The sequence below is a fragment of the Vicia villosa genome, linkage group LG5 (genome assembly GCF_029867415.1).
Source record: "Vicia villosa cultivar HV-30 ecotype Madison, WI linkage group LG5, Vvil1.0, whole genome shotgun sequence".
NCBI classification, from domain to species: domain Eukaryota; kingdom Viridiplantae; phylum Streptophyta; class Magnoliopsida; order Fabales; family Fabaceae; genus Vicia; species Vicia villosa.
Window position 1 is genome coordinate 89806415 of NC_081184.1, and position 72089 is coordinate 89878503.

Here is a 72089-nt window from a genome sequence, read left to right on the forward strand (position 1 = left end):
AAAGTGACACAATCAGGTTTATACAAGTTCACCTTAAACAAGGCTAATATTGTCCACCCGCCAAGATGATTTTGCCTTCAAAAAGGACTTAATCCACTAATCTTGAAAGATTACAAACAAACGTCTAAGAGTTTAAAAAAACACCTTAGCCTTCTTAAGTTTACAAACTATCACCTAGTCACTTGAGGAAGAAAAACAAATCTTAGAAGATTTACAATAAAAAATGTTTACAATAGTTCTTCTAGATAAGCAAATGAAACAAAGTTAAGAACAAATGTTTATACACAAAAATGAGCAACAACTCTTTATGTTTTGAATTTCTCTTGGATGAATGTTTACTACGTGAATATTTTTGCATAGTAACTCTTCTTTTCGTTCTTGTTCAATTTGTTCTCATCTATGATGAGTTATTTAATGAAATAATGATCCTTTATATAGGCCCAAAGAGTAGACCATTGGGAAGGACAAAATGTCACTATCCTTGACTGCTCACATAATGGTGCCATGAGATCGTGGGAGACAAGAGCACAACAATTCTTTAAATCGTACATACATTTTCACCATTTCTTCTAGTGCAAATTGCTAGATCTTGTATTCTAATGAAATACTTCTGATATGAAGTAATGAAGAGTCCAGAAGAGATCTATAACACCCTATTTTCCCCATCGATAGTTTAATAAAATCAGAGTAAATAAAAATTCCAATCATTGTCAAATAGGATGCTACATCATCAACTTATAAAATTTGCTCAACATTTAAACCATATATACATAACACATTTGGTCGGATGAACCGACATCGCAACCATCATAGTGTTCAATTTCACTTTATTAACACAACATAAATAAATCAACATATAGAAATCATCGTCTTCAACAAATTAAAATACCAGAAAAACAAAAAAACCAAATATAGTTCATAATACTATCAAAATCTTTCAAAGACAACTCATGACATGATAGCAAAACAAACGTTCATCCCCGGTGTTACATATCAGAGAAACACCCGACTCAATCTACGAAATACTATGCGTCACTCTATACCTCAAGAAAATCTAATCCTTGTCACATGCATGTTACCCACATAGAGGTAACATTCAAACAGAAGGGGTGAGATATCGTAACAATATAAACAAAAATATGATAACGAGCAGATAAAGTATGGCATACATAAGTATAATATTCATACTTCGTGTATCAACACCAACGCACATCACAACTTATACAATCACACCTCACAATCATACAATCATAGCTTATTCCATTGAGAACATCACGACAATGCAATGAGGCTAAATCTACTGACTCTATGCTTGTGGTACCATATCACATCGCTTTTTCCATAAAAGGCCACATCGCTTTGCCATAAAAGGCCATATCGCTATGAAATGCATGTGACACTATCATGTGACAACAACTTGTGCAATAACATAACACACATCAAGGAAATATGCCAACACAGGCCATGTTGTACACATTGCTTATTTTCACATCATTATAACATCATCGCATCAAGAATTCCCATCATTTTCATCATCTTATTCACAACTTCGCATTATAGAAAAAATACCGGAAAAATATGAGTTTTTAGAAAATGTTCCCAAAATGTCCCCAAATTAGTCCCATTGGATAGAAAATATTTTTATCTTTCCGTAGGTTCGAACTACACGTCAAACGAACACCCGAATCAAAAGTTATGAATTTTCAAATTTTCCAAAAATGGACAGTTTCAGTGATAACCGGTTACCCACTTATGGTAACCGGATACACTACTGTAACCAAAACACAGGCTACTGTTTTTGTCAGTGGTAACCGATTACACTAATTTTTCAAAAAGTCCCCATTCTGTTTAGCCACTCGGTAACCGGTTACCCGGTTATGGTAACTAGTTACTTTCTCACAAAAATCCCCCAGAATACAAAATATTCACGTGGTAACTGGTTTCCTGCAGGATACACCAAAACAGTTTTCTAATCTACACCAATTAGACATAAATATTGCCTCATCATCATATTCATCAATTCCACAACAAATTCATCATATTCAAGGGATTCACACATCATTCATCATCAAGATCATATCATCACATACACACAAATTCTATTTAACATAAAACATGAACACAAGATTATGAGTCCTATCTCTACCATAACTTATCATCATATAACCCTTTATAATGTTAGAACCTAACCCTTACCTTAGTGTTCTTGGTTCTCTAATAAATCTATTGCCCTAGCCTTCGTGTTCTCCCTTTTTCCTCGTTCTCCCTTTCTCTAGTTTCACGATCGATACAAAATGTTGTTAGAACAAGAATTGTTCTGATCAATAATCTTAGTTTTGATGATAACAATGTATATGAATTTTGCTCAAGATAATGTGGTACTCTAATCCTATGCAATTTCCTTTTCAGGAAATATATAAAGAGTATGCACAAATCAGCGCTAAGAAGCTTTGACTCAGAAGGTTCAGTATGCCACTTCAGCACATGGTCTGGCAAGACATCAGAAGATGGTCAAGCAGAATCAGAACATGGTCTATTAGAAGCATCAGAAGAACTTGAGTTCAGAAGCAGAAGCACTGAAGTCATGAAATCACGCTCAGAAGCATATCTAGATCAGAAGATCAGAAGATGCTCTGCACCAAGCTGTTTGTACTCTGATGATTTTCAACGTAGTATTTACAAAGAACAAATCAGAATCAAGTACTAGATGGCAGGCTACGCTGACTGACAAAAGGAACGTTAGAAGCTATTAAAGGCAATGTCAGTAGTCACAGCAAAAGCAAGGCTCGAGGTAGTTGACAAAACAGTGAAACATTAAATGCAATGCTGTACGGAATACGCAAAGCATTAAATGCTCCCAACGGTCATCTTCTCAAACGCCTATATAAATGAAGTTCTGATGAGAAGCAAGGTTACGAATTCTTAACAATTTCTGTGAATATTAACTTGCTGAAACACTGTTCAACTCAAAGCTCAGAAACTTCATCTTCAACCTCACTACATTACTGTTGTAATACTTTAGTGAGTCTAAGCTTAAATCTGTAAGAGAAATATCACAGTTTGTGATTATCGCTTTTAAGAAGCAATTGTAATACTCTTAGAATTGATTACATTAATTTGTAAGTAACTAGAGTGATCAAGTGTTGATCAGGATACTCTAGGAAGTCTTAGCTTGTGCCTAAGCAGTTGTAATTAGAGTGATCACGTGGTGGTCAGGATACTCTAAGAAAGTCTCAGCTTGTGTCTAAGCATTTGTTCCTAGAGTGATCAGGTTGTGATCAGAAGACTCTAGAAGACTTAGAAGTTGTCTAAGTGGAAAACCATTGTAATCTGTTGCGATTAGTGGATTAAATCCTCAGGTGAGGTAAATCACTCCGTGGGGGTGGACTGGAGTAGTTTAGTTAACAACGAACCAGGATAAAAATACTTGTGCAAATTATTTTTATCGTTCAAGTTTTGAAACTACACTTATTCAAACCCCCCCCCCCTTTCTAAGTGTTTTTCTATCCTTCAATTGGCATCAGAGCGCCGGTTCTAAGGTGCAAGCACTTAACCGTGTTTAGAAAAGATTCAGGAAGAGAAAAACGCTTCAGTAAAAGATGGCTGGTGAAGTTCAAACAAATCCAACTGCATCTACATCTGGCTCTGCTGAGCAATACAATGGTAACAATGGTTATACTAGACCACCAATATTCGATGGTGAAAACTTTGAATATTGGAAAGATAAATTGGAAAGTTACTTTCTTGGTCTGGATGCTGATCTATGGGATCTTCTGTTGGATGGTTACAAACATCCTGTTAAAACTACTGGTGTACGGCTCACAAGAAGCGAAATGATTGATGATCAAAAGAAAGAATTCAAAAATCATCACAAATGCAGGACTGTTTTGCTGAATGCTATCTCTCATGCTGAGTATGAGAAGATATCTAACAGGGAAACGGCTCATGACATATATGAGTCCTTGAAAATGACTCATGAAGGAAATGCTCAAGTCAAGGAGACCAAAGCTCTTGCACTAATCCAGAAGTACGAAGCCTTCAAGATGGAGGATGATGAAGACATTGAGAAGATGTTTTCAAGATTTCAAACTCTGACTGCTGGATTAAGAGTTCTGGACAAAGGCTACACCAAAGCTGATCATGTAAAGAAGATCATCAGAAGCTTGCCCAGAAGATGGGGCCCAATGGTAACTGCATTCAAGATTGCGAAGAATCTGAATGAAGTTTCTTTGGAAGAGCTGATCAGTGCCCTGAGGAGTAATGAGATTGAACTTGACGCAAATGAACCTCAGAAGAAAGGTAAGTCTGTTGCATTAAAATCTAATTTTAAAAAATGCACTAACGCTTTTCAGGCTGAAGAAGAAGATCCTGAAGAATCAGAATCTGAAGAAGAAGATGAACTGTCCATGATCTCCAGAAGGGTAAACCAACTCTGGAAGAGCAAGCAAAGGAAGTTCAGAGGCTTCAGAAGTTCAAAGAGATTTGAACAAGGAGAATCTTCTGGTGACAGAAGATCTGACAAGAAGAAGGCTGTCTGCTATGAGTGCAATGAGCCTGGACATTACAAGAACGAGTGTCCAAAACTTCAGAAGGAGAATCCCAAGAAGAAGTTTCATAAGAAGAAAGGTCTTATGGCAACATGGGATGATTCAGAATCAGAATCAGACTCTGAAGATGAGCAGGCAAATCTGGCACTAATGGCCACAATGGATGACGGATCAGAATCTACATCAGAATCAGATTCTGAAGAGGTATTTTCTGAACTATCTAGAGAAGAGTTAGTTTCCAGTTTAACAGAACTTCTGGAACTCAAGGCTCATCTTAGTATCAAATACAAAAAGCTGAAAAAAGCAGTTTGAATTTGAAACTAAGAAGCTGGAATTGGAAAAATTCTGAACTGAAAGAAAAAGTTTTAAATCCATCCAAAGATAGTGGATCTCCTTCTGAAACAGAAAAATCCATTCCTAGCATGAATCATATTCTGAAAGAATATGACTCGAGCTTCAGAAAGTTCTTATCTAGAAGTATTGGCAGAAGTCATCTTGCTTCTATGATATATGGTGTTTCTGGAAACAGAAGGTTTGGCTTTGGCTATGAGGGTGATACCTCACATAAATTTGAACCTATTGATGATCTGAAGATCACATACAAGCCATTGTATGATCAGTTCAAATATGGCCATGCTCATGATATTAGGCTCACTTCACATGCACAGAAGTTTAACACTGTTCACACCAAGAAGCATGTGACACATCCTAAGAAATATCATGCTGATAAACCTAAAGAATATCATGTTATTCCTCCTGTTAAATATTTTGCTAAACCCAAGTTAAATCAGAACTTGAGGAGAACTAACAAGAAAGGACCCAAGAAGATGTGGGTACCTAAGGAAAAGATTATTCCTATTGCAGATATCCTTGGCTGCAAAGAAGGAAAAGCACAACATGTCATGGTACCTGGACTCTGGGTGCTCGCGACACATGACGGGAAGAAGGTCTATGTTCCAAGACCTGGTGCTTAAATCTGCTGGAGAAGTGAAGTTTGGAGGAGATCAGAAGGCCAAAATTATTGGCTCAGGAACTATAAAGTCTGGTAACTCTCCTTCTATTTCTAATGTTCTTCTAGTAGATGGATTAGCTCATAAATTATTGTCCATAAGTCAATTAAGTGACAATGGTTATGACATAATCTTTAATCAAAAGTCTTGCAAGGTTGTAAGTCAGAAGGATGGCTCGATCCTATTTACAGGCAAGAGAAAGAACAACATTTATAAGACAGATCTTCAGGATCTTAAGAATCAGAAGGTGACCTGTCTTATGTCTGTTTCTGAAGAGCAATGGGTCTGGCACAGGAGATTAGGACATGCTAGTTTGAGAAAGATTTCTCATATTAACAAACTAAATCTTGTCAGAGGACTCCCTAATCTGAAATACAAATCAGATGCTCTTTGTGAAGCATGTCAGAAGGGCAAGTTCTCCAAACCTGCATTCAAGTCTAAGAATGTTGTCTCTTCCTCAAGGTCGTTAGAACTTTTGCACGTTGATCTGTTTGGCCCTGTCAAAACAGCATCTGTCAAAGGGAAGAAATATGGATTAGTCATCGTTGATGATTATAACCGCTGGACATGGGTAAAGTTCTTGAAACACAAGGATGAGTCTCATTCAGTGTTCTTTGAATTCTGCACTCAGATCCAAACTGAGAAGGAGTGTAAAATCATAAAGGTCAGAAGTGATCATGGTGGTGAATTTGAGAACAAATTCTTTGAGAAGTTCTTCAAAGAAAATGGTATTGCCCATGATTTCTCTTGTCCTAGAACTCCACAACAAAATGGAGTTGTAGAACGAAAGAATAGGACTCTACAAGAAATGGCCAGAACCATGATCAACGAAACCAATATGGCTAAGCACTTCTGGGCAGAAGCAATAAACACTGCATGTTATATTCAGAATAGAATCTCTATAAGACCTATTCTAAATAAGACTCCTTATGAATTGTGGAAGAACAGAAAGCCCAACATTTCATATTTTCATCCTTTTGGATGTGTTTGTTTTATTCTGAACACTAAAGATCATCTTGGTAAGTGTGATTCTAAGGCACAAAAATGTTTCCTTCTTGGATATTCTGAACGCTCTAAAGGCTACAGAGTATACAATACTGAAACATTGATTGTAGAAGAATCAATCAATATCAGGTTTGATGATAAGCTTGGTCTTGAAAAGCCAAAGCAGTTTGAGAATTTTGCAGATTTTGATATTGATATATCAGAAGAAGCAGAACCAGGAAGCAAAGCTGCAGAAGCTGATAGTCTCAGAAGCAATGGATCAGAAGATCAAGTTGTTGCATCTTTAGAGAATCTCAGGATTTCTGAAGAGCCAACAATCAGAAGATCACCTAGACTTGCTTCAGCTCATTCAGAAGATGTGATCCTTGGAAAGAAAGACGACCCATCAGAACAAGGGCATTCCTTAAGAACAATGCAGATTGTCAATTAGGTCTAGTTTCTTTGATCGAGCCAACTTCTGTTAATCAAGCTCTAGAAGATCCAGACTGGATAATTGCCATGCAAGAAGAACTAAATCAGTTTACAAGGAATGATGTATGGGACTTGGTTCCTAGACCAAAAGGATTTAACATCATTGGCACTAAGTGGGTGTTCAGAAACAAGCTAAGCGAGAAGGGAGAAGTGGTAAGAAACAAAGCCAGACTGGTTGCTCAAGGTTATAATCAGCAAGAAGGGATTGACTACACAGAAACCTTTGCACCAGTGGCCAGGTTAGAATCTATTCGTCTATTAATTTCTTTTGCCACTCAACACAACATCACTCTTTATCAGATGGATGTTAAGAGTGCCTTCTTAAATGGTTACATAGATGAAGAAGTTTATGTCCATCAACCTCCTGGTTTTGAAGACTCCATGTCTCCAAATCATGTTTTTAAATTAAAGAAATCATTATACGGATTGAAACAAGGTCCTAGAGCTTGGTATGAACGTTTGAGTTCTTTCCTTCTGGAAAATGGTTTCACTAGAGGAAAAGTGGACACTACTCTCTTCTGTAAAACATTTAAAAAGGATATTTTAATTTGTCAAATATATGTTGATGATATTATCTTTGGAACATCTAATGCTACACTTGGAAAGGAGTTTGCTGAGTCTATGCAGGCTGAATTTGAAATGAGCATGATGGGAGAACTCAAGTATTTCCTTGGGATTCAAATCAACCAAACTTCTGACGGAACCTATGTTCATCAAACGAAGTATGTGAAAGAACTTCTGAAGAAGTTTAATCTTTCTGAAAGCAAAGAAGCCAAAACTCCTATGCATCCAACATGTGTCCTAGGTAAGGATGAGGTAAGTAAGAAGGTAGATCAGAAGTTGTACAGAGGTATGATTGGATCTCTTCTATACCTAACTGCTTCTAGACCTGACATTCTCTTCAGTGTTTGTTTGTGTGCTAGATTCCAATCAGATCCGAGAGAATCTCATTTAACGGCAGTTAAGAGAATTCTGAGGTATCTGAAAGGTACTACTAATGTTGGTTTAGTTTACAGAAGATCCAAAGATTACAACTTAGTAGGATTTTGTGATGCTGACTATGCTGGAGATAGAATAGAAAGGAAGAGTACTTCTGGAAGTTGTCAATTTCTTGGAAGTCACCTGATCTCATGGTACAGCAAGAAGCAAGCTACTATTGCCCTCTCAACAACAGAAGCAGAATATGTTGTTGCTGCTGGATGTAGCACACAAATGCTCTGGATGAGAAGTCAGCTAGAAGATTATCAGATATATGAGAGTAACATTCCTATTTTCTGTGATAATACTTCTGCTATATGTTTATCTAAGAATCCTATCTTACATTCAAAAGCTAAACATATTGAGATTAAACATCATTTCATAAGGGACTATGTTCATAAGGGTGTTATATCTTTAAACTTTGTGGATACAGACCATCAATGGGCTGATATCTTTACAAAACCCCTGGCTGAAGATAGGTTTAAGTTCATTCTGAATAATATCAGTATGGATTTATGCCCAGAATGAGAAGATGAGAAAATCTTATGTATGGCTATCTTCTGAAATGAGATTGGATTAATGTTTTATAAGAAGTTCTGATCTTAAATCAATTAGAAGTAGTGACTCGTATATTACTAACGTTTCATTGTCTAAGTTGATTCAGAATATCTTTTAAAGTAAATACAGCTGTATCTAGCTTTCCAGATGGTAACACGTGTCTACCCTATTTGGACAAGCATGCGTGCAGTTGAGGAGGCGCCTTTCCTAGGTAATTGTTCTATCACTTCATTTGTCATAGTTTCTCTCTCCTCTTGTCACGTAACATTAAATGCCATTCATTATTTCTTCCATTTTCTTTTTCGTTTTTATATCCGTCAAACGTTTCCCTTCCCTAGAACGTTTCCTTCCCCACATTCCCTCTATTTATTTCTCCATTTCTTCGCATTCTTCAATCAATCTGTGCGCTCTCTCTTTCTTTCTCTCACTTTCCTATGAATATCTTTTGCGTAAACCCTAGTTCATTCTTCATCGATCTAGCGTTCATCATGAATCCTTCGCCTATTTACCTTCATCAAAACATTAAACCAGTTGAAGAAACTAAGTCTCAAAAGTGGCTAATCTATTTGAATAGAACGGATGGAAGGGTTAATCGGTTACAGGATGAGAAACATATCTCGGGATGGCATTCCAAGTTTTTCTCAAGTCAGATCTCTTCTTTGATGCTGTTATCAACATTTGTCCAAAGGAAGAAGACTTTCTTGAGATATTGGATGAAGTTAGGTTCCATAAGGACTTAACTTCTATGTTAAGGGAAAGCCCATCTGAGAATACGCTCTCTCCTGGTGAACTGTTCTCAGTTCCTCTTTTGTATTCATTTACTTCTTTCTCTGGGAGCTGCTCAGGCATGCAGAATTTCAAGATTTGATGACCAAGCAAGAGCAAGAACAACGCTGGGATTCATGATATGCTGGCTTAGATTATGACTAGGCTAGGGTTGTAGTTCTTAAGTCCTTGAAGTTTTCTTTGCTTGTTGCACTTGTGTATCAGCATACATCTTTTGTAATCCTGCTTGTTTAAATCAATGAAAAGCTTATTCTGCATAACTCTTGTACTTCTGCTTTTTATCAATGATTATTTGTTTTCTTTCATTTGTCCTGTGGTTATATCTGAATCTTTTACATTCTTTTTGATGTTATGACAAAAAGGGGGAGAAATAGTGATAAATGATTTGATTTATATTAGCAGTTGCCGGGAAGAAAGCCCCCACATTACTAACAGAAGCTGCAAGCTTCATATGTTTCTAAGTTGTTTTGCAGGATTGAAAGCTCAACATTAGAAGCAAAATCATGAGGAATCGCAAATTCTGTAAAAGGAATATGTTCTTGGATTCTTGAAGCAAGCTGAGTGCTATGAAACTTCGGAATCAGAAGCAAGAAGGAAGAATGTTCAGATATTCTGATGATAGAATTTGTTCTGATACATTCTATATGGCTTATATGGCTCTGATACATATTATGTGTTCTGAAACATATTTTATGTTCTGATTCATTCATGCTGACTTTTGTCGTTTAGTTTTGTTCTGTAACATTTCAGGATGTAGAGATGCTCTGATGATGCTCTGGTACATTCAACAATGTTTTGATACAATCTAGCATGAAGTGATGTAAGAAGAAATTCAAGCTCTGAAGCTGTCCGATGGAAGCAGAAATCAGAAGCTGTGAATGTTCTGAGGATCAAAGAAATTCAAGTTCTGAAGCTGTCCGATGGAAGCAGGAATCAGAAGCTGTGAATGTTCTGAGGATCTAAAGAAATTCAATGTTCTGAAGCTGTCCGATGGAAGCAGAAATCAGAAGCAGTGAATGTTCTGAAGTTCAAGCATATGTGAACGTCTCTACTGAAATACTCAGGGAAGTCTTTTATTTATAAAATTCTTCTAGTATTAATTTCAGGGGGAGATTATTCATCTCAGGGGGAGATTGTTAATCTCAGGGGGAGACACATTCACATTATGTTTATATGCTTATGCTATAACTGTGCAATTGTCTTTTGCCGTCTGTTATTCTGATTGCAAATTCATATCATTTATATATGTTTTTGTCATCATCAAAAAGGGGGAGATTTATAGAACAAGAATTGTTCTGATCAATAATCTTAGTTTTGATGATAACAATGTATATGAATTTTGCTCAAGATAATGTGGTACTCTAATCCTATGCAATTTCCTTTTCAGGAAATATATAAAGAGTATGCACAAATTAGCGCTAAGAAGCTTTGACTCAGAAGGTTCAGTATGCAACTTCAGCACATGGTCTGGCAAGACATCAGAAGATGGTCAAGCAGAATCAGAACATGGTCTATTAGAAGCATCAGAAGAACTTGAGTTCAGAAGCAGAAGCACTGAAGTCATGAAATCACGCTCAGAAGCATATCAAGATCAGAAGATCAGAAGATGCTCTGCACCAAGCTGTTTGTACTCTGATGATTTTCAACGTAGTATTTACAAAGAACAAATCAGAATCAAGTACTAGATGGCAGGCTACGCTGACTGACAAAAGGAACGTTAGAAGCTATTAAAGGCAATGTCAGTAGTCACAGCAAAAGCAAGGCTCGAGGTAGTTGACAAAACAGTGAAACATTAAATGCAATGCTGTACGGAATACGCAAAGCATTAAATGCTCCCAACGGTCATCTTCTCAAACGCCTATATAAATGAAGTTCTGATGAGAAGCAAGGTTACGAATTCTTAACAATTTCTGTGAATATTAACTTGCTGAAACGCTGTTCAACTCAAAGCTCAGAAACTTCATCTTCAACCTCACTACATTACTGTTGTAATACTTTAGTGAGTCTAAGCTTAAATCTGTAAGAGAAATATCACAGTTTGTGATTATCGCTTTTAAGAAGCAATTGTAATACTCTTAGAATTGATTACATTAATTTGTAAGTAACTAGAGTGATCAAGTGTTGATCAGGATACTCTAGGAAGTCTTAGCTTGTGTCTAAGCAGTTGTAATTAGAGTGATCACGTGGTGGTCAGGATACTCTAAGAAAGTCTTAGCTTGTGTCTAAGCATTTGTGATCAGGTTGTGATCAGAAGACTCTAGAAGACTTAGAAGTTGTCTAAGTGGAAAACCATTGTAATCTGTTGCGATTAGTGGATTAAATCCTCAGGTGAGGTAAATCACTCCATGGGGGTGGACTGGAGTAGTTTAGTTAACAACGAACCAGGATAAAAATACTTGTGCAAACTCAGTGCTTCTACTCCAATTAAGTTAGAAGTAAAAACTCAGTGCCTCAAGAAAACTCATGAAGGCATTCCTTTCTGATCCTTTGTGATTAAATTAAGAAGAGCTTACATCTGGAATTTTCCTCTGATCAATAGAACCAGATATGTGTATTATCATTCATAACCATAGAGCAGTTGTTGGAGTTGAATACTATGACTCTACCACAGTGAAATATGGTCAAGAATGTGTACTGCCCTAGTTGTTATCCAGAAAGGGTAGTGTTGTTTTGGAATCAAGGAAGTAAGATGAATCTGACTAATTCAGTGTCATGCTATATTTAATTCTGCTCCAGAAACCTAAATGAGGGAATCTCCTCTATAGGTATGGCATCCATCATCTCAAAATCAGAATAAATGTCTGAAGAAAATCTTATTGAGATGCTGGCTATTGTATTCCTTGATATGTCTGGATATTGTTGATAATTGGATTATTCTATTCCCACCCCGAGTGTTGTCAATTTGATATTAAAGATGTTAACCAAGAACCATGAAGGATGATGTCATATGTCACAACATCATCTCAAGATCTTCAGTTTCTTTGTAGTGTATTTGCCAAGAGAAGAAAGTATAAATGTGAAGAGGTAATCAGTCAGAATTACCTAGTGTGAGTAGCAAATTCTAACTGAAAAGCTGGTAAGTACTTTGACGGGAGACTTAGTACTTATTGGGTATAGAACCTGGATGCAAGACTGAGAAGAAGTTCTTCTAGCTATGTGTTCTCTATTATCTTCACACATTAAGGAAGTATGGCAAGAGTATCTGGTGAAGCATACTGACTCTGTTAAATATCTTGATGGGAGCTGTATATTTATAATGTATGTATGAAAAGACTCAGACGCGTATGCTGAAGATTGATTTATGGTTATACAATCATAGTTTCTTCTACTTCAAGTTGCAGAGTGTGGCAATATGAATCTTGTGTAGCAAGTAAACTAAGGCTTCTAAACTTGGAAACTGTGGGAAATTCCAAATGAAGGGAACTTCAAGGACGAACATCAAAGATGTCCTAAATTTGTATATCTCAGGGGGAGTAAAAGAGTATGAAGATCAGCAAAGACAATGTTATTCTGCTTCTATCCTAATGTAAAGTCCTTCAAAGACTAATCTTGAAGCCAGAAGAACAAAGTCACACAAGATGTCAGAACATAACTCAAGTCATGTTTATTCTCAAAGACCTGCAAAGAATATTCTTTGCATTATCATCTGAAAACATGGATTGATGGTGTGTATCACTTGTTCTGACCTAGTGCATGATCCAACCTATGCACAAGTCCACCTGATGCAATTCCTCTTCAAATAACATCTCTTGATCGAGACTTTAGTTAAAGTCCAGGTATGTTGTTTAAATTGCTCAGGTTTATAGAGTCTTTTCGTTTTGTTTGAGTATTGTTTGAGTCCCTCATGTTCTTCTTTCGAATATGAGAAATGTTTAGAGTCTAGGTCATGGTTGTCAAATTGTGACAATCATAGAGTTTAAGGGTAGTGTTCAGACATTGTTAAGTCTGAGGTCATTCTTTACAGTTGTTTGGTAAAGAATAAAGAGTCTTGTTTCGTGTCGTGAACACAAATTGTTTCTTGTGTTCCAAGTCCTCTATAGAGAAGTGTTATCTCTATGGATTGTCAGAGTTTGTTTGAATTTGGTGTTCAGACGAGGTTATGTCTTGGGTGATGTCAACATCACAAAGTGCGTTTATCCTGGAAGAAGGACTAGGAATATGCATTAGAAGTTTGAAAAGGCGACATTATTGTCTAAAGTGGAAGTTCAGGCATAATGTGGATTAGAATGGGCAGGTTCTGATCTGGATGTCAGTAATTTGTTCTGGCAATACATAATTACTTTCATGATGAAGACTTCACTTCGTGAATATGACTATGAAGACAAAAGTTATATGATCTGATCAACACAGCTAAGGATAAAGGAGGATCCTTCCGGTTCAAGGAGCATGTTAATCAATGTGTGAGATTGAGAAACACCATGTCAAGAAGGATTTCAAATTTTCTTAAGCAGACCATGATCTGATCCAAACATGGTAAGGTTATTCTCAACAAAGTTCAAGAAGTGGCAGTTCTTTATGTTGAGATTGTGGCAACCTCTCTGTGTATGCTTCTAGTGTCAAGAGGTCATTAGTTGATCATTTCTGGAAGAGATAAGTTAGGAGACAATGGTCTGTTGAAGAACGAGATGAACCTTGTGGAATATACTGGTAGTACAAATTTCAGACACAATGTTATGACATCTTACTTCTGGTGTGAGTATTTAATGTAAAGGAGCAACTTTGTTATAGTGAGTGTGTTCAGCAGGATAGTTGAACAGAGTGTGAGGCTCTTGAAGATATGAAGATGCGTCTTATATTTTCCATTCATCATTTCAAGCTTATTCCTTGAAGAAGCTCATACTATCTCAGATAGGGGGAGTGACTTCGTTTGTCAAGAAAAGTATCTTGGTTAAAAATACTTTAACATCATCAAGAAAATGTGACATTTTTGTCAGTTATTTGTGAATGGTTGAATCTAACCATGTGCAACTGGAATCCACAATTCTTTCTCTACACTAATGAGGTAGTTGTATGTCTAACAGTCTCAAGGTGTTCAGAACAACAGAAGTTTATGTCTATGACTAGTGAGTAAGTGGGGAATTTGTTACTTGGTCCGTATGATGCTTTGTCTTAATCTTTTGAAGAATCTTGAGCTATGTGCTTAAAGGAAAGAAAAGTGACAATGTCTGACAGGATGTCATGACATGTTTAAAGACATTAAATCTTCTAAGTCAAACAAGGATATATGTCTTAAAGTTTATCTACACATCAGTGGTTGGTGTAAAGTACAATCAATGACTATGCATGCACTGGTATTTTAAGATAACTCATCAGAAAAACAATCAAAAACTGCTTTGGAAAGAGTAATTGCTTTTGGAACTGTTTCCTAATTAACCGTTTGATCGTTGAACAAGACCAAAGACCATCGTTATTTCCTATAATCTCCAATGGCTATATAATGGCATCTCCATGGATTACAGAAATCAAACTCTCTCAAGATGTCGTTCGTGTGTGTTCTTATGAATCGTGTCTAGGTTTGGTATTGTGATGGGTTGCTTTACCAAAACCTCTTCAGAAAAAGAAAAACACGGGCTGGGGATGTTGATGGTCTCTACCATGGGTTTTTTTGCAATAACAACAAAGATGTTCCACCATATACAACCTTCAGTATAGGAACTATTTTCGTTGTGATTTGTGATCTGTGTTATGAACACAATTGTGATTTATGTTCTGAGTTACTAGGACTGGTGGACAGTTTTCACTCAAGTCCTCTCTCAGGGTCTAAGCTAGGATTTGGTTTCTGGTTCAAGACTGAGGAAGGGGTCTATTATGCCACCATTGGTCCTCCAAGACAAAGGCCTTCTCCCGTCGTCTTCCTCGTGTACAGCAGTGTTGCAAGAAGATGTACATCGGAAATTTCTCTGTCATATTATGTCTAAAAAGGGGGAGAGAATATCATCTTCTGATTTTGCTACTGTAAAAAGAAACAAAGGATTTTGTAGCATACTGAAGATGTTATAATGTGGTTCAAGTCCTGAAGAACATAAGGTATTAAATAAAGCCCAATTCTGAGAATGTAAAATTATGTACTTCCTAGTTGTCTTGAAAGTTGAAGCATTTATGTTTTGCTGCATTTTCAATGAATGTTTAGTTTTAGCCAAAATATGCCAAAGGGGGAGATTGTTAGTGCTTTTATTGGCTGATTGGCTTCTATGTTTGGCTAAAACATAATAGCAGTAAAACATAATACAATGTGTAATCTTGCAAATACAAAAAGAACAAAATAGGTACAAGCAAGATGTTATATGGAATTTCATGACATCAACACATGACATCGCGCCTGTAGAAATGGAAGGAAGATTCAGTTTGTTACTCAAGAGATACAGGATATTCATGGAATATTTTGTAATCCTATGTGGCGCAAATTTAAAGTTCAAAAGAATATTGAAGAATCAGATCAGAAGATTTAAGATTCAGGAAGAATCAGATCAGAAGATTGAAGATTCAGCAGTTTCTAATTTAGGAGATAAATTAGGAAACTCATGATTAAAAAGACCTTGATTGTAGCAGAAGATTTCTGCAGATTTGTAGCAGCAAGGAGTGCTTCGATTTGTAAGCCCAAGTCCAATTGGGAATAGGTTATAAATAGAAACCTTTGTAACCTAGTTTCATATAAAAAACCTTGTTTAGAAAAGATGTAGTCATTAGGGTTTCTATAGGTAGACCACCCAGGTTGTGGGATGGCTGCCATGTCCTTCTCGAAACCTGTAGGTAAGAGAAGTGATTTTTCTCACTCGAAACTTGTAGGTAAGAGTTGAGTATTGTGTTCTTGATTGAAGCTGTGAAGCAAGATCAAGTTATTGTTCATTGTTAATTGTCTAAATAGCTGCTGTAGGGTTGTAATAGTTAGGTATCACTAGGGAGTGAGCAGAGGTTCTCTTGTCTTGGATGGATGTCTTGCATTGGGTAGTGACTAGGTAAACTAGAGGTTTTTTATCTGTAAACCAGAGTTTGTTTAGATAAAATAGTACTACTGATAGTGAAATCTTCTTCCTGGCTTGGTAGCCCCCAGAGTAGGTAGTTAGACCGAGCTGGGTTAACAATTAAATGTGTTATTTATCTTCTGCATTGTGTTATTTGTTCAGTCGTGGATGTTATGACATCATGTATAACATCAGGTTCAGAAGTGTTAGTTGTTCCTTTACAAGACCATATAAAATTTACAATCTGGTTATGTTGACTGAACTTATGTGATCCCAAATCTCATTGACTTCTTCTTAGGGGTAATTAAAAGTTGGGGGATCTTTCTGTTCTTCCTCTGCTACATTAATAATAGATCAGATGTCTTGACATCGTGAATGACATCCTGAGTCTGTCATACCAGAACTTCAAACTGGAACATTGCAGGTGAGGATCAAAATGTTTTGATCATATCTTATTGTTTGTATGAATGCACAAAATATTTCCGGATCATTTGTTTTGAGAATTAGTGCATGTATGGTGACTTGCCATGGCTAGGGTTTGTTCTTCGTGATTTTGGGCAACTGTGGTTTATGAACAGGTTTCCTTTGGATTGGCCAAGTGGATCGAGCTTTATCCCTTGACCTCAAGGGGATGGGTTCATGTCCCGTCCCATGCAAATTAGGGTTATTCTTAATTTTTTGCCATAATCTAATTTTCCAAATCATTTAAATATTTAGGTTTAGGTTAAACAATTGAGGTTAACAATAAGTCATATTTTCGATAATTTAACCTAATAATTAACTTAACTAGCCGTAAAACTTTTTTTCCAAACCCTAATTCTTTTTTTTTATTTTTTTTGCCTATTATTCATTTTTGGGAAATTGTATATGTTAATCAAAGCCTTGTAATAGTTTGGATTTTACTTTCCTGCATTTTTTTACCAATTATTGTATCTGCTCCTAGGCCGTAATAGTTAATTAGGATTTTACTTTTCCCCATTTTATTATTTGTACCCCCGCTCCCGAAGCCTTGTAATAGTCTAGGACCTTTATTTCGTTTTGCCTATTATTGTATATAATTGTTAGTAATTAGGGTGTGCATGGAAAGACTAACAAACTAGACATAGCTAACCTAATTTCAAAAGATAAATAAACTAAAAACAACACTCTTCTCACAAATACACCTCTAGGGTAATCTCTCTTGTTGCCTTACGACTATAATAGCCATGTCCCTCGAATGTAGGGATATCTTAGAAAATGACGCTCACAAATAAATCATCATCGTCCCTTCGATATAAAAAGATCATAGTCCCTCAATGACCCTTCGAGTTTCCTTTAGAAAAATGATCTTGTCCCTCTATGACTCTACAAAATGATGATAGTCCATTCGAGAACGCTAAGATATCCTTACAAATGTTGCCTTCGATGACTATTCGATGACCCTACGCTTGTCCCTTCATATCAAGTAGATAGGATTTCCGACCGACTAATGGCATGGATAATACTATCTCCAAAGGAAACATAAGAGAATAGGAAAGACCAATACATAGTGGGTAGATGCTCCTAATTGCTTGCTCACACTCAAAAATTCTTTTCACACCTCACGCTTTCAAAACAATACTTTCAAACGCTTTATCAACACTCTTGAGGATTGATACAAGAGTTATCATAAAGAAAACTGCCTTACTATTGACACTCTAAACAAATATTTTCAGAAAAAAAATTTGTATACATTCTTGAGGATTGATACAAGAATTATTACAAAATCTCCCTTACTATTGGCACTCCAAAAAAATTTCAAAAGCACACACACACAAATCAAACAAAGTGAGCTAAGCATTTAAGAGCTCATGGATAACCATGGATACAAAGGGTGCTAACACCTTCCCTTTGTATAACCTACCCCCCGAAATCAAAATCTATCAAGGTCTTTCCTATTCTTTTCAGCCTTTCCTTATTGGATAAAAGAAAAGTCAGTGGCGACTCTTGCTAACCGCAACATGTTTTACGAAAAACAAAAAAAAAAAGGCAGTTCTCCCACCGTATTATAGTTACATATAAAATATATGTATTGTTATCATCAAAACTAGAGATTATATGCATAATCAAATCTTGTTCTAACTATCCCCCCTTTTTGATGATGACAAAACCATGTATTTTGATGGAACAATTTTACAAGGTTATATCATAAAAAGTATCAGATTCAGATAGAAAAACTCTCCCTGAGATAAACAAGCTCCCCCTGAGTCTAAGACTTATAACAATTTTAGATATTAAGGGATATCAAAGCGTTGTTAACTTGTCAAAGCCTGATTTCAGCATAAAGTTTGCTTACCGAAGCTTGATTTATTAGATCCTTCTGAACAATAGAAGTTCTTTATCTGAGCTTGATCAATTCGATATCTTCAGCGTGTTCCAGAAACTCATTCTAAAATTATTTTATATAATATATTAGAATGTCATGTAACTAATGAGATTTAAAGAATTAGATATGTTTTTAAATTATCACTATTCACCCCCCCCCCCCCACTTTTTTATAATAAAAAAGATATAAGAAATTCAATTGATTTTAAAAATTAGCCCGCTTTTCTAATACCAACAAGAGATGAATAACAAACAAGTTTGAAAAGAAAGAAACGTTCATTGATAATTGAGAAGAGTATAGACAAGACACAAAAAAGACAAAAGGAAAACATAAAGACTACAATCATCGAAATAACTTATGCTCCAAAGACTTCACATCTAACTTCTTCAAGAGCGTTTTCTGGTCCAACCAACTGAACGAAACTGGTTAGATCTACCCTACATAAAATTTCAGACAGATTTCTTCTAAAAGGTATGAAGGACTTATGTCTACTTCTAGAGACAACAAAAGACTCCTTCAAGTAATTGAACATGGTTTGGGGCAAGTTGACCTTAACATCAGAGAGCATAAAGTAGATGAAGAGTTTGTCATCATGGAACAGAAGGTTCATACTTTATCCTCGAGGTCGAAAGTTGGTTAGAAGAAGGTGAAACCAAACTTTGGCAAAGGGAAGAAGCTTTGCTGGATTTATGGGCTCATATTTGGACGAAGACACGTCGTGGATAGAGATGAGCTTCTCCATGAAAGTATACTTGTTACTAAATTGGTCCACAGTGATACCACCACTTCTGAAATAACCTATAGCTTTTAGCAATGGAGGTAGGAATGACGACAATAGGAAATCCAAAGACATTTGAATAGATTGATTGACCATGATCGCTCATAGAAACATACTTCCAAAAGGCTTTGACCAAAAGGTATGAATGTTACTCTTGTATATTTGGAAATCTTCAAGTTAGCTTTTCATCTAGAGCATTTGAGTGCTGCAAAGTGATGATGATACATATTTTGCTTCAATAGTTGATTATGCAATAATTGATTGCCTTTTTTTACTAGGAGATGAAATTATCACCCAGAAACTGATAATTTTCAGAATTGCTTTTACGTTCTATTCTATCTTCGGCATAGTCTACATTACAGAAACCTAACAGCTTGTATTCTTGTGTTTTCTTATACATCAAGCCAAGGTTAGATATATCCTTCAGATACCTTAGGATTCTCTTAACAGTTGTTAAGTGAGTTTCCCTTATATCTGATTGAAAACGAGCACATAGACATGCACTAAATAAAATATTTGGACGAGAAGCGGTCAGATAGAGGAGAGAGCTTATCATACCACGATAGAGCTTCTTACAAACCTTTGTACTTGCCTTATATTTCTCCATAATGCATGTAGGATGCATAGGAGTCTTTGGTGGTTTAGTATCTGACATATCAAATATCTTTAGAAGTTATTTTGTATATTTGCTTTGATTAATATATGTAGCTTATGGATTTTAATTTATTTGTACTCCCAGAAAGTATTTTAACTTTTGCATCAAGCACATTTCAAACTCAATCTGCATCAGCTTAGAAAACTCTTGACACACAGAAAGATTAGCAGAACCAAAAATAATGTCATCTACATAAATTTGGCATATCATTAGATTGTTTATGAAGTTTTTATAGAAGATAATAGTATCCACCTTGGCTCTTGAGAAACCAATTTCTAAAAGAAAAGCACTTAGTCTATCATACTAAGCTTGGGGAGCTTGTCCAGACCATACAACGATTTTTTAAATTTAAAAACATGTTGTGGAAACTTGGTACTTTGAAAATCTGGAGGCTTGTATACATATACTTCTTCAAAAATGAATCCATTCATAAATGTATCCATTTAGAAACGTGTTTTTGACATCCATTTGATATCAGATTATATGATTATTAACATCAAATGAAATTAGAAAGCGAATAGATTCTAACCCTACGGCCGACGCAAAGGCTTCATTGTAGTCACTTATTTCTTATTGACTGCAACCTTGTGCAACCAGTCGTGCTTTATTTATGACGACTTCACCTTTCTCATTTATTTTGTTTATGATTTCCCACTTGGTTCCAATAACATGAGTTCCTTTGGACTTAGGTACCAGATCCCAAACATCATTTTTAGAGAACTGATTTAGCTCTTCTTGCATTGCTATAATCCATTCATTGTCATGAAATGCTTCTTCATAAGAAGTTAGTTCTATCAGAGATATCAATCTCAGAAGTATTTCCTCAGTTGGTTTAAAGGTGGATCTTGTTATGACAAGTGTAGCTTTATCTCCCAAAATCAAATCTTTAGTTATGATTTGTCTTTTCCTTTTCTGGACTGGTGGACGTTCAATTGATCCTGTTGTATCATCCTTTTTATTGGAATCTTTGTCGTCAGAATCTTTAGCCTTTTCTCCAGAACCTGCAAGTGTTATTTCTAGATTGGCAGAGTTCTCAAATAGCTTTTACTTTTTTGAGTCAAGCTTATCATCAAATCTAACATGAATTGACTCCTCCACAATATGTGTTTCTCTATTGTATACTATATATCCCTTAGAGTATTCTGAGTATCCTAACATAATACACTTTTGTGCTTTAGAGTCAAACTTTTTAAGATTCACTTTAGTGTTCAGAATAAAACAGGTGCATCCAAAATGATGAAAATAAGAAATGATGGGTTTTCTTCCCTTACACAATTCATAAGGAGTATTTTCTAGATTAGGTCTTATGGAGATTCTATTCTAAATATAACATGTTGTATTCACAGCTTCTCCCTAGAAGTGCTTAGCCACATTAGTTTCGTTGATCATGGTTCTAGCCATTTCTTGTAATGTTCTATTCTTCCTTTCTACAACTCCATTTTGCTGTGGAGTTCTACTACGGGAGAAACCATGGGATGGTTATTGTATCGTTGTACTATTTCTTGCAATGTCCTATTCTTCCCCACCATCATCACTTTTGAGCGTACATACATTTTCACCATACTAGGATGGGTACTGTATTGTTGTACTATTTTTTCTAGTGCAAGTTTCTTGATTTTATCTTCTAATGAAATACTTCTGATCTGAAGTAGTGATGAGTCCATAAGAGATCACGTTAGATGAGTGTTCCAAAAGTGTCAGAGTCTTCAGAGTCAGAACCTTGTCTTCAAAGCTGGAAGCAAAAGCTTAACTGAGAAATAAAACTTGACTTCTCAACTAGAAGCAAACACTTACCTGAGCTGGAAATCTTGACTAATGAGCTAGAAGAAAAATCTTATCTATATGAGAAACACATGGAGATCCTTTTCTAGTGAACATTCAACATTCATCAGAACTATTGATATTTCTTTAGAAGCGGATGCAATAGTTCTTCTGAGACGTTCCAGTAATGACTCTAATGATCTTTCCAGAATCAAATAAAATATTATATATGCACACTTAAGACACTATTATAGTATAAAATTGTTACATATAAAATATATGTATTGTTGTCATCAAAACTAGAGATTATATGCATAATCAAATCTTGTTCTAACAAAAAAGAGAGAATTGTGATAATTGAGAAAATATTAGAAAAATGGTTAATGGGATCTAAAAACTTGATTTTGCAAAAGAAATAAACTTTTTATAGGTTTTGTGGTTGATTTTGGATCATTGAATTATGATCCAAGTGAAGCTTTTATCAACAGTTGGAAATTAATCTAGGCCTTAGTTGCGGATCATTAATTCTAGCCCTTGGATTAATTGTTATGAACAGTTAGGATTTTGATTGAAAATGAAAGTTGGAATTTGTGTTAGTTTGGTAGTTATTATGTTATTTTAGTAGTTAGGGAAGTTAGGGTAATTAGGTAAATGGATGGGTTTGTGTAGAAATAGGTAGTTAAGGGTAGTTAGGGACCATTATGTTTGGTTTTTGCAAAAGTACCAAGTTGAGATGTAATGTAAATGGTCATTTGTGATTAGGACTTGAAACTTGATTTTTGCATTGATTTTTACCCACTTCTATCTTGAATTTTTTGTGAATGAAACCATCATTTTAGGTGCTTTTGTGTGGTGTACACTTATGAATCATGAATTCTGATTTTAGTGTACATGAAATGGCTTGAATTGTGTTGAGAAACATGCTTGGAATTAAATAAATAGTGTCAAATTTTTCATGTACTGCAGAATTTTTCTCATGACTTTTAAATGATTTTAATCCATGATATTGATGATTAATTTGATGTATCTTCTTCCATGCAACAAAGTGATCATTGTGGTGGAAGAATGAGCTTGAGGGAACATCGGAAAGTAAAGATAAAGCCATAAAACTAAAGCTTCGTAGAAGATGAAATTGTTTGAACTTTGCACTTGTAACATAATCAAGAAATTATTGATTTTTGATGAAAAATGATGAATCTTTGATCAAATGCTTATAGGATAGGTCTAGGAAAATTCATGAGACAAAATCAAGTCAATGGTTAAAAGTTAACGAAAAGTCAACAGTTGAACAAAAAGTCAAATATTTGACCAAAAAGTCAACTTTACCAAATTGATGTATTTTTTTATTCTTTTTCCTTGTAATCCATCCTTTCAACGTATATCTCAAGTAATAAGCTTTGTACCATAAATTTTCATGAATGAATTAATGGAGTATTTTTTGAATTTCCAACTTTGACTCTTTTTCTTAAATTCAAGCAATCGAATCAAATAACAAACATTTCAACCCCTCTGACAACCATGAATCTAAAATAAAGAGATGGTCCGCATCACAAGTAATACGATAAATAAACTCGAATAATCACCAAATAATATCTGTCTCGAAAATCCACTTTAAACCGATCAAAACCAATATTACCTAACCTTTGACCTATTGATGAATTATGCGAAATGCGGTGAATGATATGTTAAATGCATGACCTAATTGAATGAATGATGCAGATGAATAAAAAAGTTATAACCCAGATAAATTTGAGTGATGGGTAGGGGAAATTTTGGGGTATGAAAACACCTAGTGAGCTCCATATCAAACTAGCTAAAAACAACAAAAATTATATCTCAAGCCTTAAGAGCTTAAATAATTCACATTTACTGAGTCATCAACAACTCATCCTTTATGATAACTTGTGAAGATACAACTTGACTTGAAGACAAGCAAGTATTTTAAGCGGTCAAAGATGCACAAGATAGTTTTTTCAAGCTCTTCCTCCTAATAAAGGCGAAGAGTTAGGGTTTTATGATAACCATTGATTTACTCCAATGATGAGACTCAACTTGAATATATCTCAAGCCTTATCTCTAAGAATACTCAAGCAAGTGCTTATATGATTAGTGTATTTGGCAAAGTCTTAAAACTTCAAAGTGTTAAAGAGAGAAAGTATGAAAGCCGCCTGATCTATGTCTGAGTGATCAGTGTTTTGTAAAAACACTAGAGCATTTTCATAAAGTATTATTGTTAAATAACACATTCACAAAAACCTCTATTTCCCAATCTATTTGGAGCCTAACTAGATGAATTGGAAATTGTCAGAATAATTAAGACACGTATTTTGAATTGTCCAATTGATTAGAGTATATTCTCAATCGATTGGATAAGAGAAAACTTGGTCTATAGTCGATTGTGACAGTGTTTTAATGAAGAGTAACAGATCTCTATCAAATATTTTCAAAATAGGCATTTATAATTGATTATTTAGGTCATCTAATCAATTGGAATAAGGACCCATTCGATTGGACCAATGAAGAAGCCCATGAATTGTTTATTTTTTTATCCCACCTTTGGCCTATAAATAGAGACATCTCCCTTCACTTTTTCACATCCATAATCGTGATTTATCTCACTCTCCTCACTCTGTCTCTCTCTCTCTCAAAATACTTTTTCTACTTTCTCTAACATTAATTTGTCATAGCGCCTTGAGAAAGTCCTTGTGTTTAAGTGAGGAAAGTTGTTCTGGAAGGGTAAATTTGTAAATTCACCAAAAGCTCTTTTCTCATGAGTGAATATTTCTTTCTTATGAAGTTTTTGTTTGGGTTTGAAGCTAAACCTGTTAAAAGCATTATTTGGGGGGTTTATTGTTAAGTTGCTGCTTGGCTCGTGACCTGAGCCAATTAAGGAAAAACTCTCTTTTTGGATTTTTGAAGATAACCACTGTAAAATATTCTCTTTAGCTCTTGAGCTCAGCCCGGTGTGAAAGCTCTACTTGGTTCAAGATCAGCTTAGTATAAAATCTCAATTTAGTTTGTGGTCAGCCCGTGTAAAGCCCCGATTCGATTTAGAGGATAGCTGATTCAAAACTCTGCATTGGTTTGAGATAAGTCTGTATAAAATCTTGATTTACCTTGGGATCTAACTGCTCAAAGCTCTGTTCCTGTTTAGAAGGAAGACTAGCTGCTTATGTCTATTATTCGCTGTTTGGTTGGAAGTTAACATGAAACTTCGTTTATCCTTGTATAAGGGGGTTCGTGAGCTTAACCTACTAAAAGATCATAAGTGTTATTGGATACTCTCAAGATCAATTCTTGGAAAAAGGATTATGTCACTTCTTTTAGACCGAACCTCTATAAATTCGGGTGTCATCTCTTTTCCTTTATCTATTTACTTTCCGCATGATTTCTTTACTTTTTTCTGCTGTGATATTCAAACGTTTTTAAACTTGAAAATTGAAAACAATTTTGTTTTCAACTATCTTTTTTTCAAATCCCCACGATTCATACTGCTTCTTGTGTGTGGAGTCATGTGATCGACATTAAGCAATATCTTGAGGTTAACAAATTATATAGAAACATAATATTCCATGGAAAATTATGGAGTAATTTGTTGGAATTAAACCCAAAACGTTGAGTAATTCTTTATCGCTACACAATGACAATGAAAAAAACAAGAAAATTTGGGAAGAAAGGTAGAATTGGGTTATAAAAATAAGATGAGGAAGAATAATACTTTCGGTAGAGTTTCTCTCTACCCACAAATTATGGAAAATCTTATTCACTTTGCAACCGTAAAATTCTGTGAATGTAAATACATTATAAAAATAGGGGTTACTCCCTCTATTTATAGTTTTAAGTTGCTTTCTCCCTAAGCCAAATCTCAAAACTACAAAAGTTCAATTTACATAATTATGCTAACACTACAAAATTAGGCCTAAGTCAAAATACCTGTTACGGCAGCTCCTTTGACATTTTGACACACACTAGATTAGACTATTTCGACACAACCTTCCTTATGTCGAAGCAGGAAATACAATCTCAATATAATTTAATCTGTAACCAATCCCAAGAAGAATAAGATTTGGTTGATGGTCATACCTCCTTTAATATCTCCTTTAATATATGTTTATTCTGTAATCAATATCTTAGCATTACACGTCGATAACTCTTCAAAATAACTTGAAATTTTTTTCCCACTAATTTGTTGTTGATTTCATGCAACTACTCCCTCCGTTTTTTATTATAAGTCGTTTTGGAAAAAAAATTGTATTTAAATATATGTCGTTTTACAATTCCAATGAATAATTAATACTATTTTTCCTATTATATCCTTAAATATTTATTATTCTCTCTCCTTTTAATTATATAAATTTATCTTCCACATGTAATTAATGAAGGATAATTTTGTAAAAACCTTCATAATTTCTCATTTTCATACAACAATTATTATTTTTCTTAGTCTGTGTGAAAAGTCTAAAACGACTTATAATAAAAAACGGAGATAGTACTATCTTATAATTGTTAAGTCTTCTCTGAAATAACTAAATTTGTCGTAGGTATTTTTACTCAATAAACTTGTGACATCTAATAATAGTTTTCTTGCATTTCAAGAATAATGAAGCCATGACCAAACAAAAGTAACCTTGATGTTTTTATTTCCCATTTCACATGATTATTAATGCATAAAACACAATCAAACAATGTCCATCTCAGACTTACACATAAAAACACTTATTGAACAATAAAACAACAACAAAAAATTAACATAAGATAAACCTTTCTTCAAGGCCTTACTGGCTAGGTAGAAAAACCTTTCTTCAAGTTTTGAATGGTGGGAACATCAGTCTTAAAAGCCAAAGCCAAGACATTATCACTAATAGAGGTATTAAACAACGTATTAGGAAGTGAAATAGTGCCAGCATTAGCACTACCAAAGGCTGATATAGCAAGAGCAGGAGCCTTATCATCAGCATTAAGTTGAAAATGAACAAGACCCTTTGGAAACACAAACAAATCCCCGGTCGAAAGAGTTTGCGTAAAGAGTTTATTGGTTGTGTCGACGAATCCAACTTGAAGTGAGCCTTGAACAAGAAAGAGTAGTTCAGCTGAACGAGGGTGGATGTGTGGTGGATTGATGCTTTTAGGTTGGAATTGAAGAGAAGCATAGGACACACTTTGTCCATTCAATGATGGAAATTCTACCATGGTTGCTTTTAGTACTTTGAAAGGTGATGGGCTTGGGTTTTGTGGTCCGACGAGGACGCGGAAGCCTGTGTAGGTGAAGAAGTTTGCGTCGATTGGACCGGTTATTGGGCTTATGAAGTCGGTTAGTATGTCCGGGTCGCCGGCCCTTGTTATGGTCACAAGGGTAAATGTGTAAATGATGAGTGAAAGAACAACTTTTAAGGTGGAGGGAGACATGTTTTTATTTTGTTGAATTATAATGTTGAAAAAGTTTAAGGATGTGGTTGGATTTGAGGAATGTTATGTGTGTGTATTTATAGGAATGTTGTGTGAAGGGAAAATGGAGTTTTGCAGGCCTTTAGGATCGACGAGAACACCAATGGACTTTTACAAGAAATGTTGCATGAGTTTGCAGCTGTTTAATTGTGGCATTTAACAATGAAATTACACCAATGGAAATTAGCCATGGGAAAATATTTTGTTTTTTAGTTATTGGCTTTATTAATAATTATAGAAATAATGCTTTATTTTATACTAGTATATGTTTTGTTATCAAGGATTGTAATACAGGTTTCAATCAAAAAAAGATAGTCATTTGGGACCTTACGCCCAAAGTGAGAAAGGAATTTATATTATGTTCCAAATATTACTGGGTGATCATGGATATATTAGGTGTCATCATTCAATTTTTTATATACACAAAATTCATTATGTAGACAAAAATTAACATGACTTATCAGTATCACCAAATTATTTCCAACCAGCATATTCTATGTGGGTTTTAGTTTTCGATGTTCATAATTTTGACTGTTAGCCAAAATGATAAAGACGAATTTGCTGATTTTGGCTATCTATGTCCTGAAATTTGCATGTTAGCTGAAATTATATGAAGGATGTGTTTTGTAAACGTCTTGTCTTATCTAGCTGGGTCAAACAACTTGCACCAACTTGCTTGATTAGTTTATAGGAAAAAAAATAAGCAATTTTGACAATTGAACAATTGTAAGCAAGATTAAGAGCTCTAATAAGTGAAAATATCGATTAGTATTTTAGTTAAATAAAAATTTAACATACAATTTCTCGAAAAAAGATGTATAAAGGCGTAAATTACATAGTAATAGTTATAATACTAATAACTACAGCTACAACAATGGCTGCAACCAAATAATAATACAACAAATGGCTGATATACCATACTTCAGTAACAACCAAATTTGGATTCAGTATACTGCACAAGTGTTCAACTAACATCCATTTATGAAAACCAAGAAAAAATGAGAAGAAAATTTTCCATATACAGTTACAATTTCAAAAAATATAGAAATCTCAGCTAAAAATAAATAAGTAATATTTTTCTGTGATTTGAATTACACTTTTGGTCACTTGAGGCAAGGAATGGAAATAATGGCTTCTATGCCATAAACTGGTAGCCACATGTAATTTTTAAGGAGCTCTATCGAAAGGAGCTGTATCATTATAACAAACATCCCATACAGATTCCATATAATCCTTGGCAGTTGAACCAGAGCAATACGGATTTGAAGACAACGATGTCAAAACTCTTCTTTTGATGCATTCCTTCAAAGTAAATTAAATTAAATCAATATTGAACTAGTTAGTCTAACCTTTGTAATATTTAAAACAGTGTAGGACAATGATGAAATAATTGCTCGCAGTGAAACAATGAAATCTGGAAACAATTGCTCGCGATGAAACAATGATTTTTTTGGTGAAGACATCAAAATAATATATTGTTAAAAACAAAGTTAAAGACATCAAAATAATACAATGTTGGGATTCAATTTTAACAAACTGTGTGTATGCCATATGATTTTTTGCATCCAAGAAAATACAATGAAAAGGACGAATTCACTCGGTTCATCAATTTTTCATTTTACCCACCATAAGTTTGTCATCAATCATCATCCAGCACAACCTATTGTTGAATGGAAAAACTGAGGCAAACAAGACTCGTGTAGAAACGAAGCAGAATGCGAAGCGGTCGCCTGATATGTTTAAAACGGGATTTAATCACAACCGTTAACTTTTATTGAAGAGTCATTATATTATTCTCTCATCTCTCACTATAAGACACTACTCTCACTTTATATGGCCTCCTATATAAAAATAAATATGAGAATCATCTATAAAAGATCTAATTTTCCTTTCTAATAATCTAAGATGATTTTTTAGCCATAACAGGGCTTGAGCAATGGATATGAATCCAGATTCTGCAGAAGATCTTGCCACCACTTTTTTTTGCCAAGTAACCAAAAATAGTTCCTAGAAAGATGCAATATCTAGAAGTTAATCATTTGTCTATTAAGACTTTGTTTGAGAGTTAAAAGGATTTTGTTTGAGAGTTAAAAGGCAAAGGGAGGTAAGGGCATTGTAGATAGGGGAGGGAAAGGAAAGGGACTTTTTGTTTGGGAGAAATATTTTCTATCATCCCTTCCACTTCCATTTTCTACGTACTTTTTCCCCCATAACCCTTTCTTCTTTTCCTTCTTAACTTCCAAATAAAACCTAAAGAATTCTCACAGTCTGCATCAGTTTAAGCTTCTACGCTCAATTTACCATTCTTAAATAGTGTTTCAATTCACACACTAGAAGTGCAGCATTTTGTATGCAGTCCAAAGATGAAGTTCTCTAGTATCATGAATAAGTTGCTAATTACAAGTACAGAGGATGGGATATTTGGTCTAGTGTGGGCAAGAAAAAAGAGCCGTCCAATCAGTCCTTGGCGCATCCTATGCCTACTCCAGATTCTACTTTTGCTTCTCCCAAATTTATGATTGGAGGGTGGTTTGCAAGGTCCTAATTTGTTGTTGTATATTGCTCTGCTGCTGTTTTGATTTGCAATTCATTATTTGGCACCCCCTCCGTCGCATCGAAAGTACTGCTCCACCACAGCGAGATATAACTTCGCCACCTCATCTTTCACTTCTAGTTCCAAACCGAACAGTTTCATTGTAGCTAGGGGTGGGAATAGGCTAGGCTAGGCTTTATAAGGCCTGGGTCTGGCCTACGATAAACCTACAAGGCCTGAGCCTGGCCTATGGCCTACTATAGGCTCGTTTTTTCAGTCTGGCCTGGCCTTTTTAAAAGCCTGGCCTGGCCTGAAAGCCTATTTAAAAGCCTTTTTCTTATTAATGTTTTTAATTAATTCATATTACTTAAGAAGCCTTATATATATATATATATATATATATATATATATATATATATATATATATATATATATATATATATATATATATATATATATATATATATATATATATATATGAACAGTTAGACCGACCTATTTAGCATTTTTTTCTAATATATATGCATATATAGACCAATCTATTTAACATTTTTTCTATATATATATATGAAAAAATGTTAAATAGATTGGTCTATTTAGACTAATTTTTTTCTAATTTTATATGCATATATAGACCAATCTATTTAGACTAATTTTAATATATATGAAAATATATGCCGGTCTACAAGGCTTTATAGGCTTTTTTAGTAGCCTAAGCCTAGCCTATTTTATTAAATAGGCTTTTAAAAAAGTCCAAGCCTGGCCTTTTTATCAAATAGGTCTGGCCTGGCCTGGCCTTAAGTAGGCTAAGCTATAGGCCCCTGTAGTCCGGCCTGGCCTATTCCCACCCCTAATTGTAGCCTTGTTTCACTGACGTTTTTCTTCGTTTTCTGTTCTGTGTATTCTCTTTCATATTAAGGGGAACTCTTATTCCTCTAATCCTATAAGTTCTACTTTCATTTCCGTCAATTTCTATGGTTATCAATGACAAAGGAGAAAAAAAGTTGCCTAGTGCTTCATGTTCAAATTCTGATAGCATATCTCAAATAAAATACTTAGAAACATTCAATAAGTTACTCAAATGACAAATCTAGTAATTTCTCTAAAGCTGTTGCACATTATATCCAAAAATGTTCAACAAAAATAAATGTTTAGAATAAATGAAAGGAAGAAAGAAATGGCATACTTGTTCATGCCCTCGTATATTCATAAATCCCCGTAGAAGTTCCCGTTTGAAATGACAATCACCACTTAGATGACCAGCCCTTATCTGTTTCACATATTCATCAAGAAAAATTCATCAAATGAAACTAATACATCAAACTATTTCAAAGTTAATATAAATAAAAGAGGCATTGTTAAAAAGGAACCTCACTACAAGCATGATGAGCACATTCAGTCCAATCCAAGTTTGCTGCTCGACAGTCATCAAATGCATGAATTAGCTCGTGAGTTATAGCCTGGTTAACATTGTCTTGCACTTCCATTCGATTTGCACATACAACAATCTGTTTCCAAACAATGTAGAAAAATAACCTTAATAGTATAATCATAGGAAGCATTGGATACAACATTATTCAACCACTAAATGGGAAAACAACAGCAACCGACATTATTTCCTTCACAAGTGTGAGTGAAATCAGCTATTTATGCCAACAACACTTGCTTCATCTCAACTCAAATTTGTCAATGGTAATAAGTACTGTCATAAGGAACGGCGCGCCCTCCTTTCTAAGGTGTGATTGTCTATTTTTCAACTGTCTAACTTTAGAGACTTTCTATTTATTTCTCTCTTACCACTATCACTCATCCAAACAATCTTAATTTAATCACTATTCTCTCTCATAAATAGACTAAACTAAAGTCACAAAATCATGGTGTTAGACAATCAATTTCCTTCCTCTTTTATCACAAAAATCATGTTTAGATAAATAACTTAATCTAACACTCATAACATACGCACTTATCATAATAGTGCTTATGTATCAGTTATTCTAATAACAAAAGACAAGACAAAGTCAAATTGATTCCGTGTATGTTTGATTTTACATTTGGAACACTCAGAATCGATTCTGAATGTGTGTTATTGATTTTGACATATGCTTTCTAGAATTGATTCTACTTGAAGTTAAAATTTGTAGCTTTTGAGTTTAAATTTGATTTTTGCACTTATCTAAACATAAATTACTTTATCTTCAACTCAATTTTAGCTATAATCAATTTTACAAAATCAATTCATTTAAAAATCAATTCTTTTCACCACAGAACCAAACACACGCTATAGTTTTTGAATCTAAATTTGATTTTTACACTGAATTTATCCAAACATAAATCACCTTATTTTCAACTCACTTTTAATCAGAACCAACTTTACAGAAGCAATTCACTCAAAATTAACACAGTTCATATAAACTATTTAAGTAAGCTATAGCAAACAATATCGAAAAAAATATTGAAAACCGTCTATGAACATTTCATAAATTCTCTCAAACAGATTCACAGCTGTTTAAGCCAATCGCTAAGATTATTAAATAAGTCAATCCAAATAAGCTCATACAAATTTGTGCAATCAATTGTATAGTTGCAGCATATAATTATCAACATATAGGAATTATTTGTGCATAAAGAGATGAAAAAAAGTGTGTACCGACCCCTTCACCGGAAATGTAACCGCCGGCATAACGCTTATCACAGTTAATAGCTTTGAAGAAATTGTCTTGAACGGGACAACCAGCTTTCTCCAAGTGTTCTCTCAAGAATTTCACCATTGGAGCTAATAATAACAAGATGAATAAGCTATTAGAATTAGCGAGAAAACAAAAACCTAAAACTAGAAGATGTAATAGAGAGGAGGAAGAATTGAAATACATTTGAGACTCGTCTGAATCATGCGTTCACAATCCTTTAGAGTTTTGCCGGCATCGGCGGAGGAGAATGCGTCAATCTCTTCCATCCGGCGCCGGAACGTGGTTCAGGGTTCCGGTTGAGAAATTGAGTTGAGCAGCAAAAGAGTTTGAATTTAAGTTTTCTTTTATGAACTAAATAATATTGTTAGATTATACAGTATTTGCAAGATTAGTTTTTTTTTTAACAAATTCTATTAAAAGTAGACATTTGATAATTTAATATTAGAACAAATAGTGACTCTCTTAATATATATAGTGTGCCCTCTTTGCTTTTTGATGATGATGAATCGGCTACTCACCTTTTCTTTTTCTTTTTTTTAAGAGTTTTCTCAACCAACCTCGTATTGACAAAACTGTTTTCGTATTTTCTTAGATACATCTCCGAATCATTTTTTAAAAAAATGATTTTTTCCATAGATGCATCTACTAACCAAATAATTGAGAAAATCTTAATGTTTTGTAAAGATTTCATGAACTTAATTAATTTGGGGTTTCACAATAGAGTGTTTCGTAGAAGCATATACAGAACTTGGGATTTTCTCAATTAATTGGGAAAATCCTAAGTTTCACTATGTTTTATAAGCTTCCGTATATGCATCTACGGAAAACACCAAATTTTTTCAAAATATGGAGTACTTCCGGATGTGCATCTAAGAAAGTTGGGGACAAAAATGGAATTCCGTGTGGTGTTTAAGAGATCCATGGGGTTGGTTGAGAAATCCTCGTTTATTATGGTTTGCGGTGACTTGAAGCATTTGGATTTCTAAGAATATAATTTTATTTCTTTTGTTACATCTTTTTCGTGGGATTGATTTGATATTAGTTGTAGTAGTAATATTGATATTTCTTTTGTGGATTGGTGTGCAAATTATATTGCTCGTAGGTATAGTGTAACACCCTAAACCCCAACTCTTAATTTAAAAGAGAAAATTTCGCATTTTAGAATGCTACTCAAATTATATGCATACTTTTTTCAATTAAAATTAACAACTCGCAGCAAAATTCAAATAATTAACATAACTTCAATAATCTCTTCAACTGAAATACTTAATGATAATAACATGATCCAAAATCATTAACTCAAAACAAATAAAACGTCTTGTTTCCGATGTTACAGATTAGAGCATAAACCAAACTAAATTGTGATAAATGAAAAAATAACAAAGAAAGCTCCAAAAGCCATCTTCCAACTCTCAGTGGCACGTACTCCTCCTGAGTATTTGTACAATAATGTATCGAGTAACACAGACAAACAAGACAGGGTTGATGAAGAATACAACGATAGAATTTATACACAAATCAACAACATGCATTCAGTTACACGACAACACCATAATCAATCATTCAAGTCAAACTTCTTTATATAAGCAATGTGACTCACAACTCGGCACTATGTGTAACACCCCCAATTCTATACTAAACAAGTAAGGCATATATTTGCATAAATCAGAGTAAAGAAGCATGCATCTCACGAGGGTGTTACACATATTTCAAAATAAAACAACATTTTATCTTTAAACATGCAATGGTCATTTCCAAATAACACGGAATTTAAAACAACATGCAACCACAGCGGAATAATCATCTCATCAAATAAATGGTAAAATTGGATGATTCCCATACATCATCCACCATGTCTCAACATCATGGCTCAAGGCCACTCATCAACAAAATAACATATTCAAAGGAATACAATATGAGTAAACAAATATCTCATAACATCGAGTCATAAAATATAAACCCAAATCCCATGTGTTACATATTACCAGAGCACAAATGACTACTTAGTCACGAAACACTACAAGAGATCTAAATCTCTAAGCTAAGCCTCCTTCGAAGCACCACTATCCTCGAAAACTTGCGTGTTACCAACAAAGGATAACATTCAAACAGAAGGGTGAGAATTCAAGTTATTATAGATAAACATAATATGGGAAATGTAAAACACAACAAGAATATATTTCAAGAATTCATCACTCTTCCTATAAACATGCATCATATGCAATTAATCAAGATTCACATATTCATGTCATACAACCTAGCTCATTCAATTCCACATAATCAAACATGATTTCTAAACAATGTACATAATCATATTTTACCAACATATAAATTCTAAGTACATATCCTTTTCGACAACATTCACGAAGTAACAATTGTATTCAAACATAATCATATTCTAAATATACAAGTTATCATCACATAATCACATATACATGTTTTTCCAAATATATAGACATGTACAAGATTCACCGATGTATCGTAAGTATGAACATATATCCCCAAATGCACATATTCATCTCTATCTCATTTCGCAAAAAATCATAAAATATATTTACATCATTGGAATCGTGTCATTAATATCACAAGTATACATGTAATCACCTCTCTTACCCCATGTATCATCATCAATCAAACATGATTCACATATCCACACATATATACATATATCATTAGTACATATAAATTCACATCAAATATATTTCAATCACATATATTACATTCATAACACAACAACCATTCATATCAAATGAATCACAAATCCACATATATGCATATCCACCAACATCATTCCACACAATTCATATCACATAAATCACACCAACAACAATATTTCACACCGACACGTGCGACTCAAGTGTGACTCAATGTGATATGCATGTGGATCTCATCCATTATCATTTCTGGTCATGCCGATTGTATTTCCTCTATAGACTAGATAACCACCTCAAAATCCTCATTATGCGTTAAGCTTTCAAATCTCATTCGGCGTTAGATTTGGGACAAGCAAATAATCTTTGCGAGATTACCCGACATTGCCATTTTCAAAGACTCATGCTTGTGTAAGTGTGCAATAAAACAAGACTCATGCATTTAAGACGATCTCTATATCTTAAACTACATAATCACATCTTTCCGACATTGCACAATATACACAACATGACTTCAATGCCAAACAATGCATCACTCCACACACATCAATCAATCACATGTATTCAATTATAGCATCATCATTATTCAATCCACATCTCGATACATATTTAAATGATCATTATCAACAAGACACATTCAAATAGTATATATATATTCATCCCAACATATCATGGATATCACATCCCTTAACACATCTATGAATATTAGTCACAAGTCATTAATTCATAATGCATACATAAGTAAATCACATGTTATCCATATATTAACATCAAAATTAAACCATTCAATATTAACCAACTCTATCCTATCATATAGATAATCTCATTAGCCTTCTAACGCTTCGAACGGCGCATAAAACGGAGTTACAAATCAAATGTTATGGTATTTACAAAATCTGCCAAAAATTGGATGCTGCCTGCGGGTTTACTCAAGTCGACCCTGCCTATTCTATAGGTCGACCTATGATGCGTAAAAACCTAAAAATTATCATTTTTCTTCCCTCATTCCCTCATACAACACCCATCAACACATACACAATCCATACATCAATTGAATGCAAATTTAGCATACATATAAGGTTCCTAAACATGTTCCTAACCATAGGTCATTCATACAACATATTGAACATGAACAAATCACAAAATCCAATTGATTTCACATAAACCCTAATATTTTCTAAAAACTATGAAATTGAAAGAATAGAAAGCATACACAACATTACCCAATCATATAAACCTATAAGAACTTGGATTCTAACCCTTACCTCTATTCAAACTCCTCCAATCTTCAAGAATCTCACAAAATCCCCTTCTCTTCTTCTTCTCTTCTCTCTCTTCTCTTCTCTCTAGCCTCTTTTCTTTCTATTCTCTAATTCTAGGTTTTCTCACATAACCCTTACTATCTTTAATTTGTCATTTGGGCTTAACCCACCCAACTCTCATTCTAGTTACTTAGGCCCATTCTAGTTACTTAGGCCCATATAAGTCAAATGCACCAAGCTTGCCACATATATAATTAGTTATGGGACTTTGCAGGGATTTTGTAAACAAGTATTCTAATTGATCATTGGAGGTGACAAAGCTTGTAACAATTTTACCTGATTCAATCTTCTCTCTGACAAACTGACAGTTTATCTCAATATGTTTGATCCTTTCATGGAAGACTGGATTTGAAGAAATGTGCAATGCAGCTTGATTATCACAAACAAGTGTCATTGGTCTTGCTTCTTCAATTTGAAGTTCTTTGAGCAACTGTTTTAACCAAATGAGTTCACATGTTGTCATTGTCATGGCCCTATACTCTGCCTCGGCGCTTGATCTTGCAACAACACTTTGTTTCTTACTTTTCCAGGATATAAGGTTTCCTCCAACAATTACACAATACCCAGAGGTGGATCATCTACCAATGGGTGACCCTGCCCAATCAGCATTAGAGTATCCAACTATCTGGGTATGTCTTTTATCTTCATACACGAGACCTTTTCTTGGAGCACACTTGATGTATCTCAAAATCCGGACAACAACATCCATGTGTTCTTGGTAAGGAGAATTTAAGAACTCGCTTACCATACTAATTGCAAAAGAGATGTACAGGCGAGTGACTGTGAGATAATTCAACTTTCCAACCAATCTCCTATACCTTTCTGGATCAGATAGAGGCTCCCCCTGATTGGGTAGCAGTTTGACACTTGGATCCGTAGGAGTATCAGCTGGTTTTGCGTTCAACAACCCTGTTTCTTGCAAAATATCCATAGCATATTTCCGCTGGGAAATCACCAAGCCATCTTTAGATTGGCCCCCTCAATTCCCAAGAAGTAGCGGAGTTTGCCAAGATCTTTTGTCTGAAATTGATTCGAGAGATGTTGTTTCAACTGGACTATTCCCTGCTGATCACTGCCAGTTATCACAATATCATCCACATATACAATAAGATAGATACACCCTTGGGAAGAGTGACGATAAAACACAGAATGGTCAGCTTCACTACGGACCATACTAAACTGTTGTACTACAGTGTTGAATCTACCAAACCAAGCTCTCGGAGATTGATTAAGACCATAAAGAGACCTTTGTAGCCTACAAACCATATGTGAGGACTCCCCCTGAGCAACAAACCCAGGTGGTTGCTCCATATATACATTCTCTTCAAGATCACCATGTAAAAAGGCATTTTTGATGTCAAGTTGATGAAGAGGCCAATGTCGAATGGTTGCAATGGCTAGAAGAAGTCTAACAGATGCCATCTTGGATACAGGCGAGAAGGTATCACTATAATCCAACCCAAAAATCTGAGTGTATCCTTTGGCTACCAAACGAGCTTTAAAACGATTGATCTTGGCTAGACTCGAAGTATGGAACAGACTCGAATAAGGTAACATCGGCCGATACGAGGTATCGTTGTAGAGTATGTGAGTAGCAACGATAACCCTTTTGGGATCGATGATAACCGACACACTTTAGTGATCTAGTTGAATGACCCTCCTCGAAGGCGATTTTGATTGTTTCCAAGAAATGCAAGGGCAGCAGTGTCACTTGGTGATGGGGCAGCAATAGATGGAGGAGAAACTGGGCCAAACGCATGAGGTGTAGCCAAGCGCAAAAGTTGTTCACTAACTGTATCATAGTTAGGAACAGTAGTACCTGATAAAATCTTATTGCGAACGGATTCGAGTTCTGATGGTAGTCCTTTAAGTGCCTTTACCATGAAATATTTACTCTGTTGTTCGGCATGAGCTGTTGCATCTTTTGCGTAAGGCATGAGGGTTGCGTAACTTGCTTTCAAGGCATCAAACTTACTCAGATAAGCTTGCACATCCATATTTTTTAACTTCAGTGTGTTGAGTTTGTGGGTGACACTGTATAGAGAGTGAATGTCGCTGGAAAAGAATTTCTTGGCCTTTTCCCATACCTCATAACAAGTGGAGAAGGCTTGGTACTGCGCTTGGAGGTTAGGTGTTATGGAAAACCACAACACGGTACAGAGAGGCATTAGTTTTCTTCCATTTAGCGAGTTTGTCGGCTGCAACGGCAGTCAATTTTGTGGTTAGGTGCTCTTCATATCCCTGACCGTGAAACCACATATCGACAACACGAGCCCATATGTTATAGTTGGCTGATCCTGTTAGTTTTTCACATGGGATCAGCAGAACTTTAGTAAACAAGACAGAATCAGTGTCTCTCATAGCTTCAAGTTAACAAGAACGGGGTTGTTTGAACTGGAGGGCAGATTTTCACGATTCGGAAGAAAAAACAGAGATCAGATCTGTGATCAGGGGACAAAATCGAGCGGGAAGAAAAAAAATTCGTGAACAGTACCGCGGTGGTGAACAGTGCCGCAGCGAAGAACAGTAACGGCGCGATGAACAATGACATCGCGGTGAACAATGCCGCGTGATGAACAATAGCAAAGTAGTCGATGGGTAAAAAAAATAGGCAAATCGGAATGATGACACAGTTTGCAGAAGGAAATTTCTCACCGGAAGACGATAGGTCAATTGGGTAAAACACGACAAAGAATTTCCTCTTAGTAGGCTCTAGATACCATGTTGAGAAATGTGGTTGGGCCTAACTCATCCCTACAAAACCGGCTTGTAGGGTGAGGATTACCCCCACTTATAAGGACATGTTCAAGCCATATATTGTCTGATGTGGGACTCTTAACAATATCTAATATAAAGACTTTTGAATCTATAATTAGTAACTTGAGTTAGTATGATGATGAATGTGTTTCATAGCTCAATGCTCATTTACCATATTACACAACAATTTTCTAATAACAAATTAAAATAGCATAACTTATTCACGTACGACATTTCACTTTTTTTTCTTGAAGTTGAATGCTTGGTAATAATTTTCATGATAATTAATTATGGTTGGTTTGGGTTGGGTTTACGGGTAGAAAATTGAAAATCCGATACCCGAACCAATTGTCATTGGATTTCATTGTTTTGGTTCGATTCTTGCCCGAACTGAAAAAATATCTAACCTAAACACTATGGTTTGATTTGGATTCTGGTTTGGTTCGGTTTTACCTGAACCAATGAACACCCATATATAATTATTTCACAGCAACACATTGTATAACCAACATAATTGATTTAATTATTATTTTCCAATTATAATAATTCACTTTAATAAATTATTTTCACCAAATATATCCAAACAGCAACCAAACATCGACCGTACGCAGAAACAACACAAAAAATTGGATTGAACGCCCAATAACAGCCTTTAACGGTCGTGGCGACCAGCTCGTCACCTGGGTGACGACTGTCGCCCTGTCTGTCGTGCAACATGTCACCCCCTAGAGACCATGACAGACTCCCCATCATCACACTGACGACCGTCAGCCCTTCCCAACGTGTGATGACCAGACTGTCACGCTCGTCAGGTGTCGAAGAAAGCAGAAATTGCATTTCAGTCATGAGAGCTTACTCAAAGCTTTGATTTTGACCAAACATCCCAAATCGAACAGAAAAACATAGATACATATTATTCACCTCAAATCACATCTATTCATCTATTAACACTCAAAATCATTACTTTTTAAAGGATTTAAGATTATATTCAAAGCAATAATTTCACAACAATAGTGTTCATAAAGTTCATATTCATGCACACTCAATATGCATAAAATGTAGTGTAAGGACCAATTTGTAAAAAAATTTAAACGATGACTTTAAATTTGATTTTAATTTCAAAGAATCACAAATTTAATTTTGAATATCAGCATATGTCATTTAAAACTAACTACCAAAAATTGAATTAGCTATAATTTTTTTTAGTTTAATTGCTATTCAGTGTCAGTGTAAAACTTTTTACACTATCAATGTATCACAACCACTCAATTATATTACTTTAAAAATAATTAAAATAAAAGTCAAACACTTCCAACAAATTAACGGTTGTGATTCACTGACGGTGTAAAATTTCTTTACACCGAGTATTCCAATTAAATTTTTTAACATGCTCAGGTGCTACTTTATTAATTGATCATATGATGCTTCATTTCTTGATTAGACGATGTCTTCAATCTTTGATAAGATCAATCTTTGATCAGGTACTGCACACAAGTGTTCAAATAACATCCATTTATGGTAATTGGCAAAGCCAAGAAACAATGAGAAGAAAAAGTTTCCAGATCAAGTAACAATTTGCAACAGATAAATAGATCTCAGCTAAAAATAAATAACTCATCGTTTCTTTAATTTGAATTACATTTGTGGTCCCTTGAGGCAAAGAATGGAAATAATGGTTGCTATGCCATAAACTGGAAACAACAATGCTATTTCTAAGGAGCTCTATCGAAAGGTGCTGTATCATTATAACATACATCCCATACAGCTTCCATAGAATCCTTGGCAGTTGAACCAGAGCAAAACGAATTTGAAGACAATGATGTCAAAACTCTTCTTTTGACGCATTCCTTCAAGGTAAATTAAATCAAATCAGTATTGAACTAGAAAGTCCAACATCCATAATATTTTAAACACCGTTAGACAATGATAAAATATAGCAATATATAACCATTATACAGGACCAAAAGGGGATTCAAAATCATGAGCCCGACTAGACATTATCATTACCGCTGCCAAAACTGGCATGAAGTATCCTAAAGTAGTCAGGAAACATGATTTTGTGTGGTTATACTAGTTGTCTAAAATTTCTATATCTCTCACTGTCCCGGTTTCTCTATGGATAGAGGAGTGAGATTTGATCAGGTGGGAAGTGATTCTGCAATGAGGGTACTGTGTTCTCTATGGATAGAGGAGTGAGATTTGATCAGGTGGGAAGTGATTCTGCAATGAGGGTACTGTGTAATGGACCACTGCTTGTTTTGAAACCCTAACTCCATCGCTCCTTAAACCCTTCCTGAGGGTAATCAAGTAACTATAGAATCATATTTTGTAAAAAAACAAAGCTAAAGCCATTAAATTAATATATGATGCTGAGATTCAATTTTAACAAACTGTCTGTATGCCATATATCTTTTGCACCCAAGAAAATGCAATAAAAAGGGCAAATTTACTCAAATCCTCAAATTATCTTTTTATCCACCATAAGTTTGTCATCACCCATGAGAACAACCTATGTGTGTTGAATGGCAAAACTGAGACGAACAAGACTCGTGAAGAAACAAAGCAAAATACGAAGGGGTTGCGTGATAAGTTTAAAATGGGATTTAATCACAACCGTAAACTTTTATATAAGGGTCATTATCTTATTCTGTCATCTCTCACTATACCACCACACTCCTCTTATTTGATATGCCTCATAATTTTCCTTTCCATTTATCTAAGATGATTTTTTAGCCATAACAACTCACACAAACCTTGAGCAAAGGATATGAACTCAGATTCTGCAGAAGATTTTGCCACCATTTTTTTTGCCAAGTAACCAAAATACTCCCTAGAAAGATGCAATATCTAGAAGTTGATCATTTATTTGTCTACTAAGACTTTGTTTGAGAGTTAGAAGGCGAAGTGATGTGGTGTTATGGCTAGGAGAGGGAAAGGAAGGGGAGCCATTTTATTTAGGAGAAAAATTGTAAAAGAGCTGGGAAGAAGCATGCTTCAAATTAAATTTTTTTATTATGAGAGTATTAAACAAGAGGGTTTAATTTTGAGGAGTACTACCAACACACTTTTGCATACACTCTTTTTTATTGATTAAAACTCATATGAGTTCCACCAAATCATGTGAGTCCCATATAAGTTTGGCGGGATCCATATGATTTTTAACCAAAAATTGAGAATGAATTGAAGTGTGTGTTAGAGACTGTAATGCTAGCATTATTCTTAAATTTTATAGAAAAATAATCCTCCATGCAGGGGGTGGGGGGGGGGGGGGGGGGGGGGGGGGGGGGAGCTATCATCCTTTCCACTTCCATTTTCTATGTACTTTTTCCCTTTCTAACTTCGAACGAAACTTAAAGAATTCTCATAGTCTGCATAAGCTTAAGCTTCTAAGCTCAATTTAACATCCTTAAAAAGTGTTTCAAATTTCAATTCACACTCTAGTAGTGCAGAATTGTATATGCAGTTAAAAGATAAGGTTCTCTTGGATCCCGAATAAATCGCTGATTACACATACAGGATGTGTGATATCCGGTCTAGTGCGGGCAAGGAACATGAGCCTGCCAACCAGTCCTTGGTACATTCTATGCCTACTCCAAATTCTACTTTTGCTTCTCCCAATTTATGGTTTGGATCCACATGATTGGAGTGTGGTTTGCAAGGTCCTAACTCGTTGTTAAATATCGATCATAGCATATCTCGATTAAAATACTTTAAAATATTCAATACCAAAGCAAGTTACTCAAATCTAGTAATTTCTCTAAAGCTGTTGCGCATTATCTCAATGTTCAGAATAAACAAAGGACAGAAAGAACTGGCGTACTTGTTCGTGCGCTCGCACAGTCAAAAATCCTCGTAGAAGTTCCCGTTTGAAATGACAATCGCCACTTAGATGAGCAGCCCTTATCTGTTTCACATAATCAAGAAAAATCGATTAAAAATGATACTAATACATAAAACTACATCAAAGTTGATTTGAATAAAAGGGTCGTTGTTAAAAAGGAACCTCACTACAAGCATGGTGAGCACAATCAGTCCAATCCAAGTTTGCGCCTCGACAGTCATCAAATGCATGAATTAGTTCATGAGTTATAGCCTGTGTAACCTCGTCTTGCATCTGTGTTCGATTTCCACACACAGCTATCTGTTTCCGAAAAATGTAAAAAAATACCATCAGTAAACTGAAAGTATCATCATAGATTATTCAACAACTGATATTATTTTCTTCATCAAGTGTGCTTTTTAAGCCAACAAGACTTGTTTCAGCTCAACTCAAACTTGTCAATGGTAATAACTAATAAGCACTTATAACAAAAACAATTAAAAAGCTTAAATAAGCACTAATAAGAAAAAACAATTAAAGAACTTAATGTACCGACCCCTTCACCGGGAATGTAACCGCTGGCTTGAAGCTTGTCACAGTGAATAGCTTTGAAGAAATTGTCTTGAACAGGACAACCGGATTTATCCAAGTGTTCCCTCAAGAATTTCACGATTGGAGCTGATAATAACAAGATATTAGAATTGGGGAGAAAAAAAACCTAAAACCAGAAGATGTAAAGAGAGAAGGGGAAGAATTGAAATACACTTGAGACTCTTGTGAATCATGCGTTCGCAATCCTTCAAAGCTTTGTCATTCTCTGTCATCTGGTACCGGAACGTGATTCAGGGTTCCGGTTGAGAAATTGAGTTGAGCAGCAAAACAAATGCAACGGTAGGGCTAGTTGTTAGTAGTTAGTTAATGTACTCGATTTGATAATGTATTTTAGAAGGTGAATTCTTATCAACCCAACTCAAAAAGTTGAGTAAAGTTACATTCAATGGAAAATGTCTTATAAACAACCAAAAAATTATACTATTTAATAATTAATTAAATAAGATAAAACTAAATAATACAATGTGATTGGTGGAATGTACACTACCCAATTTTTTATTATGGGTAAAGAAGTTGTCCTCATTTTAGAATATCAATTGAAATTTTGTACCTAAAAAATCAATTAAATAATTAATTATTATTATTCTTTTAAATAATACTTTAAATGATAAATCACGTTTTCTTAAGCACCAAAATAATACAAAGAGAATGGGAGATAAAACTGAAACTCTCTAGAACATAACGAAAAAGGAAAAATACAAAAGATAGAAAGTAAATACATATGAGAGACAACTCTCATAAAAAAATCAATTACGCGAGCGATTAAAGGCTCTCACTTTAAAACTTTTGTTCGTCTCAAATGAATTCTTGTTCTTCCTTTTCTTAGAATCACCAATTGATATAGTTGACTCGTGTTTTCATCCAAATCAATAATCTCATCTTTCTTAACCATGTTAGTTCAAGATGCACTCAGAAAATACATAGTTTGTTAGCTCTATATAGAAGCGAGTCCTAAAACTTGCATGTCAAGAATAACAGAGACACTAAAATTTAACAAGTTAGAGTCTACCACCACAATAGAGTCACCTCCCAAAATAAGTGAAAATGCAATTATTTCCTCTTGATGATCCTCTTGGAAGAAAGTGTCAGAATCTAAATCTCTCTCGTGATTCTTGTCAATTTTACCTTGATTAGTGGTTTCTATATCATCTAAACCACACAAATTTTCATTACCTTAGGCATCCAAGTCTCCTTGATGCAACACATCAATACTCATAACCTCTCCCTCCTCAACAATGCATTTCAAACAATCAACAATTCATAAAAGAGTATTATTAACAACAATGGTTTAGTAGCATTTGCACATTCAACTGATTATTTTCTTAAATCCGCCTCCTGAACAGGCTTAGACTTATTCCCCATACGTTTATGCTTCTCAATAGTTACCCTTTTCTCTTGATCCACTTTAACAAGTTTACAAAACGAAAAACTAGGACCAGTGTTATGACATTACAAATAGAAAAGTGACAAATTTTCATATTCAACGCTAACAAGAAAAGCATAATATTCTCTTTCGACCAACGATTTATGTCTGATTTTAGAATATAAATCAATATTAACTAATTTTTTTTGCAAAATGTCCAACTAATCTCTCTAGGGGCACTTACTTATTGCAGCACCCAAACACATTGATGTTTCGAGACAACTAGAAATTGCAAAGATAATATTAGGACTCCAATATTCTTGAGGCAATTGATAAATCACTTGTTACCATTGAATTGATATTGGACGGTGTAAGTTTTAATATTGATTTTTATTGTTTTTTACATTAAAAAATGTATTTTAAAACATGGATTGTCTAAAATGATGTGAGATCGTAGTATTCTATCGACGACAAGAAATTATGGTTTATTCACTATTGCTCTATCTAAATATTTAGTCAAACAATCACTTCCATTTTTGAAGCACAAAAATAACAAAATATGGAGTAAACACTTACTTTAATATTTTAAAATGTCACTTTAGTTCTGATTTAATAAAAAATTAGTATATCAAACTTGTTGACACTATAGTTTATGCAAGTAACTTAATTGTTAAATACTAATATAATCAGATATAATTAGGATCGTTTTTAAAGGTGTGCAAAGCGGGATACCACATATGGCCCAAAATTGATCACGGTTAAATCCTACTTAAATAGAGTCTCATAAAATCTTTATCATTGTTAAAACATGGTTAAATAAAACATCTAATTATTGTGTCATAGTTGAATTGTATCTAACTTATATATGACCTCCAAAAATATAAGAGGACTTTGGATATAATATACACAATGACACTAAAATGTGTTTTGTATACGTGTGGCAACACAGTTTTGGCCCGCCAAGTATGTATGTTATGCCCGTAGGTTTTTACGAATAAATGTTTTAGTCTCGCATCCTCTAATTTGTTCATCCCATTCTGCTCCTTTTTTTTTTGCGGACTTTTACACGTGTGGGTATTAACATAAATTTTTTTCATTTTTAGGCTTAAAATATGGGTGTCCGTAGGCCCGTTCCGACCTCATTTTTTTGCGAGACGGGTCACAATTTTAGGCTCGCACACTTAATTATTTTTGCTCTGCCCATTTTTTTGTGAACTTTTGCAGGATAAATTTAAACGGGGCATGTATGTCCATTTGTCATCCTCAATCTTGTATGCATTTGATTTTGCATAGTTGACCTCCTTGTTGGATGATTTCGCTCGAGCTAGTTAGTATGACCTGAGATTGGTTTCACTTTACATATGAAAAATTAAGTACCCTCCGTGTGTTCAGCATGCTCTAGATAAAATGGACGGATGTGTGCTAATACTAAATGGGCTAGGATCATTAAATACATATCGGTCCCCAGCTCTTCAAGCACAAGGCCTATAAACAGGGGCGGAGCCAAAAATATTATGAAGCCTGGACAAAACATTGAATCAGAACAAAGGGGATAACTTGATTAATGCAGTCATTTTAAGGGATATCATAGACCTATACAAGAAAAACATTGAATCAAAACTTGAAATGATAATCCTACATTTTCAAAAGTTCCAGCAAGAATGGCTCAAACTCCAACTACATCAACTACAAGAAGAAAAAAGTACAATTTTGGTAACCACCATGTAAATACTGAAACGCTGTCAAATTCAAAAGCTTACGAACTTCATCTTCAACCTTACAATCTCTTGTAATATTTAGTGAGTGTTAAGTTTAGAAATTAAGAGAAATATCACAGTTGTGATTACAGCTTTATTAGAAGCAAATCTATACTCTTGTAAACTTTATTTTTACATTGTTTGTAAAAGATTTCCTAGAGTGATCGAGTTGTGATCAGGATACTCTAGAAGACTTAGAGTGTTTCTAAGTGGATAACCATTGTAATCAGTTGGATTAGTGGATTAAATCCTCAGCTGAGGTAAATCACTCTAAGGGGGTTGAATGGAGTAGTTTCGTTAACAACGAACCAGGATAAAAATCATTGTGTTGATTGTTTTTATCTTCTAAGTTTTTGAGTTACACTTATTCAATCCCCCCCCTCTTTCTAAGTGTTTTTCTATCCTTCAATTGGCATCAGAGCGCAGGTTCTAGGTGCAAGCACTTAACCGTGTTTGATAAAAGATTCAGGGAGAAAAACACAAAGTCATTATGGTTGAAACAACTTCATCTACTCCTACTCCTGAACAAAACAACAATGGTAATGGAAGCAATAGTTTCAATGGCTATAATAGACCACCACTTTTTGATGGTGAAAACTTTGAGTACTGGAAAGATAGACTCAAAAGTTACTTTCTTTGTCAAGGTGGTGACTTATGGGATCTAGTGCTGGATGGTTACACACATCCTGTAAATGCTCAAGGTGTCAAAGTTTCAAGACAAGCCATGAGTGATGCTCAAAAGAAAGACTTCAAGAATCATCACAAGTCTAGAACTATATTGTTAAATGTTATCTCTCATGCTGAGTATGAGAAGATAACAAACAGAGAAACTGCTCATGATATCTTTGAATCCTTAAAGATGACTCATGAGGGTAGTGCTCAAGTTAAGGAGACAAAGGCCTTAGCTCTAATCCAGAAGTATGAACCATTCAAGATGGAGGAAGATGAAAACATTGAAGCAATATTCTCAAGATTCCAAACTCTGACTGCTGGATTAAGAGTGCTAGATAAAGGCTACACCAAAGCTGATCATGTGAAGAAGATCATCAGAAGCTTACCCAGAAGACGGGGTCCTATGGTAACTGCATTCAAGATTGCCAAGAACTTGAATGAAGTGTCTCTTGAAGAGCTGATCAGTGCCCTGAGGAGTCATGAAATAGAGCTGGATGCAAATGAACCTCAAAAGAAAGGTAAGTCAATTGCATTAAAATCTAATAATAAAAAATGTATTAACGATTTTCAGGCTGAAGAAGAAGACTCTGAAGAGTCAGAATCAGAAGAAGAAGAAGAAGAAGAAGAAGAAGAAGAAGATGAATTGTCTCTGATATCCAGAAGAGTAAATCAACTCTAGAAGAGCAAGCAGAGAAAGTTCAAGAACTTCAAAAGGCCTGAGAAAGGAGAATCTTCTGGACACAGAAGATCTGACAAGAAGAAGGTGACGTGCTATGAATGCAAAGAGCCTGGACATTACAAGAATGAGTGTCCAAAGCTTCAAATGGAAAAGCCCAAGAAAAGATTTGAAAAGAAGAAAGGCTTAATGGCTATGTGGGATGACTCAGATTCTTCTGATCAAGAGTCAGACTCAGAAGATGAGCAGGCAAACATAGCACTGATGGCCATTGTTGATGATGAATCTGAATCTACATCAGACTCAGATTTTGAAGAGGTATTTTATGAATTTTCTAGAGATGAGCTAGTTTCCAGCTTAACTGAACTTCTGGAAATCAAGGCTAAACTTAGTATCAAATACAAAAAGCTGAGAAAGCTCTTTGCATATGAAACTAAGAAGCTTGAAATAGAAAATGCTGAACTGAAAGAAAAAGTTTTAAAACAATCTAAAGATGTTGAATCATCTTCTAGTTCAGAAAAGTCTATTCCAAGTGTGAACAATATTCTTAAGGAATATGACTTGAGTTTCAGGAAGTTTCTATCTAGAGGTATTGGCAGAAGTCAGCTAGCCTCTATGATATATGGAGTTAATGGAAACAAGAGAATGGGCATAGGCTATGAGGGTGAAACCCCATATAAACTTGCACCAGTTGATGAGATGGTTATTACATACAAACCTTTGTATGATCAGTTCAAGTTTGGCCATTCTCATGATATAAAGCTCACATCTAACTCTAAGAGTTTTCACATAACACACACCAAGAAATATGTTGCACACACCAGAAAATCATATGATAAATCTTTTGCTAAACCTCAGTTCAATCAGAACTTGAGGAGAACTAACCCAAAAGGACCCAAGAAAATGTGGGTACCTAAGGAAAAGATTATCCCTGTTGCAGATCTCCTTCAAAGCTCAAAGGACAAAGGAAAACATGTTATGGTACCTGTACTTTGGGTGCTCGCGACACATGACAGGAAAAAGGTCTATGTTCCAAGACCTGGAGCTTAAATCTGTTGGTGAAGTCAAGTTTGGAGGGAACCAAAAAGGCAAGATCATTGGTTCTGGAACCATTTGTATTGGTAACTCTCCCTCTATAACTAATGTACTTTTAGTAGATGGATTAGCTCATAACTTATTGTCCATAAGTCAATTAAGTGACAATGGTTATGACATTATCTTCAATCAAAAGTACTGCAAAGCTATTAGTCAGAAGGATGGCTCTATCCTATTCACAGGCAAGAGAAAGAACAACATTTACAACATTGATCTTCAAGATCTTAAGAATCAGAAGGTTACTTGCATTATGTCTGTTAGTGAAGAGCAGTGGGTCTGGCATAGAAGATTAGGTCATGCTAGTTTGAGAAAGATTTCTCATATTAACAAACTTAATCTGGTCAGAGGACTCCCTAATCTGAAATACAAATCAGATGCTCTTTGCGAAGCATGTCAGAAAGGGAAGTTTTCAAAACCTGCATTTAAATCTAAAAATGGTGTCTCTTCCTCTAGGCCGCTAGAACTTCTGCACGTTGATCTTTTTGGCCCAGTCAAAACAACATCAATCAGAGGGAAGAAATATGGATTAGTCATCGTAGACGACTATAGCAGATGGACGTGGGTAAAGTTATTGAAACACAATGATGAGTCTCATACTTTGTTCTTTGACTTCTGCACTCAGATTCAATCTGAGAAGGAATGCAAAATCATAAAGGTAAGAAGTGATCATGGTGGGGAATTTGAGAACAGATTCTTTGAGATTTATTTCAAAGAAAATGGTATTGCCCATGATTTCTCTTGTCCTAGAACTCCATAGCAAAATGGAGTTGTAGAACGAAAGAATAGGACTCTATATGAAATGGCCAGAACCATGACCAATGAAACCAATATGGCTAAGCATTTCTGGGCAGAAGCAATTAATACTGCATGTTATATTCAGAATAGAATCTCTATAAGACCTATTCTAAATAAGACTCCTTATGAATTGTGGAAGAACAGAAAGCCCAACATTTCTTATTTCCATCCATTTGGATGTATATGCTATATTCTGAACACTAAAGATCATCTACATAAGTTTGATTCTAAAGCTCATAAGTGTTTTATGCTTGGATATTCTGAACGCTCAAAAGGCTACAGAGTATACAATACTGAAACTCTTGTAGTTGAAGAATCAATCAATATCAGATTTGATGATAAGCTTGGTCTTGAAAAGCCAAAGCAGTTTGAGAATTTTGCAGATATTGAAATCTCTAACTCAAATCATGAAGAACCCAGAAACAAAGTTTCAAAAGATCAAGTTGCTGCCTCTTTAGAGAATCTCAAAATATCTGAAGAGCCAACACTCAAAATATCTTCTAGACTCAACTCTGCTCATCTAGAAGATGTTATCATTGGAAAGAAGGATGATCTTATAAGAACAAGAGCATTCCTTAAAAACAATGTAGAATGTCAATTTGGTCTAGTATCTCTGATCGAGCCAACTTCTGTTGATCAAGCTTTGGAGGATGCTGACTGGATAATTTCCATGCAAGAAGAACTTAATCAATTTACAAGGAATGATGTATGGGATCTGGTTCCAAGACCAAAAGGATTTAACATCATTGGAACTAAGTGGGTCTTCAGAAATAAGCTAAGTGAAAAAGGAGAAGTTGTAAGAAACAAAGCCATTCCTCAGGGCTATAGTCAGCAAGAAGGCATTGACTATTCAGAAACCTTTGCACCAGTGGCCAGGTTAGAATGTATTCGCTTATTAATTTCATTTGCCACTCAGCATAACATCACTTTGTATCAGATGGATGTTAAGAGTGCCTTCTTAAATGGTTATATAGATGAGAAAGTATACGTCCACCAACCTCCTGGTTTTGAAGACTCTAAGTCTCCAGAACATGTTTTCAAATTAAAGAAATCATTATATGGCCTGAAGCAAGCTCCCAGAGCTTGGTATGAAAGATTAAGTTCTTTCCTTCTGGATAATGGTTTCACTATAGGACAAGTGGATACAACTCTCTTCTGTAAAACCTTTAAAAAGGATATTTTAATTTGCCAAATTTATGTTGATGATATCATATTTGGAACATCTAATGCTACACTTGGAAAGGAGTTTGCTAAGTCTATGCAGGCTAAGTTTGAAATGAGCATGATGGGAGAACTCAAGTATTTCCTTGGGATCCAGATCAATCAAACTTCTGAAGGAACTTATGTTCATCAGACCAAGTATGTGAAAGAACTTCCGAAGAAGTTTAATCTTTCAGAAAGCAAAGAAGCAAAGACTCTTATGCATCCAACGTGTGTTTTAGGTAAGGATGAGGTAAGTAAGAAGGTAGATCAGAAGCTCTACAGAGGTATGATTGGATCTCTTCTATATCTTACTGCTTCTAGGCCTGATATTTTATTCAGTGTATGCCTGTGTGCTAGATTCCAATCAGATCCTAGAGAATCTCACTTAACAGCTGTTAAGAGAATTCTGAGGTATCTGAAAGGTACTACTAATGTTGGTTTAGTCTACAGAAGATCTGAAGATTACAACCTAGTAGGATTTTGTGATGCTGATTACGCTGGAGATAGAGTTGAAAGGAAAAGTACTTCTGGAAGCTGTCAGTTTCTGGGAAGTCATCTGATCTCTTGGTACAGCAAGAAGCAAGCCACAATTACCCTCTCTACAACAGAAGCAAAATATGTTGCTGCTACTGGATGTAGTACATAGATGCTCTGGATGAAGAGTCAGCTAGAAGATTATCAAATATATGAGAGTAACATTCCTATATTGTGTGATAATATTTCTGCTATTTGTTTATCTAACAATCCTATTTTACATTCCAAAGCTAAACATATTGAGATTAAACATCACTTCATTAGGGACTATGTTCAGAAGGGTGTTCTTTCTTTAAACTTTGTGGATACAGAACATCAGTGGGTTGATATCTTCACAAAACCCCTTGCTGAAGATAGGTTTAAGTTCATTATGAAGAATATCAGTATGGATTTATGCCCAGAATGAAAGGATGAGAAGATCTGATATATGGATTAGATTTGAAATGCTTATTTATTTTCTTATCAGAATTTTTGATCTTGTTTATCAATTAGATGTTTTGATTCTGTTATTGCTAACGTTTCATATGTCTAAGTTGATTCAGAATTTCTTTTAAAGCAAAACAGCTGTCACCAGCTATTCTAGATGATGAACACGTGTTCATTCTGAAGGGACAAGCATGCGTGCAGTTGATGAGATGTCGCCCTAGGTAACTGTGCAAATCATTTCAAATATCATGTTTTCTCCTAATGTCACTCAACATTCAATGCATTTGATTCTCTGCATCCATAATTGTTCATTCTCAGAATTTAATTGCATTTAGTTTCAAATCTGTGTCTATTTAAACACCTCTCATAATCTTTTTTACTCTTTTCACACATTCATCTTTCTCTAAGTTTATGCGTTTCTGTCATTTGTTCTCTCTCTTCTCAAACCCTATAAAGAAACCCAGTAATCTCAGAAGTCTTCAATGGCTTCCCCTTCAAATCAGAATGTTGATTCGTCTTCTCAGCAACAACATCAACAAGAACAAGATCAAGAGCAACCACTTATTCCCCAGAAAACTTGTTTGATTTCGTTGGATCGGTTGGAAGTTATCTGTGAGTTAATGGTAGATTTTGATAATCTGGAAAAACATGATGTTCATCTTACAGAAAATATGTTTTTTCAAGGTTGGGGACCTTTGTTCTATGATCTGTGTGGACCAGTCTATCCAGACTTAGTGAAAGAATTCTGGGTTCATACAACCGTTATGCCTAAAGCAATTCTATCCATAGTTCATGGTGAACTCTTCTCAATTACAGAATCCCTCATAAGGAAGTTGTTTGTGTTGATGAATGTTGAAGGCGTTACTGAAGCAACTCCCAGAACTGATTGGGATGTTGTTTATGCTGAGATCTTTCAGAATGGAAAGAAGTCAAAGGAAGTTAAGGATCTGAAAACTATATACAAGGTATGGACTAAGATCCTTCTGGTTTGCTTCTACCACAGAAAATCAACAAGTTCATCAAACTTCATAAACAAGGACCAACAATACATTATGTATTGTATTGGTAAACAAGTCAAGGTGGATCTTCCCTTCATCATATTCAATCACATGTGGCATGTCGTGAATGATTCTAGAGAAGAAAACAGACTGCAGTATCCAAACAAAAAGAGGAACGTTATTCCTTTTGGAAGGATAACCACAAATCTTCTGGTTCAAACAAAGATTATTGAAAATCTGGAGAACGCTGGCATAATCAACAATCCTTACACCATTATTGGAAGTACTCTGAATGCTCATACTCTGAAGAAAATGGGCATAATCAAGTCTATTGATTCTACTCCTCAAGTAAACACAGAAGTTAGGTCCAAAAGAGGTCCTGTTCTGGCTGACTTTGAGCTGTTCTTCAGGAATGAACGTCCAGAAGTTATTGTCAGATATCTTGCCATGCACAAGGAAGCTGGTTCTGAGTGTGATCCTGTTTGGATAAGCAACCAGAAACTTGATACTTCTGATACTCAAGGTCCAGAAGTAGAAGAAGAAAAAGAAAGAAGAACAAAGAGAAAATTGGATCTTCCAACAATCAGTGAAGAACAGAAGGAAGATGAGAAGAAGAAATAGAAGGAAGAAAGACAAGTAGAAAAGAAGAAGCAGAAGACGAAAGATAAGAAAAAGAAAGAAGAGGAAAAGAAAGAAGCAGAGAAAAAGTTACAGGAAGAAGAAGCTGAAAAAGAAAAGAAGAAGGAAATCTTGAAAGGAAAGAAGAAGATAGTTGAGCAGGAGGAGAAGAAGAGAAAGACAATTGGACAAGGACCTGCTATGAAGAAGCAACGCACTTCAGGTATTGTAATTTCTGAACCTGGTTCTGCTCCTGTTTTAAATTCAAATTTTGTATCTAAGCCCCTGCTAAACCTTCTCCAACTACCAAAGTTCTCACACCTCCTCCTTCTCCCAAGTCTAAAGGCACTACGCCTATTCTTGTTTCTGAACCTCCAGTTTCTGAACCAATCTTTGAAGCCACACCCTTAAACACCATCATTCCTCCTCACACAAATATATCCACTTCCCAACCTCCTCCACATCTCAACTACACTCTTGTAGACAGTGTTGTGCTCTTCCCTTTCACACTTTCATCTCCTGAACCTTCTGATCCTGATTCCTTCACCCACCTCTTGAACAAATACTGTAAACCTAAACCAACTTCTGACCCTGTTGTTGTGGTTTTGGACTCAGACCATGAAACTGAATCCTCTCAACCACCCTCTTCTGAAACATTGTTTGTTTTGGATAAAGCTCCTCAATCTTATGCCTTCTCTTACCCAGATAATCCAATCTCTTCTCTCCATCTCCAAATACCAAACTCTCCTCCCATCTCACCTCCTAAATCTAAACCACCAAGACCTTCTGTTGATACACTTTTTGAATTGTTAACACTTAAGGTCAAAACAAGTTTAGATGCTCTAAAGGTTGCACATGATGCCAAACTGGATCATGTTGCTGCTGGAAAGCTCTGGAGACCGTCAGAAGGGAGATTCAGTCTGATCTTCTGGATCTTGAGAAGGACTGTCTAGCTGCTGCTCATGGACCTTCTGGAGTATAATGATGGAAGATACTACCATCCCATCACCAGCTGGAAGCCTCTTGAAGAGAAGGAGTTTGTTGATGAGCTTGCAGAAGAGAATCCTCTGGCAATCGTTGTATGGAAGCTACATCCATACAAGGTTCTAATTGGAGATTTTCAGTTTTTATTCAACTGGCTAAAGGAGAATCCCTCTGATAAGGCACCAAATATGGTATATCCAGAAGTTGAATACCCTCCAGAACCTGTTGCTCCAACTCCTCCAAAAGATTTGGCTGCAATTCTTGAAGGCTTAGAACATCCTGCTACAGAGATTCCTGTTGAGGAAAATCATGAAGATGTTCTTATGGTTGAAGCTGAGGCTGCAAACAATCCTGTTCTGGACAACAACTTTGATGCTACTTCTGCTGGTCCTTCTGCTTCTGTGCTGATAAACACTATGAAGAAGCTCCAACAAAATCAAGCTAACTTGGCTCTTCGTCTAGACAAGCAAGAGGATACAAATGCTGAGTTCAGATCCTTTATGCAGACTCAAAAGGAAGCTACAAGGAAGCAAGTTGAAGACACTGTTGAGATTAAGAACCTTATGGCCGTCTTAGCTTCTAAGTTTAGTCAGTCGCAGTCTGTCTTTTGTCTTAGTGTGTATTCTTTGTTTTTTGCACCTGCTTGAATTGCATCTGCTTCTGTATTCTTATCTTCTGATGATTAATCAATGAAAAATTATCTGTTCTTTCTTCACTCTGTGTGTCTTTTTCATCTGAATCTTTTATGCTTTTGATGTTATGACAAAAAGGGGGAGAAATGTGATAATTGATTCGGTTTATTATATCAGTTGCTGGGATTATGTCTCAACATTTCTTAACATTATTTGCAAGTTTTTCTGTCTTTGATAGTTTTGCAGGAATGAGATATTCTGGACAAAGCTCAAAGTGAGAAGCAAATACATGGGAAAAGCAATTCTAAAGCTCCTGAAGATTTGAAGCAAGATGAGTGCTCTGAAGTTTCAAATCCAGAAGCAAGAAATGCTGAGATCAGAAGCAAGAAGAATGCTCTGATACAATATTCAATTGATTACAAAGAGAAATTCAAAGCTCTGCAGTTGTCCAATGGAAGCTCTGAAGAGAAGCTCTGAATGTTCTGAAGTTCTATTCAAAGTGAAAGTCTCAACTGAAATGGAAAAATATTCAGGGAAGTCTTTTATTTATAAAGTCTTCTATTATTAATTTAAGGGGGAGATTGTTAATCTTAGGGGGAGACATATTCACACACTCTGATTATATGCTTATGCTATATCTGTGTAATTGTCTTTGTTCATCTGATATTCTGGATACAAATTCATATCAATTATATATGTTTTTTCATCATCAAAAAGGGGGAGATTGTTAGAACAAGAATTGTTCTGATCAATATTCTGTGTTTTGATGATAACATTATATATGAATTTTATATAAGACAATGTGGTACTCTAATCCTTTTCATTTTCCATTTCAGGAAATATATAAAGAGTATGCACAAATCAGCGCTCAGAAGCAACTGACTCAGAAGGTTCTTGATGGCTTCATCAGAACATGCTCTGGCAAGACATCAGAAGATGGCAAGACATCACGCAAAGAATTAAATGCTCCCAACGGCCATTTCCTCTCAGCGCCTATAAATAGAAGTTCTGATCAGAAGCAAAGAAGAACACTTGTGCAAATATACTGAAACACTGTCAAATTCAAAAGCTTACGAACTTCATCTTCAACTTCAATATCTCTTGTAATATTTAGTGAGTGTTAAGTTTAGAACTTAAGAGAAATATCACAGTTGTGATTACAGCTTTATTAGAAGCAAATCTATACTCTTGTAAACTTTATTTTTACATAGTTTGTAAAAGATTTCCTAGAGTGATCAAGTTGTGATCTGTAGACTCTAGAAGAATTCCTAGAGTGCTCAAGTTGTGATCAGGTTACTCTAGAAGACTTAGAGTGTTTCTAAGTGGATAACCATTGTAATCAGTTGGATTAGTGGATTAAATCCTCAGTTGAGGTAAATCACTCTAAGGGGTGGACTGGAATAGTTTTGTTAACAACGAACCAGGATAAAAATCATTGTGTTGATTGTTTTTATCTTCTAAGTTTTTGAGTTACACTTATTCAATCCCCCCTTTTTAGGTGTTTTTCTATCCTTCAGTTATCATATCACGACTCATCTCAGGCTGAAAGTAGAAAAGAAAAGTAATAGAGAACACATTATAAACTGCCTAACCTACAAAAAGATCAACAAAAGTCCTAAAATAAACAAGTTTCCATGATAATAAAAGTGATCTACTCAACATAAGTTCTCCTACAGAATGTCAGTATCAGAATCTAGTCAACAATGAACACAGGGTGAACTAACTCATTACACTGTACGATGTAAGCAAATTAGGAAATAAATTGCAGTACAACAACATGGTCACTGTTCTTATCCAATTCTAGATAAATGATGATAGTTTTCAAGATGCACAAACACGGGAAAATATGATTCATATAGAGAAAGACTGAGAGAGAATAAGATAACTCGCAATGTAACAACTGTATAACAACAAACAAATTTAGGAGCACACAATTGTGCTCTAACAACCTAAATAATATCAAGTAATCAGTTACCGAGAAATTATTCCTAGTAGCAACAAAATTTTGTTTAAAAGCTCAGAATATCACAGGAAGCTTCAACATCCACCTTTAAGCTGCATTAATCAAGTTTTCCCATATGTTTCCATAAATGAATGACCCTTACGCTGCATCCCATAAAAACAGAAGAAATTAATGTTGTGAGCCTCAACCAACTACACTACTCAAGGGAAAGAAGCAAGAAATGGACATATGCATTTCATCGAACACTTCGCGTGCGAGTTTCAAAACAACGATAACGGCAACATAGTAACCAATTCACGGGCTGCATCATCATTAGTATAACAATTTAACATTACATCATAAGAAAATAAAAACAGAAGCAAAAGAAAAGAAAAGAAACTAGCAGAGACATTTCGTTGAGCTCTTCGTAAAAATCATGGTAAAACCAAAAGTGTGCGCGAATCCCGAAGAGAATCCAAGCGATTGTTACTATTGTGAGAGCGATTTCGAACATATACTTGAGGTAAGGCTTGAGGTTACATGCGGAAGAACTCGGGCAGGTGCCCAGTCTAGCCTGGCCCTGGCTCCGCCACTGCCTGTAAAGACGGAATAATTAAGTAAGGTATATAAGAAAAGTGATTAACTAAGATACTTGACGATTCACATTCCTTCAAGCATGGAATTTATAAGAAGAAAATGATTAACTAAGATATTTGATGATTCAGTTACTTAAACACATCTTGGCATCTAAAATAAAATTTATATAGTAATTTCTCTTATTCCTTTAGTTATTTATATTTTAATTAATTAATATATTTTCTAAGTATTTCATAGCAATATTTTTTCATATCTAAAAAAATATTCAGCATTGCAACATGTATTACAATATTCATTTTTCTTTTTTATTGATTTCCTTTACATTTATTTTTTATGAGACATATAAAAAAATAACCTACCTCAAATTTTTTATAATGTGAATAAATATCTATATTTATTTACTTTTCCACTTCGTATAAAAATTATTTTTTGACCAAGTATATATATATAAATATATATATATATATATATATATATATATATATATATATATATATATATATATATATATATATATATATATATATATATATATATATATATATATATATATATATATATATATATATATATATATATATATATATATATATATATATATAGGGGACGACTCAAGTGAAAACACTTGGTTATTATGAGAAATGAGTATAATGAATTACGGCCATTAAATTTAATTTTAATGGACTAGATTGATTTCTCTTTCTATGTTAATTTAAAATAAACACTAAGGATCATAGAAAGAGAAACCAATCCAGTCCATTAAAATCAAATTTAATGGCCGTGATTCATTGTTCTCATTTCTCATAATAATCAAGTGTTCTCACTTGAGTCGTCCCCTATATATATATATATATATAAAATATAATATTTATATAATTATGAATTTTATTTTTAATTTTATTATAAAGTATATTATAAATAAATTTATTAAAAATATAATTATGTATTATATACAATATTAAAATTTTATATTTATTAATTATTAAAATAGTTAACTTTTCGTACATTAATTCAAACATTAATAGTATAATATATAAGACAACAAGGTCATCATTAACAATGCAAACGCAAATTCAAAGAGGAATTAACTTGTAATTTACCCTCGTCTTATATCAACTCATTTATACAAGCGGTAAACCTCTCACTCATGCCTAATATCTCATTAAATCGTATGTTTTTATCCCTGTACCTTTATCTAAAGGTACAATATTTTAAAAAGCATGCGTTTTTATTGAAAATTTCCGGAAGAAAAATTTTCTGTGAGTTTTTATTAGAAATTTTGAAATTATATTAGAAATTTTGAAAAAAAAAATCGGAAAATTTGAAATTTCTGATAAAAACTCATGAAAATTTTACTAGCAATTTCGTAATGTGTGCGTTTTTATCAGAAATTTCAAATTTTCTATAAAAATTCTTGTACTTTTTACCAAAATTTTTGAAATGCATGTTTCCAGAAGTTTTGAATGAACTATCGAAAATTTTAAATAAACTACCGAAAATTTCGTTCGGTCATTTTGTTCTTTTTTATCGAGGGTATTTTTAGTATTATGAAAAAATTGGGGAGTGCCAGGTTTAAATTTTGAGATGACAGGTTAAATTCTCATATTTAAAGAATGAGATACTTTTTGCCAAATATGATTTATTGATTTCAATCTAGTTGAACAAACACTACTAATATGTAAGAGTGTGAGAACTAAATTATTACTTCCTCCGTTTTAAAATGAGTGTCATTTTAGCAAATAAAATTTGTTTTAAAATGAATGTCATTTTCACTTTTCAATGTAAATTTTGATTGGCGGTGAACAGAATGGATTCTAGTAGAATTGAGTTTGGTATAATTAATTTTAATATAATTGAGTTTAGCATAATTGATTTATATTTTGATACATTTATGTAAAATTAGTTGAACAACAAATTTCAATGTAAAAATCACCCAAAATCAATTCTGGAGGTAGAAGCTACAAATTTTAGCTTCAAGTATAATCAGTTCTAGGGATGGAATCAATTCTACTTTTGATAAAACAAACACTTCAAAATCGCCTAGAATCAACTCTCCATCTCTAGAATTGATTTTAAGTCTTCCAAAAACCAATCCAAACATGTTAGTAGTAATGATTGCATTTTTTTTCCTATTGTGTCTTTTAATTATTACTTTGTACATTAGTTCAGACACATTTATAAGGTTAATATAGTAAAAATGCAATGTCTTATGACACTATAATTAGATTCCTTAATCTATGTGAAAAAACTTAAACCACACTCATTTTGAAACAGAAATAGTGCTTAATAATTATAGGGAAAAGCTAACATGTGCCCTAATGGCACAAGATAATGAGATATCTATAAAATATTTTCTTGGAACGCGTGGATTCAATGTATCAAAACTTTGAATATGACTTTATTACATTTAATTACTTTTAAATTTTTCTAATTATAGTATTCTTAACATGTGCCCTTAGGGCACATGTTAGCATGACCCATAATTATATATTTTAATATCCAATTTGATTTAACTTTCAAAAGTCATTCAAAAACAAACCACTCAAAAATAAAATCATGGGTAATAATTATTATGTTATTTTACAATATTTTAGATAAGATAATTTTAAGTGTGGTTCTTAGAGGGTTCAAAACCAAACCGTCTCAATAGAAAACTGCAAAATTAAAGTAAATCAAATTGAAATCGTAAAAAATTGTATTTGGTTCGGATGTGTTTGGACCATTTATTTAACAAACCGCATGGTTCGGGTTGGTTTGCGGTTTGTAGTTTACAAACCAAACCAGACCATATTATGTTACAACCCCGAAACTTCACTTAACCTATATCTAACTCAAACTCAAACCTATTATGCCTTAACCTTACGATTACAAATGATTTTCTTTTCCTCACCCTTAAGGTTTCAATTTAAGTCTTCTCAAATCTCTCTTAGCGGTATTGCGCATTCTTCTAATTTTCTTTTTCAAGTACATATCACCTCTTATTTTCTAGTCTTTCATCTCTTAAGACATTTCTTTTTCATCTTATTATTTTTATACTATTGTTCTCTCTTTCAAATACGTTTTTAATGTTCTTCTCCTTATCTAACCTATCCTCTCTTCAGCTATTTATTTTTCATCTTCTCTAATCTTTCATCTCCTCTTTTTTTTTTCTATTTCAATATAATATTTTTGACATTGTTTTATGCTTCTATTTTATGTTTTTTATTCTACTTTTATCTAATCTTATTTGTTTATATTAAATGGAAAGTTATTATCTAAATATGATGATTTTTGTTGTTATTTGATAACGCATAAATGACTAAATACAAAGTTATGTTGTCATCGATATGTGTATGTATGGCTCAATAAATTTTGTAAAAAAATCAAACCAACAGAACCAACTCAAACCGCATTGATTTGATTCAGTTTTATTTTATTTCTAAAAATCAACCAAACCACGTATTTTTTTCTTTTGCAGTTCGAGTGATTTTTTACGTCAAAATCGTCCAAATTGCACCGCGAACACTCCGAATTATTCTTATTATTTTTTAATAAATATATAATATGTTAATTTTTATATATATATATATATATATATATATATATATATATATATATATATATATATATATATATTCTATTTTCACTCTTTAAATTATATTTATTATATTTTAATCAAAATATAGTAAGAATCAACCTAAAGAATTAAATTTAATTTTTTTTTAAATATGTTATGACTAAAAAATGATATAGTTAAATATGTTTGTAGATCTTTAAATATATTAAAATTCAATTGTAGTTTCTTTATTTTTTAAAGTAATAATCCTTTAAATTCTTTTTAAAAAATTGAAGTTTTACACGTTAAAAAAGTGTGCAAAAATATAGTGTACAAATGTGCTTTGGACTTTGGAGAGAGGAAAAAAGCCACCGTCCCATTTTCTATTAAATATTATTTACTTTTTTTTTTTAGTAAATGGGTCAACTTCATTAACCATTTATCATTATAGTTTTTTATGGCAACAAGTTTTAAAACATAAACTTTATATCCTTTTTTACTAAATACTTGTAGTAATAAAATTTTAAAATTATTTGAAAAATACATAAACGATAATATTTTCAAAAAAAAAAACATAGAAGTTAAAGTGATATAAAAAAAACATACTATATTGAATATTTTTTGAAATAAATACAAATTAATTAAAAAATCATTTATAAAAAGAATATAATTTAATAAGAACAACAAATGATATAAAAAATAAATTAAATTACGGTTTTTATCCTCAAGTTTATCTAATTCACAAAATCAATCATTTTATTTTAAATTCAAACAATTTTAATTGTGATGTCATTTTTTTTTAATTTTAAAAAAATCAATAAAATATTTATTTTTTAACTTATATTTTTATTTAAAAAAATTTATATATAATGATTTATCTTGTATCACGAAAAAAATTATCATTTAAAAAAAGAAAACTTAGTTAATTTTAAATAAAAAATTGAAAGAAAATCAAAATTATTTAAATTTAAAATAAAATAATTAATTTTGTAAATCGGGTACAATTGAGGATCAAAATTGTAATTAAATTTAACAAATAAATTCAAAAAACAGTACATTAAAGTGAATGTTTTAAAAAGAGTGGAAAGTGCATTGAACATTGACCACGAAGTGCACGTGCTATTCACGCACAAAAACACCTCAAACACATTATCCTTCCATTACAATTACAACCATCTTTTCTCCGTCCATATTTTCTGTCTTTCTTTTTCCCAATATATCCAATCTTTTCACCTTTCTTAATCACTCCCATCACCATATAATAACAACAATACCATCATACATACATACATACATCACATCCACATCCATCACTCACACTCTCAAAACAAAAAAAAATGGAAGAAAAAAAGGGTTCAAAATGGAGTTGGACATCAGCGCTAATCGGCGCAGCCTCCGCCGTAGCGGCCACCTCCATCCTCTCCGCCAAACCCAAAGACCCAACCTTCCACCTCATCTCCATCAACTTCACTTCCCTAAAACCCAGCCTCCCCGCCATCGACGCCGAGGTTCTCCTCACCGTCCACGTCACCAATCCCAACATAGCCCCAATCAATTACTCCTCAACCACCATGTCAATCTTCTACGAAGGTTCCCTCCTCGGCTCCGCTCCGGTTCAAGCCGGTTCGCAGCCGCCAAGGTCCTGCCAGCTCCTCCGACTCCCCGCAAGGCTTAAGGCAAGGAAGCTGGCGAAACACGCCGGGAGAGTGGTGGCAGATGTGGCGAAACGGGAGATGATACTCGATGCGGCGGTTGATATTGCTGGCACCGCTAGAGTTTTGTGGTGGGACCATAATTTTAAAGTTCGTGTGAATAGCCATGTTACGGTGGATCCTGTTTTTCTTGATGTTATTGATCAGGAAAGTACTGCTCAACTTGAACTCTTTGCTTCAGGTGAATAGCGATTTCATTGTTCATTGTTTGGTTTGGAATGATAGTTGAAATTACAGAAATTGTGAATTACAGAAATTGTGATGGTGTGATTCCCTAATTATAAATTTAGCTCTGTATACCCAACGCAACAGTGTTAAATTCTCTAGAGTTTTTCAGTCTAGCACAACTGACATCCAATTTCAAAATAAAAGTAATTTTAAGATGATAAGAGTAATTGGGGTTGATTAATTGTAATGAGTTTGACATTAAAAGTTCAAGATTGATGATATGAATGTGCATTTAAATTATCAAACACAATTCATTTTATCCAGATGATTGTGATAACTACTCACGTTCAATTGTTTCTCATGTGAATTTTTGCACATTGTTTTGATGGGTAGACGATGAGTTGGAAGGTGAAGGTGAAGATGAAACCGAAGCAAAAGTTGAAGAGTGATCAACATGTCACCTTAGTATTATTATGTTGGTGGGTCTTATTGGCCTTGGTTTGTTTATTTAGAATATTTTAGGTTCGACTTTATAATTATGTGACATTTCAGGGTTGTATTTTTATTTGTTGATTATTATTTAGCTTTTGTAGTTGATTAATTTGCTTTTCATTTCTAATTTTTTAATTAAACCAATTTGTATGTTTTTTTATTGTGTTTTGTAGTTATAAATGCATTAGGAAATTAGAAATAATGGTCGAATTTGAAAGTTAGTTAATTTGTTAAAAAATTTCGATTGTTTAGCCCGTTCATACCTTAATTCACAACTCTGAATTAATAAGACCCCTTTTTCCTAGAAATCAGAGAGCTATAAAGCCAAAAAAAAAAAAAAAAAACTCCTGTAATTTATGCTTTCCTTCAAACAATTATGCTAAGGAAGGAATTATGCTTCTTAAAATAATAAGTTTGAAATTAGATTTTTCTTAAGCAATTAAAGTAAATATTGATTATATAAATATTGTAAGTTAAGATTAAAAAATGATGATAAAATATAATTATAAATGTAAAGTAGAAAGATGAAAGATAAGTGGCCAGAAAGACTTGTTTGATTGACTCTTTGTATTGAAAAGAAAATTTATGTAAACATTTATAGGTATAGTTTTCTATTGGACAAAATAATGTGGCCTATTCGATGGAAGAAATGAGATGAATATAAATGTTAAGTGTAGACAATTAAAACATGTTTTAAACGTCAAATCTCCATAAGTTGGTTCTTTCGACAAACAAGTATGTTTATGGTGCGGTTTGAAAATGATGTAACTTGAGTTATGTGATTCTGTTTGAGGCGCGGTTTGAAGCGTTGGAAAGTTAACGTCTAGATAATATAAGTAATATATTATGGTGATGCCATAAGAGACTAAATGTGCAGTTAAGGGCATGGGTAATTGTTTTCTTTAAGGTATAATATTATGTGTTAGCTAACAATGATGAAAGAACTTTAATTGTTGTGATCGATTGAATTGGTGAATTTGAATGTTAATTGATGTATAGGTGATGGCTTATTGTTGTGTAATATGTGTCATAAATGTGATTATAATTGTGTGTGTTGAATTATAATTGGACGTATGTTGGTGAAAATAATTGAATAAATGATTTATTATAAGTGAGTATAATAATAAATCAATTGTGTTATTTTATGATGTTGTGTGTTTTTGGTGATTAATTATGTGATGTGTACTTAATTGGGATTGTTGTGTTATCATGGTAGTTCAGAAGGGGGGAACTACGTTGATGCTATTATGCATGATTATTTTTAGTTAGAAGTGGAACTGTAAACATTGTTGTGTTGTTGTTGTTGCATTTTCGTATGCCATGCATCATATTGTATCGTGATGTAAAAGAGGCGAGTCACAAGTTCAGAAGGGGAGACAAATGACTTGTCTGGAGCTTAGAAGGGGGCGTGGGGTTCAGAAGAGGGGCCCTGATTCAAAGAGGAACCATTGTTTGAGTTGGTACCACATGCATAGTGTCGAGTCTTGAGTCACATTGTATACATACAAGCTTTGTGATGTTGGTGTAAATTATTCATGGTGCTGAGTGAGAATGATTGATTGTGATTTATTGTGTAACTAAACATTGTTGTTGTTGTTATGTGCTTTATATATACCCTCACAATCTTTACATCGTTAATATATCGAAGTTTATTCTCACCATTTTTCTTGTTGTTTCTGTGTTGCTTGCACTTTATTGTACAAATACTCAGGAGGAGTGAGTTGGAAGATGGTCTGGATGTTTATCTTTGTTTATCGTTATTTTTAGTTGGTATAACGTTCTGGTTTATAACATCGGGAACAAGGCGATTTGTTTTCCTTTGAGTTATAAATTAAAGGATGATATTTTATTTAAGCATTTCATTGTTGAAAAATTATGTTGAAGTTTTTATTTAATTGATATTCCGCTACGAGTTATTACTTTAAACTATTTGAAAAATATGCATGTTTTGTCGAATGACATCCTAAACTGTCGTTTAATCCTTTTAAATTAAGTTTAAGGATTTAGGGTGTTCCATTTATTATAGGGACATGATCAAATGACACCAAGATGTCAAAATTTGTAATGTGACACCTCATATAACTATTTAGCACATATCTGCATAACAAAATCCACCGTTGGATTGAAAGTTAACATCATATAGATCATGTCCTAAAATTTTAACATCAATCGAAAATCATTTAATATTTTAAAGAGAATGATCAAAATTAACGATTTTGCTGGAGTTTTGTAAGACGTTAGTTTTTATGCATCTCGTTGACATATCAAATGATTTCTGATGCTAAATTTTATGGACATGATCTATATGATGTTAGCTTTGAATCCAACGGTGGATTTCATTATACGGATTTGCGGTAAAGAGTTATCAGAGGTGTTATGTTACTAAGTTTGACACTTTGGGGTCATTTGATCATGTCCCTTTATTATATATTTTATTATATATGTAACTTTTAAAATTTGTTATTGTAACTTATATATATATATATATATATATATATATATATATATATATATATATATGAGGAGGGATATATTTACTCTAAGAGTAAGTGAAGAAGACTTACTCCAAATCTTAACCATTGATTTTCATTAATCTAACGGTTTTAATTGATTATGTAATCTAATTATTTTTGGAAATATTTTTCTTTAATTAAAGTCGTTAGATTAATAAAAATCAATGGTTAGGATTTGGAGTAAGTCTTCAACACTTACTCTTGGAGTAAATATATTCCTCCTCATATATATATATATATATATATATATATATATATATATATATATATATATATATATATATATATATATATATATATATATATATATATATATATATATATATATATATATATGCTTAAATGCACTTTTGGTCCCTGTAAGTAGCGAGTTTTTTATTTTCGTCCCTGTAAGTTTTTTTTTTTAGTCCCTATATTTCACTTTCGCGTTCGCTTTAGTCCCTAAAATCAAAATCCGCAGGAAAATCCACTGGAAACCTGCAGATTTTCCTGTGAATTTTGGCTTTAGGGACTAAACCTCAAGTAAAAAGTAAGATATAGGGACTCAAACAAAAAAAAAAACTTACAGGGACAAAAATCAAAAACTCGCTAACTTACAGAGACCAAAAATGCATTTAAGCCATATATATATATATATATATATATATATATATATATATATATATATATATATATATATATATATATATATATATATATATATATATATATATATATATATATATATATATATATATATATATATATATATATATATATATATATATATATATATATATATATATATATGTGTGTGTGTGAGTGTGTGTGTGTGTGAGACATCTAGAGTGGGAGATCAATTAAATCTCACATCAATGATACCAAACAATTATACCGTAGATATAATTTATGGTTCAGATTTAATAACAACACACCTATAGACTCTCTCACACAATCTCGCCTCCACATCTCTCTACTTTTTTTCTTTCACATAACTGTTTTTCCCTCACCTTCTTCCTTTCCATTAAACCTACAATATAAAAAAGGGAAATGCTAACTAGTATCCTCAAGGCAATGGTTAATACTTTAAAATAGTCAATTTATCTCGGTAATCTGCGTATTTAATGTCTTGAAAATTGAAATATTAAATTTTTATAATTTTTTTTTTTAGAATGCTTAACCATTGCCCTAAGGACACTGGTTAGCAAGACCCTATAAGAAAATATAATGCTATGAAAAAGACAATTTGCCATGCCGGTTCCACAAGCCTCCACATGTCTTTCTATTTTCCAACACATCCTTCTATTGCTTTTTGGTATCTAACCTAATCATCTATATCCATGCTTTTGCTTTTTCTAGACTTCTACTTTTCCTTCTCTCTTTCTCTCTCATTCACTACTTCCTTCTTCCACCTCTTCTTCTCCATTCTTCCTTTTTTTTAAATCAAATAGAAATAAGGGACACTCTCCGACATCAGATCTGTTTTTTTATATTCTTTTGTAATAACATTTGGAAAGGACTCTGAGATACTGGTTCCTCACACCGAAAAGGTTATTGATGAAGGCCCTCAACCTAAGAAAGGTATTTTGCTTCTTTCAATTTTATAATCTTGCATTTTGAACATGGCTAAATATCCTTTTTGGTCCCTTAAGGGTACCTCGGGGTACATTCTGATCCCTTATCTTTAAAAAGTTCCAAAGTAGTCATTTAGTTGTTCAAAAAGGTCCACGTTTAGTCAAAGTCAAAATTATGGTCCAGTTGGCATATACGTGTCGCTTAGTTGGCATATTGGCATCTGACGAGGACATCTTCATCACCAAATTTCTAAAAAAGTTATGGTTAAGCCAAGATTCGAACCCTAGTCTTTATGGTTACTGGACAACATAACACACCATTGCACCACAACACACTTGTTTATACATCGTACAAATAATATATATTTAAATATATATTGAAATCTTGTTTGTTAATAAAAAGAAAATATTCAATCCAACCAATATCAAATCCAGAAACGCAAGCTTGTTCATCATCTTTCCAGTACCTAAATTCTAGATCTTTAAATTGCAATCATTATAAACCTAAATCAACAAAAGATTATTTATTTTCCAGGTTAGTTCTTTCTCTACTATTCATGATTTTGGGAATAGTTTGGGAAGATTTGGATGGAGATTTGGGAGGATTGCTTTGGAAGGGTTTAGGGAAGATTGAGATGCTGATGAACACACATACAAATTAATTCATTTGATTTTCCGCAGATCTTCCGCTTGGTTCTGTGAACCCAGATTTTCCCAAATTGATTTGGGGCTAAAGGTTTGATTTGCGTTTAATACAAAATACTAAATTTCCTCATTTTTCAAATGAGTTGTTGTTTCATCTTCATCAAAATTTCTATATTTTTACCAATTTTTAGGTTTATTTGTTTCTGGGTTAAAAATTTTATAAGCACGATACTAAATGATGCATAGAGAGTGGTGATTAAAAAAATGAGGATAATTGACATAGATGATAAATATGAGGAAAAAAGAGACTGAGAAATGGCGACGATGATGACGAAGAGGCTGTTTTCATTCTTTGTTTCTGGGTCACTATTGAAGTCTTGTGGCTGAAGAGGTTGTTTTCATTCTTGAAGAAGAAGACGATGATGACGTAGATTTGTTATCTTCAGCAAAATATAACTATTAATTAGACATTGAAATATTTTTTATTAGAAATAACAATAACAAAATATAATATGCTTTAATGTGATATTAAGAAAATATAATATGCTTCAATGTGATATTAAGAAAATATAATATGCTTTAATGTGATATTAAGATAGAATGATAGTTGGGAGAAATTGCAATTATTAGTGATAATAATCAAGATATTGTTTAGGATAAATATAAATTAAAAAATTAAATAATACGTGGAATTCAGTAATAGACATGTAGGATGTCACCTAAATAAAAGTTGACGCTCTTTGGAAAAAATGGATGGAAAGGACTAATGTGGACCTTTTTGCACAATTAAAGAACTACTTTGTAACTTAAAAAAAATAAGGGATCAGGATGTACCCGAGGTATACGTAAGGGACCAAAAAGAGTATTTAGCCTTGAATATTTATCTTTAATATTTAGGACTAAGTTTATACTTTTTAATTTTATGGGTTTTGATGAATGATCATTGAAAAACCAATTTTTAAACATATTTTTTCTTTCTGAAAACGGTGTTTGGCTTAATGTTTTTTCTTTCAGTTTAATTTTTTAAACAATATTGTATTCATGTTTTAGCTTAATGTTTTGTTTTTGGTTAACAATATTGTGTATATGATTTTCCATAATTTTAGACATGTTTTTGTCAACTAACTTTCTTGATTTGTCTTTTCTTTGTCAGATCCATAATAATAATGGAGATTGAAATTATTTTGAACTGGTAGAAGGTTGGTCTGTTTTTCTTCAACAAAAGAGATTTTGGTTTGAATTGTTTTTCGAATTTTTGTTGTATGTTTTAGTGTTAGTTCCATGACAAAGATGTGATTTTTACTGGGTTTTATAGTTATGGTGTTTACTGATTAGTGAATATTTTGATAATATGTAAAAAAGACGAGTGATGTTTTTCAGTTCTGTGATATCAAAAGAAGATCCATTTGATTTTTAACTTCACTCTTTTTTTTCCAGGTTCTTTAGGTTTGATATATAACTAGTAAAAACCCGTGCTATCGCACGTGTTCTATCTGGATTCACATCACATGTTTATCAAATCATCATTTATAAAGTTTGAATTTATTTTTCAATTGGTTAACATTGACATAGTTAGAAATATATGATAATAATATGCATTAATTTTTAATTATTGATTATACAAATCGTACAACCGATTATCTAACTTAAATTATATAAAACACCAGCAAGAGAAATATTTAAAAGATTGATGTTAAAATGAACAGTCTACAGTTGATATCTCTTAGATACGTTTACATCTATCCGTAAATCCAAATGAGTTAACAAAATTTAGTTGAATCCAAATGAGTTAATTTTAAAACTACAAATTTAAATAAAAATCATTTTTCTAATTCAAATAACATTACTTTTTACATATTAGTCAATTTTTCCAAACCTAAAATTTATAATAGCTTCCCGTCAAATATCAGTTTTAAATCCTTCTTACTATATCATATTTACAGGCCTACAGTATTCGACAATTCCCCATCAAATTTCAGTTATAAATGAATATTTACACACCATGGTATCTTGAACTTTCAGTTCTAAATGAATATTTTCTCTATCTTTTTCGTCTAGGAGAATTTCATAATAGAAGTTTAACTCTACAAAATTTTCAAAATTTTTTAAATTTTAATAAATTTAAAGTATTTGATATTTCATTGAATAATTTTAAATAAAAATATGATAAATTTTTTTAAAAAATATATATTGATAATAATTTATATAAAATTTAGTATGCTTGATAATAATATATAATAATAATTTTAAATTTATACAAAATTTAGTATGCTTGATAATAATATATAATGATAATAATTAAAAATTAAATTAATTGTCCATAATAACTTCTTAGGAATATTTTTGAAAATTCAACATATTCTCACTCTTAAAATTATACTTAAATATGTGTTTTTCATTAAAAAGTTGTGTTTTTCATATATCATGTTTTTTTATTAAAAATATATTTACAACAATTTTTAGTATAAATATTATTATTTCATCATTAAAAAATTATAATTTACATAGGTATATAATTGATTCTTATAAAAGATAAAATATGTATTATTTTCTCTTATAATAATCACTTGTAATATTTTTTTCATTAAAAGGCAAGTTACAGAGTTTTAATTAAATTGAACCAAATATTAGGTTCTAGTGAATGAGAAGAAGAGTTATGTTCAAAAAGAAATGAGAATTGAAGAGTTCCACTAAAGCAAGAGAGTTCCACTAAAGCAAGAGAGAAATGATTTCTCACGTATTTGAAAATGTGAAGTGTCTTTCTTCATGAGAGAGAATTTATAATAGACTTGGAAAGTTGTGAGACTTGGTTTTTTCACACAACATTTAAAGTGAAATAGTAATAGTTATAGAAGTTTTTAAATTTAAAATTTAAACATTCATGAACCTGCAATAAATATTGAGAGATTGGGATGAACAATTGAATTATTTGTTAGTGTAAGTGTTTAGTGGAGCATTTAAAAAATAAATAAAATAAAATAAATAAAATATCTCACAAATTTTGTAGTAATGACAAATCAGCAACATTAATTGTCAAAACAATGTGGTGAGAGTAGTGGTTCAAAAAGACAAAGTTGCCCTTGAAATTAGTCAAAATTAGTCTTAAATAAGTGGGGCTAAACTTGGTTTTTCCAAGTACTTAGATTTTGATAGATGTATGTATAATAGATTTTTACATATTTAAAAAAATTAATAAATTTAATAGATATGAAGGAGAAAGAATTTGAAGTTCGTGTGTAATATCAAATACGATATTTGTGTATATCCTTTTGATGTATTATCACGATGCTTTATATTTTAATAACATTTAAATGAAATATAGGTTAGATAATAGGGAAAAAATGTAATTGGGTATCAGGATTTTAAGTCAAAAGTAATTGATATGTGCCATTATCGATATGAAGTGTATTATTGATAATAATTAATATAAGTTTATTATTGGTAGTAAATCAAAATGTTTTTTTTATGAGTAAACGAATTAGAATTGATATAAATTT

At 33.6% G+C, this 72089-nt stretch overlaps 4 protein-coding genes and 1 long non-coding RNA gene across 5 annotated transcripts; 2 read left to right on the top strand and 3 right to left on the bottom strand.

The window, feature by feature from the left end:
* Window positions 1–26508: 26508 nt before the first annotated feature.
* On the bottom strand, window positions 26509–27390 carry LOC131601824 (putative germin-like protein 9-2). The gene has a single exon (XM_058873717.1). It carries the CDS (start codon window positions 27259–27261, stop codon window positions 26638–26640), a length of 624 nt encoding a protein of 207 aa, XP_058729700.1. The 5' UTR covers window positions 27262–27390; the 3' UTR covers window positions 26509–26637.
* An 831-nt stretch (window positions 27391–28221) lies between these two features.
* Window positions 28222–32902, bottom strand: LOC131601825 (mitochondrial inner membrane protease ATP23-like). The gene is made up of 5 exons (XM_058873718.1): window positions 32702–32902; window positions 32485–32606; window positions 31204–31341; window positions 31020–31103; window positions 28222–28602 (listed from the first exon to the last, which is right to left on the bottom strand). The coding sequence occupies exons 1-5, from the start codon at window positions 32784–32786 to the stop codon at window positions 28468–28470; spliced, it is 564 nt and encodes a 187-aa protein (XP_058729701.1). The 5' UTR covers window positions 32787–32902; the 3' UTR covers window positions 28222–28467.
* Window positions 32903–40792: 7890 nt separating this feature from the next.
* LOC131606836 (mitochondrial inner membrane protease ATP23-like) lies at window positions 40793–43993 on the bottom strand. The gene is made up of 5 exons (XM_058878946.1): window positions 43834–43993; window positions 43627–43748; window positions 43254–43391; window positions 43071–43154; window positions 40793–41097 (listed from the first exon to the last, which is right to left on the bottom strand). Exons 1-5 carry the CDS (start codon window positions 43892–43894, stop codon window positions 40963–40965), a joined length of 540 nt encoding a protein of 179 aa, XP_058734929.1. The 5' UTR covers window positions 43895–43993; the 3' UTR covers window positions 40793–40962.
* An 18683-nt stretch (window positions 43994–62676) lies between these two features.
* On the top strand, window positions 62677–63990 carry LOC131606837 (uncharacterized). The gene is made up of 2 exons (XM_058878947.1): window positions 62677–63402; window positions 63783–63990. Exons 1-2 carry the CDS (start codon window positions 62847–62849, stop codon window positions 63836–63838), a joined length of 612 nt encoding a protein of 203 aa, XP_058734930.1. The 5' UTR covers window positions 62677–62846; the 3' UTR covers window positions 63839–63990.
* A 3768-nt stretch (window positions 63991–67758) lies between these two features.
* Window positions 67759–70018, top strand: LOC131606838 (uncharacterized). Its single transcript, XR_009285072.1, has 3 exons — window positions 67759–67954; window positions 68483–68683; window positions 69746–70018. It is a non-coding gene; the product is annotated as an uncharacterized LOC131606838 (long non-coding RNA).
* The last annotated feature ends 2071 nt before the right edge of the window (window positions 70019–72089 follow it).

Bases quoted from the DNA above. Each gene is read 5' to 3' on its own strand.
- LOC131601824 (XM_058873717.1), bottom strand. From the start codon at position 27,261: ATGTCTCCCTCCACCTTAAAAGTTGTTCTTTCACTCATCATTTACACA.
- LOC131601825 (XM_058873718.1), bottom strand. From the start codon at position 32,786: ATGGAAGAGATTGACGCATTCTCCTCCGCCGATGCCGGCAAAACTCTA. The intron at 31,342-32,484 runs GTCGGTACACAC...GTTTGGAAACAG, and splicing joins GTTACATTTCCGGTGAAGGG to ATTGTTGTATGTGCAAATCG. The intron at 31,104-31,203 runs GTTCCTTTTTAA...TATGTGAAACAG, and splicing joins CTCATCATGCTTGTAGTGAG to ATAAGGGCTGGTCATCTAAG.
- LOC131606836 (XM_058878946.1), bottom strand. From the start codon at position 43,894: ATGACAGAGAATGACAAAGCTTTGAAGGATTGCGAACGCATGATTCAC. The intron at 43,749-43,833 runs GTATTTCAATTC...TGTTATTATCAG, and splicing joins GATTCACAAGAGTCTCAAGT to CTCCAATCGTGAAATTCTTG. The intron at 43,155-43,253 runs GTTCCTTTTTAA...TATGTGAAACAG, and splicing joins CTCACCATGCTTGTAGTGAG to ATAAGGGCTGCTCATCTAAG.
- LOC131606837 (XM_058878947.1), top strand. From the start codon at position 62,847: ATGGAAGAAAAAAAGGGTTCAAAATGGAGTTGGACATCAGCGCTAATC. The intron at 63,403-63,782 runs GTGAATAGCGAT...TTTGATGGGTAG, and splicing joins ACTTGAACTCTTTGCTTCAG to ACGATGAGTTGGAAGGTGAA.